The sequence below is a fragment of the Drosophila yakuba genome, unplaced genomic scaffold, assembly GCF_016746365.2.
Source record: "Drosophila yakuba strain Tai18E2 unplaced genomic scaffold, Prin_Dyak_Tai18E2_2.1 Segkk10_quiver_pilon_scaf, whole genome shotgun sequence".
Classification (NCBI taxonomy): Eukaryota; Metazoa; Arthropoda; class Insecta; order Diptera; family Drosophilidae; genus Drosophila; species Drosophila yakuba.
The window spans coordinates 159,721-231,809 of record NW_025048783.1 but is presented as its reverse complement, the minus strand read 5'-3'; the positions used below and the strand labels follow the sequence as shown (position 1 = coordinate 231,809).

General features: G+C 39.3%; 2 protein-coding genes, 1 long non-coding RNA gene and 1 pseudogene across 15 annotated transcripts; 1 reads left to right on the top strand and 3 right to left on the bottom strand.

The window, feature by feature from the left end:
* Positions 1–17,900: 17,900 nt before the first annotated feature.
* LOC122319627 lies at positions 17,901–18,838 on the bottom strand. Its single transcript, XM_043207229.1, has one exon. It carries the CDS (start codon positions 18,770–18,772, stop codon positions 18,080–18,082), a length of 693 nt encoding a protein of 230 aa, XP_043063164.1. The 5' UTR covers positions 18,773–18,838; the 3' UTR covers positions 17,901–18,079.
* A 2,607-nt stretch (positions 18,839–21,445) lies between these two features.
* Positions 21,446–22,299, bottom strand: LOC120322159. 5 transcript variants are annotated; one of them, XR_005561976.2, is made up of 3 exons: positions 21,985–22,299; positions 21,730–21,884; positions 21,446–21,674 (listed from the first exon to the last, which is right to left on the bottom strand). It is a non-coding gene; the product is annotated as an uncharacterized LOC120322159 (long non-coding RNA). The 5 variants fall into 5 exon arrangements; XR_005561975.2 differs by having other exon boundaries at positions 21,730–21,948; positions 22,007–22,299; XR_005561977.2 differs by having other exon boundaries at positions 22,007–22,299.
* Positions 22,300–29,447: 7,148 nt separating this feature from the next.
* On the bottom strand, positions 29,448–60,653 carry LOC26534951 (eIF-2-alpha kinase activator GCN1). Of its 9 annotated transcripts, none has more exons than XM_015189294.3 (4): positions 60,552–60,653; positions 60,396–60,498; positions 40,698–41,662; positions 29,448–36,361 (listed from the first exon to the last, which is right to left on the bottom strand). In XM_015189294.3, exons 1-4 carry the CDS (start codon positions 60,564–60,566, stop codon positions 29,546–29,548), a joined length of 7,899 nt encoding a protein of 2,632 aa, XP_015044780.2. In that variant the 5' UTR covers positions 60,567–60,653; the 3' UTR covers positions 29,448–29,545. The 9 variants fall into 9 exon arrangements, with proteins under 9 accessions (XP_015044780.2, XP_039233129.1, XP_015044782.1 ...); XM_039377195.2 differs by lacking the exon at positions 40,698–41,662 and adding an exon at positions 56,396–56,468 and having other exon boundaries at positions 36,110–36,361; XM_039377196.2 differs by lacking the exon at positions 40,698–41,662 and adding an exon at positions 56,396–56,490 and having other exon boundaries at positions 36,161–36,361.
* On the top strand, positions 56,893–58,362 carry LOC122319630 (annotated as a pseudogene).
* Positions 60,654–72,089: the final 11,436 nt, after the last annotated feature.

Here is a 72,089-nt window from a genome sequence, read left to right as displayed (position 1 = left end):
GTGCTGACGCAAGAACAGAAGTATTCAAAAATAATTACGTAACGATTGACTGAAACACTGCCCGGGCCGAAACACTGCCCGATCGTTTTACGATAAGTATGGACTGCTGACTGACGAACGGTACGAATGTAATTATTTTTCTAATATTTATTCTCGTTATGTTGGAGAGGTGAGAGCCTTACCAAGATCCCACGATCCAAATACGACGAGCTTTCGCTGGAAACCTGGTGCCTAAAAATTGGATGCCTCTCCCTCGGCGTTAGTCCTTACCCATGATTTGGTGCCCAACATGGGGCTTTTCGTATTCAGCAAAGAAGAGTGTTATAAGGTTCAACGAACTAGATTCCTGTATTGGAATATAAGGGTACCTAAACAGGCATAACTTCCAACTTTTATTGTCATAAATTATTTGACTATTAATAGAATATTGGACTTAAGTAGAAACAGTGCATGCTTATTAATTATTTATCTATCCGACATGCCCACCTTGCACTTTAAATTTAATCACAAAGATTCATATTTCCTTGAACGAAATCAGAAGGCTTACTGACGTAAACCAATTATTAAAATATAGTTTAAAATGGATTATATTGCTGAAACGTGGATGTGAGGCTTACCTGGATTATATTGCTGAAACGTGGAACGACCTGGAAAAAAATTAATAAAAATAAAGCCAATTTAAAAAAAACAAGAGAGAATGCTATCTGATACCCGTAACTCAGATATTGGAAGTGCGAAGGAGTGTCTTCAGCACTGACAGTTTTTTGGCGGTTTGTGGGTGTTGGAGTGGGCGTGGCAAAAAGTTTTTTGGCAAATCGATAGAAATTTATAAGACTAATACAAAAATGAAAAAATATGAAATTATTTTCCAAAAGTGTGGGCGTGGCAGCTTTGGACGGTTTGTGGGCGTTAGAGTGGGCGTGGCAAAAAGTTTTTTGGCACATCGATAGAAATTTACAAGACTAATACAAAAATGAAAAAATATCAAATTATTTTCCAAAAGTGTGGGCGTGCAGTTTTGGGGTGGGCGTTAGAGTGGGCGTGGCAACATAAATCAACAAACTTACGCTGCGTCTATGTCTCTGGAGTCTGTATGCTTAATCTCAACTTTCTAGCTTTTGTAGTTCCTGAGATTTCGACGTTCATACGGACAAACGGACAGAAGGTCAGACGGACAGACGGACAGAAAGACAGACGGACCGGCGGACGGACAGACGGACATGGCCATATCGATTTGGCTATTGATCCAGACCAAGAATATATATACTTTTTATGGTCGGAAACGCTTCCTTCTGCCTGTTAAATACTTTTCAACGAATCTAGTATACCCTTTTACTCTACGAGTAACGGGTAGAACTATGCTATTAACTACAACAAAATGAGTAGGTAAACATTTTCAAAAGGGGTGCTGACGCAAGAACAGAAGTATTCAAAAATAATTACGTAACGATTGACTGAAACACTGCCCGGGCCGAAACACTGCCCGATCGTTTTACGATAAGTATGGACTGCTGACTGACGAACGGTACGAATGTAATTATTTTCTAATATTTATTCTCGTTATGTTGGAGAGGTGAGAGCCTTACCAAGATCCCACGATCCAAATACGACGAGCTTACGCTGGAAACCTGGTGCCTAAAAATTGGATGCCTCTCCCTCGGCGTTAGTCCTTACCCATGATTTGGTGCCCAACATGGGGCTTTTCGTATTCAGCAAAGAAGAGTGTTATAAGGTTCAACGAACTAGATTCCTGTATTGGAATATAAGGGTACCTAAACAGGCATAACTTCCAACTTTTATTGTCATAAATTATTTGACTATTAATAGAATATTGGACTTAAGTAGAAACAGTGCATGCTTATTAATTATTTATCTATCCGACATGCCCACCTTGCACTTTAAATTTAATCACAAAGATTCCTATTTCCTTGAACGAAATCAGAAGGCTTACTGACGTAAACCAATTATTAAAATATAGTTTAAAATGGATTATATTGCTGAAACGTGGATGTGAGGCTTACCTGGATTATATTGCTGAAACGTGGAACGACCTGGAAAAAAATTAATAAAAATAAAGCCAATTTAAAAAAAACAAGAGAGAATGCTATCTGATACCCGTAACTCAGATATTGGAAGTGCGAAGGAGTGTCTTCAGCACTGACAGTTTTTTGGCGGTTTGTGGGTGTTGGAGTGGGCGTGGCAAAAAGTTTTTTGGCAAATCGATAGAAATTTATAAGACTAATACAAAAATGAAAAAATATGAAATTATTTTCCAAAAGTGTGGGCGTGGCAGCTTTGGACGGTTTGTGGGCGTTAGAGTGGGCGTGGCAAAAAGTTTTTTGGCACATCGATAGAAATTTACAAGACTAATACAAAAATGAAAAAATATCAAATTATTTTCCAAAAGTGTGGGCGTAGCAGTTTTGGGCGTTAGAGTGGGCGTGGCAACATAAATCAACAAACTTTCGCTGCGTCTATGTCTCTGGAGTCTGTATGCTTAATCTCAACTTTCCAGCTTTTGTAGTTCCTGAGATTTCGACGTTCATACGGACAAACGGACAAACGGACAGAAGGTCAGACGGACAGAAAGACAGACGGACCGGCGGACGGACAGACGGACATGGCCATATCGATTTGGCTATTGATCCAGACCAAGAATATATATACTTTTTATGGTCGGAAACGCTTCCTTCTGCCTGTTAAATACTTTTCAACGAATCTAGTATACCCTTTTACTCTACGAGTAACGGGTATAACTATGCTATTAACTACAACAAAATGAGTAGGTAAACATTTTCAAAAGGGGTGCTGACGCAAGAACAGAAGTATTCAAAAATAATTACGTAACGATTGACTGAAACACTGCCCGGGCCGAAACACTGCCCGATCGTTTTACGATAAGTATGGACTGCTGACTGACGAACGGTACGAATGTAATTATTTTTCTAATATTTATTCTCGTTATGTTGGAGAGGTGAGAGCCTTACCAAGATCCCACGATCCAAATACGACGAGCTTACGCTGGAAACCTGGTGCCTAAAAATTGGATGCCTCTCCCTCGGCGTTAGTCCTTACCCATGATTTGGTGCCCAACATGGGGCTTTTCGTATTCAGCAAAGAAGAGTGTTATAAGGTTCAACGAACTAGATTCCTGTATTGGAATATAAGGGTACCTAAACAGGCATAACTTCCAACTTTTATTGTCATAAATTATTTGACTATTAATAGAATATTGGACTTAAGTAGAAACAGTGCATGCTTATTAATTATTTATCTATCCGACATGCCCACCTTGCACTTTAAATTTAATCACAAAGATTCCTATTTCCTTGAACGAAATCAGAAGGCTTACTGACGTAAACCAATTATTAAAATATAGTTTAAAATGGATTATATTGCTGAAACGTGGATGTGAGGCTTACCTGGATTATATTGCTGAAACGTGGAACGACCTGGAAAAAAATTAATAAAAATAAAGCCAATTTAAAAAAACAAGAGAGAATGCTATCTGATACCCGTAACTCAGATATTGGAAGTGCGAAGGAGTGTCTTCAGCACTGACAGTTTTTTGGCGGTTTGTGGGTGTTGGAGTGGGCGTGGCAAAAAGTTTTTTGGCAAATCGATAGAAATTTATAAGACTAATACAAAAATGAAAAATATGAAATTATTTTCCAAAAGTGTGGGCGTGGCAGCTTTGGACGGTTTGTGGGCGTTAGAGTGGGCGTGGCAAAAAGTTTTTTGGCACATCGATAGAAATTTACAAGACTAATACAAAAATGAAAAAATATCAAATTATTTTCCAAAAGTGTGGGCGTAACAGTTTTGGGCGTTAGAGTGGGCGTGGCAACATAAATCAACAAACTTGCGCTGCGTCTATGTCTCTGGAGTCTGTATGCTTAATCTCAACTTTCTAGCTTTTGTAGTTCCTGAGATTTCGACGTTCATACGGACAAACGGACAGAAGGTCAGACGGACAGACGGACAGACGGACAGAAAGACAGACGGACCGGCGGACGGACAGACGGACATGGCCATATCGATTTGGCTATTGATCCAGACCAAGAATATATATACTTTTTATGGTCGGAAACGCTTCCTTCTGCCTGTTAAATACTTTTCAACGAATCTAGTATACCCTTTTACTCTACGAGTAACGGGTATAACTATGCTATTAACTACAACAAAATGAGTAGGTAAACATTTTCAAAAGGGGTGCTGACGCAAGAACAGAAGTATTCAAAAATAATTACGTAACGATTGACTGAAACACTGCCCGGGCCGAAACACTGCCCGATCGCTTTACGATAAGTATGGACTGCTGACTGACGAACGGTACGAATGTAATTATTTTTCTAATATTTATTCTCGTTATGTTGGAGAGGTGAGAGCCTTACCAAGATCCCACGATCCAAATACGACGAGCTTACGCTGGAAACCTGGTGCCTAAAAATTGGATGCCTCTCCCTCGGCGTTAGTCCTTACCCATGATTTGGTGCCCAACATGGGGCTTTTCGTATTCAGCAAAGAAGAGTGTTATAAGGTTCAACGAACTAGATTCCTGTATTGGAATATAAGGGTACCTAAACAGGCATAACTTCCAACTTTTATTGTCATAAATTATTTGACTATTAATAGAATATTGGACTTAAGTAGAAACAGTGCATGCTTATTAATTATTTATCTATCCGACATGCCCACCTTGCACTTTAAATTTAATCACAAAGATTCATATTTCCTTGAACGAAATCAGAAGGCTTACTGACGTAAACCAATTATTAAAATATAGTTTAAAATGGATTATATTGCTGAAACGTGGATGTGAGGCTTACCTGGATTATATTGCTGAAACGTGGAACGACCTGGAAAAAAATTAATAAAAATAAAGCCAATTTAAAAAAAACAAGAGAGAATGCTATCTGATACCCGTAACTCAGATATTGGAAGTGCGAAGGAGTGTCTTCAGCACTGACAGTTTTTTGGCGGTTTGTGGGTGTTGGAGTGGGCGTGGCAAAAAGTTTTTTGGCAAATCGATAAAATTTATAAGACTAATACAAAAATGAAAAAATATGAAATTATTTTCCAAAAGTGTGGGCGTGGCAGCTTTGGACGGTTTGTGGGCGTTAGAGTGGGCGTGGCAAAAAGTTTTTTGGCACATCGATAGAAATTTACAAGACTAATACAAAAATGAAAAAATATCAAATTATTTTCCAAAAGTGTGGGCGTGGCAGTTTTGGGCGTTAGAGTGGGCGTGGCAACATAAATCAACAAACTTCGCTGCGTCTATGTCTCTGGAGTCTGTATGCTTAATCTCAACTTTCTAGCTTTTGTAGTTCCTGAGATTTCGACGTTCATACGGACAAACGGACAGAAGGTCAGACGGACAGACGGACAGAAAGACAGACGGACCGGCGGACGGACAGACGGACATGGCCATATCGATTTGGCTATTGATCCAGACCAAGAATATATATACTTTTTATGGTCGGAAACGCTTCCTTCTGCCTGTTAAATACTTTTCAACGAATCTAGTATACCCTTTTACTCTACGAGTAACGGGTATAACTATGCTATTAACTACAACAAAATGAGTAGGTAAACATTTTCAAAAGGGGTGCTGACGCAAGAACAGAAGTATTCAAAAATAATTACGTAACGATTGACTGAAACACTGCCCGGGCCGAAACACTGCCCGATCGCTTTACGATAAGTATGGACTGCTGACTGACGAACGGTACGAATGTAATTATTTTTCTAATATTTATTCTCGTTATGTTGGAGAGGTGAGAGCCTTACCAAGATCCCACGATCCAAATACGACGAGCTTACGCTGGAAACCTGGTGCCTAAAAATTGGATGCCTCTCCCTCGGCGTTAGTCCTTACCCATGATTTGGTGCCCAACATGAGGCTTTTCGTATTCAGCAAAGAAGAGTGTTATGGTATAAGGTTCAACGAACTAGATTCCTGTATTGGAATATAAGGGTACCTAAACAGGCATAACTTCCAACTTTTATTGTCATAAATTATTTGACTATTAATAGAATATTGGACTTAAGTAGAAACAGTGCATGCTTATTAATTATTTATCTATCCGACATGCCCACCTTGCACTTTAAATTTAATCACAAAGATTCCTATTTCCTTGAACGAAATCAGAAGGCTTACTGACGTAAACCAATTATTAAAATATAGTTTAAAATGGATTATATTGCTGAAACGTGGATGTGAGGCTTACCTGGATTATATTGCTGAAACGTGGAACGACCTGGAAAAAAATTAATAAAAATAAAGCCAATTTAAAAAAAACAAGAGAGAATGCTATCTGATACCCGTAACTCAGATATTGGAAGTGCGAAGGAGTGTCTTCAGCACTGACAGTTTTTTGGCGGTTTGTGGGTGTTGGAGTGGGCGTGGCAAAAAGTTTTTTGGCAAATCGATAGAAATTTATAAGACTAATACAATAATGAAAAAATATGAAATTATTTTCCAAAAGTGTGGGCGTGGCAGCTTTGGACGGTTTGTGGGCGTTAGAGTGGGCGTGGCAAAAAGTTTTTTGGCACATCGATAGAAATTTACAAGACTAATACAAAAATGAAAAAATATCAAATTATTTTCCAAAAGTGTGGGCGTGGCAGTTTTGGACGGTTTGTGGGCGTTAGAGTGGGCGTGGCAACATAAATCAACAAACTTGCGCTGCGTCTATGTCTCTGGAGTCTGTATGCTTAATCTCAACTTTCTAGCTTTTGTAGTTCCTGAGATTTCGACGTTCATACGGACAAACGGACAGAAGGTCAGACGGACAGACGGACATGGCCATATCGATTTGGCTATTGATCCAGACCAAGAATATATATACTTTTTATGGTCGGAAACGCTTCCTTCTGCCTGTTAAATACTTTTTAACGAATCTAGTATACCCTTTTACTCTACGAGTAACGGGTATAACTATGCTATTAACTACAACAAATGAGTAGGTAAACATTTCAAAAGGGGTGCTGACCAAAACAGAAGTATTCAAAAATAATTACGTAACGATGACTGAAACTGCCCGGCCGAAACAATGCTATCTGATACCCGTAACTCAGATATTGGAAGTGCGAAGGAGTGTCTTCAGCACTGACAGTTTTTTGGCGGTTTGTGGGTGTTGGAGTGGGCGTGGCAAAAAGTTTTTTGGCAAATCGATAGAAATTTATAAGACTAATACAAAAATGAAAAAATATGAAATTATTTTCCAAAAGTGTGGGCGTGGCAGCTTTGGACGGTTTGTGGGCGTTAGAGTGGGCGTGGCAAAAAGTTTTTTGGCACATCGATAGAAATTTACAAGACTAATACAAAAATGAAAAAATATCAAATTATTTTCCAAAAGTGTGGGCGTGGCAGTTTTGGGCGTTAGAGTGGGCGTGGCAACATAAATCAACAAACTTTCGCTGCGTCTATGTCTCTGGAGTCTGTATGCTTAATCTCAACTTTCCAGCTTTTGTAGTTCCTGAGATTTCGACGTTCATACGGACAAACGGACAGAAGGTCAGACGGACAGAAAGACAGACGGACCGGCGGACGGACAGACGGACATGGCCATATCGATTTGGCTATTGATCCAGACCAAGAATATATATACTTTTTATGGTCGGAAACGCTTCCTTCTGCCTGTTAAATACTTTTCAACGAATCTAGTATACCCTTTTACTCTACGAGTAACGGGTATAACTATGCTATTAACTACAACAAAATGAGTAGGTAAACATTTTCAAAAGGGGTGCTGACGCAAGAACAGAAGTATTCAAAAATAATTACGTAACGATTGACTGAAACACTGCCCGGGCCAAAACACTGCCCGATCGTTTTACGATAAGTATGGACTGCTGACTGACGAACGGTACGAATGTAATTATTTTTCTAATATTTATTCTCGTTATGTTGGAGAAGTGAGAGCCTTACCAAGATCCCACGATCCAAATACGACGAGCTTACGCTGGAAACCTGGTGCCTAAAAATTGGATGCCTCTCCCTCGGCGTTAGTCCTTACCCATGATTTGGTGCCCAACATGAGGCTTTTCGTATTCAGCAAAGAAGAGTGTTATGGTATAAGGTTCAACGAACTAGATTCCTGTATTGGAATATAAGGGTACCTAAACAGGCATAACTTCCAACTTTTATTGTCATAAATTATTTGACTATTAATAGAATATTGGACTTAAGTAGAAACAGTGCATGCTTATTAATTATTTATCTATCCGACATGCCCACCTTGCACTTTAAATTTAATCACAAAGATTCCTATTTCCTTGAACGAAATCAGAAGGCTTACTGACGTAAACCAATTATTAAAATATAGTTTAAAATGGATTATATTGCTGAAACGTGGATGTGAGGCTTACCTGGATTATATTGCTGAAACGTGGAACGACCTGGAAAAAAATTAATAAAAATAAAGCCAATTTAAGAAAAACAAGAGAGAATGCTATCTGATACCCGTAACTCAGATATTGGAAGTGCGAAGGAGTGTCTTCAGCACTGAAAGTTTTTTGGCGGTTTGTGGGTGTTGGAGTGGGCGTGGCAAAAAGTTTTTTGGCAAATCGATAGAAATTTATAAGACTAATACAAAAATGAAAAAATATGAAATTATTTTCCAAAAGTGTGGGCGTGGCAGCTTTGGACGGTTTGTGGGCGTTAGAGTGGGCGTGGCAAAAAGTTTTTTGGCACATCGATAGAAATTTACAAGACTAATACAAAAATGAAAAAATATCAAATTATTTTCCAAAAGTGTGGGCGTGGCAGTTTTGGGCGTTAGAGTGGGCGTGGCAACATAAATCAACAAACTTGCGCTGCGTCTATGTCTCTGGAGTCTGTATGCTTAATCTCAACTTTCTAGCTTTTGTAGTTCCTGAGATTTCGACGTTCATACGGACAAACGGACAAACGGACAGAAGGTCAGACGGACAGAAAGACAGACGGACCGGCGGACGGACGGACATGGCCATATCGATTTGGCTATTGATCCAGACCAAGAATATATATACTTTTTATGGTCGGAAACGCTTCCTTCTGCCTGTTAAATACTTTTTAACGAATCTAGTATACCCTTTTACTCTACGAGTAACGGGTATAACTATGCTATTAACTACAACAAAATGAGTAGGTAAACATTTTCAAAAGGGGTGCTGACGCAAGAACAGAAGTATTCAAAAATAATTACGTAACGATTGACTGAAACACTGCCCGGGCCGAAACACTGCTATCTGATACCCGTAACTCAGATATTGGAAGTGCGAAGGAGTGTCTTCAGCACTGACAGTTTTTTGGCGGTTTGTGGGTGTTGGAGTGGGCGTGGCAAAAAGTTTTTTGGCAAATCGATAGAAATTTATAAGACTAATACAAAAATGAAAAAATATGAAATTATTTTCCAAAAGTGTGGGCGTGGCAGCTTTGGACGGTTTGTGGGCGTTAGAGTGGGCGTGGCAAAAAGTTTTTTGGCACATCGATAGAAATTTACAAGACTAATACAAAAATGAAAAAATATCAAATTATTTTCCAAAAGTGTGGGCGTGGCAGTTTTGGGCGTTAGAGTGGGCGTGGCAACATAAATCAACAAACTTTCGCTGCGTCTATGTCTCTGGGGTCTGTATGCTTAATCTCAACTTTCCAGCTTTTGTAGTTCCTGAGATTTCGACGTTCATACGGACAAACGGACAAACGGACAGAAGGTCAGACGGACAGACGGACAGAAAGACAGACGGACCGGCGGACGGACAGACGGACATGGCCATATCGATTTGGCTATTGATCCAGACCAAGAATATATATACTTTTTATGGTCGGAAACGCTTCCTTCTGCCTGTTAAATACTTTTCAACGAATCTAGTATACCCTTTTACTCTACGAGTAACGGTTATAACTATGCTATTAACTACAACAAAATGAGTAGGTAAACATTTTCAAAAGGGGTGCTGACGCAAGAACAGAAGTATTCAAAAATAATTACGTAACGATTGACTGAAACACTGCCCGGGCCGAAACACTGCCCGATCGTTTTACGATAAGTATGGACTGCTGACTGACGAACGGTACGAATGTAATTATTTTTCTAATATTTATTCTCGTTATGTTGGAGAGGTGAGAGCCTTACCAAGATCCCACGATCCAAATACGACGAGCTTACGCTGGAAACCTGGTGCCTAAAAATTGGATGCCTCTCCCTCGGCGTTAGTCCTTACCCATGATTTGGTGCCCAACATGGGGCTTTTCGTATTCAGCAAAGAAGAGTGTTATAAGGTTCAACGAACTAGATTCCTGTATTGGAATATAAGGGTACCTAAACAGGCATAACTTCCAACTTTTATTGTCATAAATAATTTGAATATTAATAGAATATTGGACTTAAGTAGAAACAGTGCATGCTTATTAATTATTTATCTATCCGACATGCCCACCTTGCACTTTAAATTTAATCACAAAGATTCCTATTTCCTTGAACGAAATCAGAAGGCTTACTGACGTAAACCAATTATTAAAATATAGTTTAAAATGGATTATATTGCTGAAACGTGGATGTGAGGCTTACCTGGATTATATTGCTGAAACGTGGAACGACCTGGAAAAAAATTAATAAAAATAAAGCCAATTTAAGAAAAACAAGAGAGAATGCTATCTGATACCCGTAACTCAGATATTGGAAGTGCGAAGGAGTGTCTTCAGCACTGACAGTTTTTTGGCGGTTTGTGGGTGTTGGAGTGGGCGTGGCAAAATGTTTTTTGGCAAATCGATAGAAATTTATAAGACTAATACAAAAATGAAAAAATATGAAATTATTTTCCAAAAGTGTGGGCATGGCAGCTTTGGGCGGTTTGTGGGCGTTAGAGTGAGCGTGGCAACATAAATCAAAAAACTTGGGCTGCGTCTATGTCTCTTGAGTCTGTATGCCTAATCTCAACTTTCTAGCTTTTGTAGTTTCTGAGATCTCGACGTTCATACGGACAGAAGGACAGCAGGACAGACGGACAGAAGGACGGACAGACGGACAAGGCCAGATCGACTCGGCTATTGATCCTGATCAAGAACATATATACTTTAAATGGTCGGAAACGCTTCCTTCTGCCAGTTACATACTTTTCAACCAATCTAGTATAACCTTTTACTCTACGAGTAACGGGTATAAAAAAAACGTACCTTTGAATGCAAATATTGGCTCATCGACACTTTGATGTTCTTCCTGAGGTAGTTTTCCAAAATATTCTAAGCAAAGGGATCTTGTGGAGCTTATCACTTGGAATTTCTTGACCATGCCATTTTGAGTTGCGGTAGTTTTAAAATACCCAAGTACAATAAAATGCCAATGTAGCTTTTGATTTTCTCATCAGTACATTTAAGTTCAATACCGTGCTTTCAAAACTATATCAGTTTGCCTTGCCATTAAATGAATTAGATGAGTATCAAATGTGTAAAATGTGTAAAAGTACTTCACTGTTGTCTTTATCTCCTTTATCAAAAGTTTTGTCATTTTGTTCTCCGCTCTAGCGTCTTAGGATTAATTTTTTTAAAGAAATTGTCAACAACAAAGCAAGAGTCAGGCTCACATACTTCAATCACTGTATTATCCAGAAGGCCAATCTCGATACTTTCTCCCCTTTCAAGAATTCCTTCTAAATTCTTCTCCAGTATCGGAGAAATGACTTCCATCTCAACACCACTTTCTTCATCAGTAGTAACATCCTAATCGAAGTTTAAAATATTTTAATAATACTTATTAGAGTAAGTTACTAATTACTCTTAAATTCTTCTCCAGTACCGCAGAAATGTCATCCATCTTATCAACATACATCCCGATCGAAGCTTAAATTATAATTATAATTAGCTATAAAAGTAAGTTACTAATTTCAAAACCTTCACTTAAAATCAAAACCATAATTATTAAGAAGCGCGTGCTGCTTATTGTAAATATTTTCTGCAAGTAATCTCCAAATGCGTTTTTCGCTTTTCATATAAAGAATGAGCAGATAAAAAGAAAAGGCACGCTTACAGTTAGCTATGAAATCATAGAATTTGCTCAAAAAAAATTTTGTGCGAAAGGGTTAAACATGCACAGATACTCTATAGGAGAATCTGTCCAAAAAAATTCACTGTATAATGTATACTCAGCCGAAACCCTAACAAACAGATGTCGACAAAAAAGAATCTATAATAGTTTTGGCTGAATTACTGGACCGGCCATCGGATCAGCGTTAAAAAAAAATCCCGAAGAAGCCCCTTAAAATCGAAGCAAAGCTTAGTGGTGGTGCTTTTCATGATGCTCTTTCATGACGCAATGATAAGGCCACAAATACCGAAAGAAACATGAATCTTCTGTCGGAACTGCAGACATATTTTTCATATGCAAGTACTCCTTAATGAAAACATGGTATTGGGCCATACCGGCCGGACGATGCTCTAGTTTTCTTTCAAGAGATAAGAATCTAAACAGAGCTTGCTGGTAAGACTCCCCCAAAAACTCTGAATTAAACTTGGCGGGCAATCAAACAAAATAATCCTCAGTAGGCAAGCGAGTAAAATATTTAGCAAATGAGCTTCAAGATCTTCCACAACCTCTAGCACAAACAACGGTGTCAACGCAACCCTCCATTTCCCGAAGCTGCACCTCAAGACAATCCCTTTGGATTTGTTTCGAACACCATATTTGTAAAATCAAAAAACTTTAAAGATTCACATATAAAACCAGCCAGAATCTAAAGCAAGTGAAGGGGTACAACAATCTCGTTAAGTCCGATGACCAGTCCCGCGGCCATAATCACATAAAAATTCTAGTCCAGTAACGGGCAAACTTCATCAACAGGGTATTGACTCCCAAGATAGGGGAAATATAAGTCCTAGGTTGGAACACTTGTCCTATGAGATCGATAACCGGAGTAGTCAAGAGAAAGCTCTAAGCTGGTATAAAGAGACCTCAGCTTCCCGATAAAGCAGCTAATTCTCGGAAGGGGAGGAGGGAGGGTTTAATTCTCTGAAGGTCATTCTCAGGAAGTCATTCTCGGGAGGGTCCTATTCTCGGGAGGTATCATTCTCGGGATAAGATCTAATTAAGAACAAAGGATTTCGGTCCAAAGTAAAAAGTCAAGATTTTGTCAAAAAGAGTCCAGTGAATACAGAAAGGAGCGGAGATCCAATCCTGCCCAAAATCTTAGGATTTCGAAACCCCTTGACTGGAAGGATAAGGGGTAGGCAACAGGACTCCTCGTAAAGGAAGACCCACTCTTTCAAACCAACAGACAGGAGGTAAGGGGGCGTTTCGTGAAGACCTACAATATAAAGCAATATACAGAAGTCCCAAGATGGGTGGCAAGGAGTCCAAAGCCTCCGACAATACAGCCAATGTGATAAACACCGTGGAAGTAATCGACCACAAAGACGAGATCCTAGGCGTACAACATAAACTTGGTTTCATCAAGTTGTTCGTGTTTCTAGCATTATTGAATTTAGTAAAGGAAAGGAAAGGATTGTATCCAGCATCTCGCATCCTCAATAATCTACAGCGTGAAAGGCGGATTCCGCTTAGTATATATGGGCAGAGTAGTGACAATAACAATCCGCTAATTAAACTCCCATGGCTACGGCTGAGCCTAAACAAAAAAAGGACGGCAAAACAAACAAGCAAAAATACTGAACCTGTGCAGTGGTATCTTCCAAAGGAGTGAGGAATACAAGTAATTTGAGAATCCTAAACATATGTACATACCAACAAACACGTATATATACATGCATGTCTAGATAGGCCATCTTTACCTTGTGTACCTTCTTATGCGTATTAGGTATTTAATCTACAAGTTATTGGTGCACGATGTATGTAAGTATAATCCAATCAGCATGTATAGTAACACTCAGGAACCAACGAGTCGAGATCTTATCGCTCAGGATTAAAGTGGGGTAAGTTTGACGGAACACAGTTCTCGTATTTTATATATTTATATATAAAAATTTATATATTTATATATACCAATATTCTCGTACCAACTTTGTTTTCTTACGATTAGTATATATATATGTCGGAGCGCTAAAAGTTGTTTTATGATTGTGTAGCGAGTCCCTTGATAGCTTTTTCAATTGTTCTTCCACTGCTTGTGTGTTTCTTCTTAACTTTTTCCTTAGAGAAGAACCACCACGCTAAACCAGGGCCACACTCGATCTTTTTGTATGTCAAGATCTCACAATCAAATACAAACCGTCCTATCGATTAGTATCGTAAGCAAGTAAACCATCGATAAGGCGCTCATTTCAAAATAACATTTCCTTCTCCGACACGGCCATTCTGATAAATTACACGCCCTCGTGTATGAGCTACGTCCTGCCATAAATCAGAGATTCACACACTGCATTCAGACTTCAGTTCTAATTTAAATGTGACAATCAACTTAGTCTTAGTCTTAGTCATTAACATCGTTGTTTTCCTTTAACATAATCTTTAGTTTACATTAACCAACGTTATACTTCATCATTTGTTCTAATACTTCAAGTTCTTAACTATTTCGTTTTACATCTTTCTCCTTAAATCCTTCGTTAAGGATCTTTTTTTTTAATTTTTCATATTTCAAAAAAAGTATTCCTTAACTTTTTATAATACAACTCAAATCTTTCTTTTAATAATTCTTTAAATTTTTCTCTCCATAGTTCAACTAATTTGAATTCAATTCAATTCATTCGTTTCATTTCTTACTTAATTTCTCTCTTCTTTTATCTCAACTTTTAATCATTCTCTTTTTTGTTTTATTTTCTTTCCAAACAATAACATCATTATAATACCACTCTAGGGTCAGGTACCGCCACGTAGCCATCGACAACTGTGTACTTCCATACACCTTCCGCCATTCTACTCTCTATTTCAACATCTCCATTCACTTTCTCTTTCATCAACTTCCATACCGTCTCTTTCAACGGCTTCACTACTGTCTCTTTCAACAGCTTCCATACCGTCTCTTTCAACGGCTTCACTACTGTCTCTTTCAACAGCTTACATACCGTCTCTTTCAACGGCTTCACTACTGTCTCTTTCAACAGCTTCCATACCGTCTCTTTCAACGGTTTCACTACTGTCTCTTTCAACAGCTGCAACAGCAACCTCTGACGGGCTAGCATCGATCTCCAGCTCGCTTGGCACCTGCCCATTTGGCAATCTTCTCAATCTTTCATGCGCATACTTATAACGTCTATTACCCTTCATACTCTTTAAGGTATATCTGTCATTATCCAATACTTCTGTAATCTCAAATGGACCTCTATATTTAGCATCTAATTTAGTCTGGTTTCTCTCACTAATATTAAGCAACACAAAATCTCCAACACTAAATTTTACTACCTTAGCTCTGCCTTTATCAAACCTTTCCTTCTCATACTTTGCCGATCTTTCTATATTTTCTAAAGCTTGAGTTCTTATCTTGGTCAGATCTATTTCTGTTTCTGGATCATGACCTAAAGGACGAGCAACCTTTCCCATTAATAATTCTAACGGGCTCGCTTTAGTTATCTTATTAGCAGTACAATTAATAGCTAACTGCACGTCACCCAATGCCTCTTGCCAAGATCTAGAACTTGCTTCAACAGCTGTCAATAAATTTTTTAAGGTACTCATAACCCTCTCAACCTGGCCATTACCTCGGCTTGCTCCTGTTGCTATCAAATGTAGTTTTATGTTTTGGGAAGAGCAAAATTCAACAAACTTGGCACCTGTGAAACTTCTTCCCTGATCAGCCACAATACGAATAGGGACTCCAAACAAAGAAATTGATGATTTCAACGCCATTACACAACTTTCTGCACTTAATGTGAAAGTGTGGTAAATATAAACGTACTTGGTAAATGCATCGATCTGTACAATTACATATTCCTTACGATCGCTTTTACCACTAAGCTTGCCTGTTATGTCTATGTGGATAGTATGCCATGGAACGTTTATTTTGGGAATAGGATGTAATTCCATTTGTACTTTCCCAGAGGATGATTTGGAAACTCTGCACGTTATGCAATTTTCAACAAATCTTCGAACGTATTTGGCCATGCCCTCAAACCAATAGTAATCGTATACATTGTCGAGTGTCCCAGCCCAGATGCATTATGGATTCATGTACTTGGTTAATAACCGACCATCTAAATCCGCGAGGCACTACTGGCAAACACAGCGTCTTGCCATTTCTTTGTATCACTCTATACAAAACTCCACCTCTCAAATCATATGTCTTAGACAGCTCGAATGGTAATTCATCATCGTTCAACTTGGTAATGATTTCTACAATATCTTGATCTTTCTGTTGCTCTGCACGAATCCAATCCTCAGATACTTCAGTTAATTCGATTCGCTTCTCAACGATCTTTGCATATTCAGGGGAATTTTCCGGAGGAAGTGGATTTCTGGAAACGAAATCAGCATGGGCCATACGCTTGCCTTCCCTATACTGTATATCAAAATCGAAGGACTGCAAATAACTCAATCTTATTTCGTGATGATTTTAACGAATTACAGTCAGTGAATATTACAAACTTTCTGCCATGTAAGTAGTGCCGAAAATGCTTAACAGCATTAACCACGGCAAGTGTTTCCAACTCATATGAGGTATATTTGGATTCACATACACTTGTTGTCTTGCTATAATATTCCACTACATACGGTTTATTTTCAATTCTGTGTAAGAGTATAGCACCATATCCGATTGCACTGGCATCGGTATGCAATTCGATTGGATACTGTGGGTCAAAGATAATTAAAACAGGTTTATTTGTAAGAATGTGAATAATTTTTCTTCGAATTGCCTCGTGTTCTGTATTCCACTCAAACTTATTTTTCTCTGAGGTGAGAAAATATAAAGGCTTCATTAGCTGAGAAAATCCGGGAACAAACTGTCGAAAGTACGATGCTAGCCCAATAAACTGTCTCAATGTTGTTACAGACCTCGGAGGGGGCAAAGCATTCAGAGATTCTACGATTATTTGGGCTAATCTCCCCTGCTCGTACTTCAAATCCTAAATATTGGACAGAAGTCCGTAAAAAGAAACATTTTTCAACATTAAATGAGAATCCAGCCTTTGATAAAATATCCAAAACAATTTTTAGTCTTTCAAGTGCCAATTCCTTGGTTGGAGCTACAATCATTATGTCGTCCATATACACAATGACATACGAATAGGCGAGATCACCCAAGGCCTTTATGACTGCTCTTAAAAAAACTGACGGTGCATTCTTGAGTCCGAATGGCATCGACAGGAACTCGTACTGTCCATCAGGGGTGACGAATGCCGTATATTCGACAGAGTTCGGATGCATAGGAACTTGGTAATATCCACTTGCAATGTATAAGCAGGTGAAAAACTTTGCACCGCGCAGCCTGGCTATCTGATCAGATATTAAAGGCAAGGGAAACTAGTCGGCAACTGTATTGGAATTCAATTCTCTATAATCCACGCAAAGTCTGGCTGATCCATTCTTCTTCTTCACCAGTAGAACAGGGCTCGCAAAAGGGGAGCTACTCGGTCTGATAACCTTGCAATCTAACAATTCTTGAACTTTTTGTCGAACTATATCTCTCTCGCTGGGACTCAATCTATATGGTCTTCTCTGTACCGTTTTGGTCTGATAAATCAATCGAATTTGCATTTCACCAGAATTGAACTTGAACTTGAACTTTTTGTCGAACTATATCTCTCTCGCTGGGACTCAATCTATATGGTCTTCTCTGTACCGTTTTGGTCTGATCAATCAATCGAATTTGCATTTCACCAGAATTGACGCGAGTCTGAGACGTACCCTGTATAAAAGAATCTGAGTAGGATTTTAACAATGTTATTATTTCGTTTTTGTTTTCTCCATTTACATTGCTTTTTATTATATCAAATGAGTTGTCTATGAATTTAGAGCACGTTTTAACAATTTTTGTTTCATCCTTAATTATTTCAACCCCTTTACAAAATACTACTGCAGCATATCCCTGAGCCAACACTTCTCGTCCCAGTACAATATTATTTGACATACAGTCATCGGGTACAACATGAAATGTTACATTTAAACTATTTCCATTAATAAGAATATTGTTATCAATCTGCATTGTACTACAAACATTTGCATTTCGTTACGTTATTTACTTTTCTACCGCTTAGCTTCTCTGCAAAACTCTCTTTAACCAAAGAGCACTCTGCTCCAGAATCGAAAAAGATTGGAAAGTCCTCACTTCGTAACAGCATACTTGTCTTCGGTTCATCCAACACGCACAGCTCAGCTCTCTTTTCGTTCCGCAATCCAGCTCCACCGCCTGTCATATTTTTAGGGCATTGTGAGGCTATATGACCTTGCTCTCGGCAACGATAGCAAGTTATATTGTCTTTAAAATGCTGCTGAAATCGTTGGCTTCCTCGTTGATCCTGTCTCGACATGCCGGCGCTCTGCTTCTTGTTTCGGCAATCAATCATTTTGTGCCCCATCTTTCCGCAAAGATGGCACTTCAGTGACGCCAACTTAGCTCTGTTTGCTCCAGATTCCTTATTTCCAGAATGATGTGTGCGCTTGTCAAAAGCGAAGACCTGCAACTCAGCCTGTAGGTCACGTCTATTTTTGATCTCGGCAGTGTATGCAATTCTTTGCACTCGGCGGTCAAAGTTGGCCAAATGTCCCAAAACCACGGACACCGCAATCCTCTCAGCATCCAAGCCCTTCCACTTGTTAATAAGCGAAGTCACCATGCGACTAGCGTATATCGCAAGGCATTCACTGTTGCCGGGGCAACTGTTTAATAACTGCAAAAACATGGCGGCTGGCGTTTCAGTATTTGCATAGCGTTGTTGAAATAACTGTTTAAATTCCGGCCAAGTCACACCTGCGTAGCACACTTCAGAAAGCCATTGGGACGCGCTTCCTTCAACGATTTTGTTAAGGCCAATATTAAAGCACTGCCTTCCAGCGGTTTTTCAACCAAAATAATGTCAACCGTAGCACACCATTGAGTAGCGTCGGCGCCAGGAATGTCGGCGTTAAATTTCGACAATGTGACGACGCAAGTTTGTGCCTGTTCTCGTACCGACGCTTGCAGAGTTTTTGCCAATTCCAGGAAACTTTGGCTTTGGTGCTCCATCAAGATGCGCAGTTGGTCTTCCATGATTAGTAGACGAAAGTACAATCCCACTTCTGATGTCGGAGCGCTAAAAGTTGTTTTATGATTGTGTAGCGAGTCCCTTGATAGCTTTTTCAATTGTTCTTCCACTGCTTGTGTGTTTCTTCTTAACTTTTTCCTTAGAGAAGAACCACCACGCTAAACCAGGGCCACACTCGATCTTTTTGTATGTCAAGATCTCATAACCAAATACAAACCGTCCTATCAATTAGTATCGTAAGCAAGTTAACCATCGATAAGGCGCTCATTTCAAAATAACATTTCCTTCTCCGACATATATATATTGTTATACCCGTTAAATTTACATATTTTTTTATTTTATATATACAAATATTCTCGGGACAACTTTGTTTTCTTACGATTATATATTATATATATTTGTATACCCGTTACTCGTAAAGTAAAGATATGCAGAAGGAAGCGTTTCTGCCCATATAAAGTAAATATATTCTTGATCGGAAATAATAGCCGAGTCGATCTAGTCAAGTCCGTCTGTCTGTCTTTCTGTCCGTATGAACGCCTTGATCTCAGGAACTATAAAAGCTAGAAATTCAGCATGCAAACTCCAGAGACATTGACGAAGCGCAAGTTTGTCTATTCATGTTGCCACATTAAAGATTTGCTGATTGTTGTTCGGTTATATGGGAAGGAATACAGCAGTGATAAAGGTCAAGAATTCAGAGATTCGAGATCGCTCGATCGATGTCTCCTATACCGGCTGATTTCCTAATTTGAAGCTGATTTATTGATCAAAGGTTCCTAACGGTTTTTTACTAACACGGTGTCAGTGGCTAGGAGTACACCATCTCTGCTTTAATCGTGAGCAAGAACCGAAGGTAAAGCAGGCCATGCTGAGGGTTTTGTTATATGATTAAATGAATCCGAGGTCTCTGTTTTAGTATGCTGAAATGTTTCGTTTGACGAACACGTGGCTAAGTTTCCCAAATGAAGCAAAGTGTGGTGCTTAAATCCGCAGGCACGGCAATTGAGTATTAAGTATTTATAGTTTTAAGGCAATTTATAGAAAGAGTCAGTCAAACTCTGACAATAATGAATGAAGTGTCCAAAAGCAATACAGAAAAAACAGGTCGGAGCGAGAAAGGTTTACCTACACATATTAGATGTACGATTAGTTTCCACCTGGTTGCGTGGCGCATAGATTACCAGGGCAGCTCGGTCTTGCTCACCGTCAATAACAACGATGACTCAAACTGTTGATGACACAACAACGATGACCACGAAAACCAACACATCGACCTCGATAACCACTGTATTCGCAAGGACAACAAATATTGCAACGATATCGGCCGTATAAATAGTGTCGACTACAACGACGATTCTGCAGTAAAAGTAATAAATATATAAACAGTGAGCTTTTAAAATTCCTGAGCGGGAAACAAAACAAAGATCAACCGGAACAACCCAAGTCGGCATTGCAGTATTGGCAGATAACGGTACGAACCTACCCCTCAGCACTGATAAAGCGGACATAATGAAAACAAAGCTCCACCAATATAATATAAGCACCAAGGAAAAAAGCTCGAATACTGTTGTCAACAAAGTAATTAAACTTATTGTAAACGACAACTTCCACATGATACCCAAAAAAAAGCATCATTCACGAAACAAAATTCCAAGTAAAGACCAAAGAGTGCTTTATGAGCCTTGTAAAATCATTAAACGAAAATAACAACGGCCTTCAAGTCGTTTTCAAGGGTATAGAACCTGAAGTAATACCGGCTGATATTAAATGATAGGGGTTTCAAGGCGAAAACACTCCTTAACATCCTGAACAAAAACCAAAACAGAAAACCAAAACCACTCTTCCGTCGAACTGGATCCTGACACTAATGTTATCAAGAAAAACGAAATACAATGATTTACGAACTACAGTTTCATTTTCATCGTAGAGTTACCGTTGATGAATCACACAAGTGCAAAGGTCCCGTCCAATGCAATAATTTCCTAGAATACGGAAACAAAAGAGCACACGGTCACTGCGTTTAGGTTGTGTCGTCTGTGTGTGCTCATTACACGACAGATAAAAGCGATCCCAGTACCAAAATATTGCGGAAACTGTGGCGGTATCCACACAGCAAACTGTACAATATACAAAGACCTCAAAAGACGGACTCAGCCCCGAGAACACAGAATGCACAGAATTTACTTATACCCTCAGAAATAACTTGTGACGTTCTTTCGAGCCTACGGTAGTCCGGGACGGCCAGGGTCGTCCAGGAAATTTTTTTGTTTCAGGACAGTGGTGCTATTGAGGCATCCCCGACCCGAGACCCAGTGATAACGCTCAAAGTTTCAACCTTAATTAGGCATATACAGAGATGATTTATTCTAATTTCTACACGGAATGATATGGAAGGGAATGGTATGGCTGCGGGGCTTGCTCGATCGGCGTGGGTCTTCACGCGTCTGAGGTCGGTATCCGGGAGTGGAGCTTCTCGCGTCTGGATCCTCCGGCTGTAAACGGGTCCCTCGTGTTCGGTGCCTGGATGTCGTGCAATGCCTGGGAATACATAGAAACGCTGGGGGACCCTGAAGTCAGCGATTACGGGGGGGTAGGAGAGATAGGTAACATACCATTAAGTCAGCAATGGGGAAGGTACGGTTGTTGTTGTTATCGGACCCGAAAGTCAGCGGGGAGAATTGTTGTTTGTGTTGGACCCTGAAGTCAGCAGAGGGAGTTGTTATTGTTGTTGGACCCAGAAGTCAGAAGAGAGAGTTGTTGTTGGACCCTGAAGTCAGCAGAGAGAATTGTTGTTGGACCCTTAAGTCAGCAGAGAGAATTGTTGTTGGCCCCTTAAGTCAGCAGAGGCAATAGGAATGAACACTTACTATCCTGGTTTATTATATTTACCACTGGGAGATCATGCTGTAGAGCTGGCTGATCGCTGTTGGTTGATGACTTCCATCCGATCGCTGCCGGCCACTGACTGAGTTCCCAGAGGCCAGCCGGCCGCTTTATATAGAGATTGGCTGGGTCTATCGATTTTGCTTGTGCTATCTATTTACCCGATTTAGTGTGGCCGGGTTTCTGGTTTAGTGTGGCCCGTGGCTCGTTTTGCGCACGCGCGCACCTTGCTTGAATTCGAACTAGGGCTGGTTATTATGTATGATGTATTATGTATTATGTATTATGTATTATGTATTATGTATTATGTATTATGTATTATGTATTATGTATTATGTATTATGTATTATGTATTATGTATTATGTATTATGTATTATGTATTATGTATTATGTATTATGTATTATGTATTATGTATTATTTGTTGTTTTATTATTTATTAATTTTAATTTTGTTTTTTATTTATTCCTTTTATTATTTTATTGTTTATTGTTTATTCCTTGTGCGCGGCCCGCGTCACAAACTCTAAGAAAACTAAATTCCTTGATGACAATCAATTGACGTTAAAAACTTTCCTGACTTCTTTAACACCCTAGGGACACCTATATTGATGAATACAACGCCAAACACACCCACTGGCATTCACGCCTCGTCACCCCTAAAGGAAAACAGTTAAGTAACGACATAAATAAACGCATATAATAAGCTTGACTACGTCTCTTCAGGTAGAACAACCGACCCGTTACCAAAAATATTCTTAGAAACATCATTGTTTCCGAATCCGTAACGGACCTATCATCTGACCATTCGCCAGTCCTGCTAAACCTGAATGTCCTCCAACGCCCTGATACTACAATGCAGAATAACAGATTAACATCAAAGAGAGCAAACGTAGTCAAATACAGAAAATCGACTTTGAACTGAATCCAAGGGTAAACTCTGATGCCGATATTGTCCCCGCAGCTTAATCAGACCAGCAGAAACTATCTCATAACGCAAAAGGATGGGTTCGAAGCGATAAAGGCGGAGCTACCAAGCTTACAACGCACATTCAACCCTGCTTCGTTTGTATTACCGACGGTAACAGACGACACACAGTGGCGCATTAGATACATTTGCTTAATTTAATTTAAACTTTAATAACAACGGATCGTTGCGTATATATCGCATTCAACAGGTAATAGGTCAAAAGGGTTGAATCCAAAAAATAATTCAAATCGGTTTAGAATTTTACAAGTTGCACGTGTTCAAAGTTGAACCTTTTTTGGGTTGCAAAAAAAGCAGGTATTTTTTGTAGAAAATTCTGACTTTGCGGTCGATTTTAAGGTAAAATATGTAACAGACCGGCTTGAATCTAAATCTGAATCTGAAACTCTGTCCCCTCTTTGGTCTGGCAATCACACAAATCATAATTTTGGTGGGACGAACAAAACTCTCTGAGCCAGCCGTTGCAATTCGTAGTGAGCAAAAACAAGAATATAATAATTGTTGCAACGCCCACAAGCTGCTGAAAACCGCCACTTCCACATATTTAAACAAGAGAGAACGCTATAGTCGAGTTCCCCGACTATCTGATACCCGTTACTCAGCTAGTGTAAGTGCGAAGGACAGTTTTTGGCGGTTTGTGGGCGTTAGAGTGGGCGTGGCCAAAAGTTTTTTGGCGAATAGATAGAAATTTACAAGACCAATATAAAAATGAAAAAATATCAAAACATTTTTCAAAAGTGTGGGCGTATCAGCTTTGGGCGGTTTGTGGGCGTTAGAGTGGGCGTGGCCAAAAGTTTTTTGGCGAATAGATAGAAATTTACAAGACCAATATAAAAATGAAAAAATATCAAAACATTTTTCAAAAGTGTGGGCGTATCAGCTTTGGGCGGTTTGAGGGCGTTAGAGTGGGCGTGGCAAAAAGTTTTTCGGTAAATCGATAGAAAATTACAAGACTAATACAAAAATGAAAAAATTTCAAAACATTTTTCAAAAGTGTGGGCGTGGCAGTTTTTGGAGGTTTTTGGGCGTTAGAGTGGGCGTGGCAAAAATTATTTTGGTAAATAGAAAGAAAATTACAAGACTAATACAAAAATGAAACAATTTCAAAACATTTTTCAAAAATGTGGGCGTCGCAGTTTTGGGCGGTTTGTGGGCGTTAGAGTGGGCGTGGCGACATGAATCGACAAACTTGCGCTGCGTCTATGTCCCTGGAGTCTGTATTGCTAATCTCAACTTTCTAGCTTTTGTAGTTCCTGAGATCTCGACGTTCATACGGACAGACAGACGGACGGACGGACAGACGGACAGACGGACGGACAGACGGACAGACGGACGGACAGACGGACATGGCCAAATCGACTCCGCTACTGATCCTGATCAAGAATATATATACTTTATATGGTCGGAAACGCTTCCTTCTGCCTGTTACATACTTTTCAACGAATCTAGTATACCCTTTTACTCTACGAGTAACGGGTATAAAAAATGTTTATATATTTTTGTTAGCCTCGGGAATTTCTATTGATTTGCCTAAAATCTTTTTGCTACGCTCCCTCTAATGTTTAAATTTCTCGTTTTCACTCCCACTAGCTGAGTAAATGGCCTTTGATATAGCATTCTCTTTTATTTACGAATGAAAGATCGGTTTAAATATGCCTATGACTATATTTTATATGGTTGCTGGAGCAAAATTTGTCATCGGTCATGGGTTATCGCTAAGCCAAAGGTGCAGACGTGAGAGTAAAAGAGAGAGCGTGCGAGAGCGGGAAGCTTAGATGCTCACGTAGCTTCTCTGCATAGATAACGAAACATGGTGCCGCAGACACTAATTGTGCCTCTAATGCTGCCAAAAAAAAAACACATAGATTTGGGAACTGCTGACAGTGGCGAGACCCGACATCCTCCCCTCCCTTGGAATCGTGACATTCAACAGCATCCAAAGGGTGATGCAGACACAGCTTTTTTACCTCCCGCTTCGTCAATACTGTTGCTGTCCTCGGTGCTTGGGAGTGCGCCACTTCGAACTGTTTAATACTCTTCCCTTCATTGGGACCAGAAAGCATTCTGCACCTCTTTAGTGTGGTCGTCGCTGAGAAATATTCGTCTTAGTTCAAGAAACTTGTTTATCGCGCCAACATAATAAGTTGCATTGTCGGGCCAATATTAACCGTTCTAGGTCGTGGAAAAAAGCAACTGTAGAGAAACGTTTGATGAGCTCCAAATGTATCGCCTTGGTTGTAAGCAAATGAAAACACACACGAAGCATTTTACAGGAGCGCGTCTCAGGCTTGTAAAATAATGGTACACAGAAGTGCCAGTGACTTCAAACGCATGAGATCAAGCCGCTATTTTGTGCTCAGTTAAGCGAGGTTCCGTTCAAAAACACGCCACCACACATGTTTACTGCCTTGAGTACGGTTTTCCTCCGCTCAAGAGGCCAATATTAGGGTCCAATTATGCTTAGAAGAGCGTGAGGACCATTATATGGTCTGCAAGGATTTAATGTCATTTCACATATGCGGCCGCTGAACCAAATGAAGCAACAGAGAAGTCCCATTTTGAATGTCAGTGACAGTAAGCCCAGGATTTCGAATGTGGTTACAGAACTTATCAATGTATCCAGTGTAGACTTAACCCTCCGTTAAAGGAGGCCTATACAAACAGGCCGAACGCTGAAAGCTACACAGTCAAGGAGAACGAGGATACGAGTCAACGTAAAGCAACGAAGTCAGCAAGGGAGCTACAGCCGCCATAGTCAGCAAGGAACAAGGTCGCTACGTCGATACGTTTAGGACAAGGAAAGTCTCCGAATTAAGACACAGGTAGCTGAGGTCCAATACGATAAAGCACGGTTAGTCCGGAAGCATTCAACAGGCGGGGCCAAACCGAAGAGGCGGCAAGAATTGCGGTGAAGGCCCGGTCGACTGTGTCGAAGACTACGTAGGTGAACCCGGCGATTGGCTGGTGTGTCCGTGCGCACCGAGCAGGCGTTTGCCTTGGGGATTGCAGCCATAGATACCGTGACTCCGCATACGACGACAATCCTCAGCCCGTGATGGGCACCCAGCGACACGGTCCGCACCACTCTGGACGACGAGAGCGGCGAGACAGCAGAAAAAAGCCGCTAAGCTGACCACCCAGGTCCGTCCGCACCAGCTAAAGAGAAAAGTTAGGGTGGAACGTTCGTCTGTCACTGGGCTTCTTGCTACAGGGACTGCGGCGTAAACCAAGCGATTGTGCGGAGCGTCGGTAGAAACTGAACAGGCGTCTGGCGGGACCGTCCGGGACAGATAATCAAATCACAGTATAGTATAGAATAAAGATCAAAGAAACAAGAACTGCAAAGTGTTGTCACTGGTAACCGGGTGATCACATTTTAATATAAATATGGTGGGACAAACAGACGAAATCTTCTGAGCTAGCCGCACGCATCTCGTAGTGAGCAGATCAACAAAATTAGTTCGTCTACTTGACAAAAAAAAGGCTAGGGGAAAAATCATTTCAAGACAGTCGAATATAAAAAGCAGGCTCAAAATATATCTGAATGTTTACTTATTTACTAACAATTATCTCGCTTGAAATGTTTTAGAAAAGATATATAAATACACCATCGTGTAGAGAAGTTTATGGACTGGCTGCATAAAACATAAAAAACTTTAACTCTATTGGTTTGCTCGGACATGCTACTCTGAGACTTTCAGCTATAGCCCACTGGATTGATTCTGCCATAGTGGGAGATGCCATGTTTGCTTTAGGGCTTCCTGACTCTTGGGATAAATAAGCGTTCTCGGGATCGTGCACATTAAATGGACTTACATCAACAAAATTAGTTCGTCTACTTGACAAAAAAAAGGCTAGGGGAAAAATCATTTCAAGACAGTCGAATATAAAAAGCAGGCTCAAAATATATCTGAATGTTTACTTATTTACTAACAATTATCTCGCTTGAAATGTTTTAGAAAAGAAATATAAATACACCATCGTGTAGAGAAGTTTATGGACTGGCTGCATAAAACATAAAAAACTTTAACTCTATTGGTTTGCTCGGACATGCTACTCTGAGACTTTCAGCTATAGCCCACTGGATTGATTCTGCCATAGTGGGAGATGCCATGTTTGCTTTAGGGCTTCCTGACTCTTGGGATAAATAAGCGTTCTCGGGATCGTGCACATTAAATGGACTTACATTTTTAGCGCGCTTTCTTTGGTATCTGGTTTGCATAGATTGGGAAGCGGACGACATCCAAAAGTTTGAAGTGCGGGGTCTAAGATTTTCCGACGATGCTGACCTGCTTTGACTACTATCTTCATGACAAACAGGACCCTCCGGACAACTACTTCATTCCCATTCTCTCATTCGTTGCACGACTCCCACTTATCTACGTTTAATGTTTAATTTTTCAGTATCAAACAATTTAATTTGTATAGCCAAAACTAATACTAAGAATAACAATGGTAAATACGAAGGTATAAAGTAAAAAAAATTATTATAATTTTTATAGGCATATATGTAGGCATAAAATAAAAATTCGTCTCCTTTAAATTTATATACTGTATATACTAATAATTTATTTAATTTAGACGAATTATACATTTACTAATGATACTCAAAAATTAATTGAAATCAAGCAAATATAATTTTAATCTTCAGAATGTGTGCAAAAGAATTTATCTTAATAATTTTTTAATTGAAATCGACTCTTGCTACTTTTAAGTAGGTAAATGTAATCGTTTTCGAATGCAGATGATGACTGGGTCGTTGTGTTGGCTTTTGTGGGTATCGTCGTTAGTATTGACAGTGAGCTAGACCGCGCTTTCTGACTCGTTGTTGGCATAGGTTGGTGGGCCAGATTGGGGTGTTTGACCAGCATTTACGCGGGTTGCAAAAATACAAATGATAAATGCGTGTTGTTTCCTATTGAAGAGAGACCACGTTCGTCTCGTTCTCGTTGACTTTGAACGCAAATGTCAAATTTCATATCAAAAAACTTTTGAGGTGACAGCCGACCGTAATAAAACAATATCAAAAGTCAACCAGACTTTCGCCAGGCTAATTTGTGGGACTCGCGCGTTAACAAAAAAAAACACTTATCAGATAGTCAACTAAGCTAGTGGAAGTGCGAAGGAGAGTCTTCAGCACTGACAGTTTTTGTCGGTTTGTGGGCAAGTAAATAGAAATACAAAAATGAAGAAATATCAAAATGTTTTTTAAAAGTGTGGGCGTGGCAGCTTTGGGCGGTTTGTGGGCGTTAGAGTGGGCGTGAATCAATAAACTTGCGCTGCGTCTATGTCACTGTAGTTCCTGAGATCTCGACGTTCATACGGACAGATCGACTTGGCTATTGATCCTGATCAAGAATATACATACTTTATATGGCCGGAAACGCTTCTTTCTGCCTGTTACATACTTTTCAACGAATCTAGTATACCCTTTTACTCTACGAGTAACGGGTATAAAAATGCATTGCCTGAAAGATGCTGAAAATGATGATGAGATCTCGACGCGTTGGATCGGATATTATACATTCCGATAGGACTATACACCAATGCACGTGCATAAATAACTTGTAGATTAAGCAATAACATAATACACATAAAAATATACAGAAAGTAAAAATAGCTTATCTAGGCATACATCTTATATACGTGTATGTTTATATGTATATTTCTTTGCGGCACACTGAATCTGAAATTACTTGAATCCCGCATTTATTTTGTTTATTATTACTTTTTTTTCTGGAGACATTAAAAAAAATTCACAGGTTCACTTTTTTTGTTTGTTTATTTTACCGTCTATTTTATGCTCGGCCGTAGTCATGCAAGTTTAATTAGCTGATTGTTATTGTCACAACACGGCTCTTATATGGTCAGCGGACTCCCCCTTTCACGCTGTACATTAGTGAGGCTGCGTGACAATGGATACAAGCCTTGTAAGTCGTGATTGTCACGACCCCGCTGCACTGATCGTTTGTAGGTCTTTAAAAATTTCAATATTGAAACACCAATAACACCGTCTTTGTGGTCGATTAATTGCATGGTGTTGATCACATTGGATGTGTTGTCGGAGGCCTTGGACTCCTTGCCACCCATCATGAGACTTATGTATATTGCTTTAGATTGTAGGTCTTCCTTCGCGAGGCGCTGTTTTGTCTTCCTCTCTGTTGGTTTGAAAGAGTGGGTCTTCCTTTACGAGACGTCCTTTTGCCTGTCCCTTATCCCTTCAGCCCAGGACTCTGGAATCCTAAGATTTGGCGCAGGATTGCTGCACGGCCTCACGAGCATCAGGTACGTGAAATACTTGTTGTGCGGCATTTACGCGTTAAAGTGCAGCATTGAAAGCACCTCCCTGAAACATCTGTAGTATATGTTTTTCCCTTTCAACCAAAATTAGTAAGTATTATACTAATACAACTCACCCAATATTAAATACAATGTCGATTGTAACATTTTGTTGAAATTAATTACTTTTTTATACTTTTCTTTATTTACAAAAAAAATTAAATACAGCAATTTGTTTGAGAGTTAAAGATATTTTTGGAACGGTTTTAAAGTAAATTTGTTATGTTTGCAGTGTGTCATCCAATTCTTCTTCTTTTATTATTATAGACTGCGGAGATGTGCGCTTTAAAACTTTTGAAACTACTTCATTTAACGAGTCTCTTGCACCCGATTCTAATAGATCTGAAACTTTTAGAAAGATCGTATCGTCAGATCTTAATCTTAAAATGGAAATTAATGCTAGTTCTGAATTTGATTTCACATAACCATTTTTTTCTTTAGTTCCATTTACCAGCATAGGCACCAAATATTTTAAAACATCAATATTACTTTGATTTGCTGACAAACTTTTAGAAAGGTGGGTACAACTTTTGGCAACAAGCTGTTTGACATCGTTGCTAGAATGATTCATTGCTCTAGCTAACGCAACTACCACATTTAAAGGAAGTTCATTTTTATTGACAAGGTAATAGTCCAAAAGGTAAGTGCTAGCTCTTACAGCATTGCAAGCAATTGGAACTTTTTCTGATAAAATATTGATCAAAACATATGATGTAATCTTTTCAGGCAAATTCGAAAAAAGTACTTCGTTGGGGCACTCTTTTAAGGCTACAAACAATACTATTGTGTGCCCATGTTTTACTATAAGATCATCTGCATTATTCGTCAGTATTATATTATTAAACAAATCATAGACTTGTCCAGACGCTATGTGCTTTAGTATCGCTCCCAAGCATCCTCCAACCGCGCTTCGTGTGGCGTCTTCGTGATGTCCGATCATACTCAATAAGGTAACATAAATTTGTTTCTTTATTGCATCAGACATTTTGTCTCCAGATCGACTCACAATACTGCGAAGTGCATGAAGCATTGTCTCTCTAACAGAAGAATCATCCGAGTTTTTAATTCCATTATGAATTTCATTAAATAATGGATCTGCTCTAGAATGAATTGCCACTAACTCAGACAATGCTCTTCCAGCTTTCATTCTTACGTTTCGATTCTGATCATGTAATGCTTTAAGAAAGGTGGTCTGAAGTTGTGGTAAAAACTGTTTTAACAAAACACCAACTTTATGAAGTAAAATTGATAAAGTTTCCAAAACTGCAGCCTTAACCGCCGCGTTAAAGCGGTCACCTAGTATTCGAATTAATGGACCTGTTATGTGTACTACTGAAGGCTGCAACGATTGTGCGTTTGTTAGAAAAATAACTTCACCGAGTCCTTGTGCCGCGTTTTCTTTTTCCTCTGGTAATCCATTTAAAATTGCTTCCCGAAAAACAGGTAATAGCGGCGTAATTCCTTTTGGCAAGCAAAAACCAGGAAGCTCTGTTCCATTCAGTTCGCTTGCGGCAAACCTAACGGCCTGGCGAACATCAGATACGTGAGATATTTGTTGCGCGGCATTCATGCCTTTAATTACAGCGTTGAGGGCCTCCCAAGATTTTTGTAGTATATCTTTATCCTTTTCCACCAACAACTTCAGTAAACATCTTAAAAGCTGAGGAATGTATTGAGAATAGTTCCCGGGCGAATGAATACAAAAAGCAGATAGTAAGCTTGCTGCAGACTTTCGAGTGCATAGGTCAGAAGAATTCGCTGAAATAAGTAATGTATCCATTATTGTCCTAATTCCAGTTTCATCTGTTACTGATAATATAACCGTTTGGCAATATTCGTTCTCCTGTGCTTCATTGGAATACCCGTAGGCGTCTGACAGGGCCTCTAATAATGCTGATAATATTTTAGGCAAGTATTTGATCAATGCTTCACCGGCGACAGATACTAGTATAGATAATGCTTTTGTATTCACTGGTGGAGATGTTAGTTGCGGCACAAGATACGGCAAAACAACTTTTGATTTAATAGACATAACCTGTCTCAGGCCGTCTAAAGTATTCTCAGCAATTAAGGGGTCGGGATCTGAAAGACCTTCCAGCATGAATGGCAGAATTTCATCCAACGCCCGAGATCCTACTGTGCTATGTAAGGACTCAAATGTTTTTGCTGCTGCTTCTCGAACTTCAGGTAAGGGATCACACAAAGCCTTTCGGACTGTAGGGACTAAACTGTCTATAAATGTAAGGACCATTTCTTTTGATGTAGAACCCATTATTTCAGACAAACCGATGCAGACTCCTTGACGTTGATCAGAATGATCAGAGTTGAGACCATTTTCAAGAATAGGAATTATTTCGGGTAAAACTCGTTCCCCAAGTTTTCTTACCAAATCCCCCAATGTTCGCGCTGCCACTTGCCTCTTATCGTAACTTGTACTTGCCAAACATCCAAGAAGTAAACCGAACAGTGTTGGTAGAATCTCACGCAGAGTCCGCGGAGTATTTGTCACAACCACTTTCCATACATGCAGTGCAGCCTGTCGCACCATCAATGAAACGTCACTACGTCCCATGTAGAGCCCTGACAATACTCTATTTCTACGTTCATCACCCAAAAAGTGAATAATAGCTGTATGTGAATGTTCCGTACCAAAATTATCATCTTCACTTGCTGTTTCCGTAGTCATTTTTCCAGATACCCCAGATATTCGATACAATAGATCTCCAAGTAATTGAACAGAACTATATCTAATCCGCCAATTATCATCAAACAGTCCTTTTTCTAGTTCAGGTAGTAAAAGTGCGACAGCAGTTTCTGCGTATAAATTAACAATTCGTTGTCCCGCCTTTAAAGCAGTATCACGAACATATTCGCTTTCATCCGCTAAAGCCTTTAAAATCGGATTTATAATTTGTCCGATATATGGTGTAAATTCTTCTTGAAATGCTCCAGGCATATATATAAACATCATTATATATCCATCTTTAACATGTGCAGCAATGTCTACGCGTTCTGCAGTCGAAATTATTTCCGGCATAAGTTTATGCATCTTTTCAACACCAAGTCCTCCAACTACTTCAGATAGGCCTTGTGCTGCTCCACTTCGATCCACACTACTAGACTCGGAAGTTAGAGTTTCCATTAGCCAGGGTAATAAATTTTCAAATGAACTTTCTCCCATACCTTTAACCATAGCACCAAGCGCACGAGCTGACACAGCTCGGACTTCAGGGACTGGATCTAATAATGATGATTTTAGGCCAGGAATAATACTTGGTAAGTAGGGCGCAAGATCTTTTTGGTCCGTTAAGGAATACATGTTTCCTATTATTTGTGCAGCCATTTTTCTAGTCTCTGTAGATCGGTCCATAAAGGCACGTTGCACCACTGGCATAATTAGAGCTAATGAGGGAGCATCAATGAAGTGAATAAATTTAGTTTTTAGCAAGCTTTGCAAACAAGTAGATGTATTATTTGATGGATCTTCCAATGCATCCAAAAGCACGGGAACAATAGCTTGAATTTCAGGATTTTTAATAACAGATCCAATTACCTTAAGAGCCTCTGCACCAGATTCTTGTACTTTAGTGTGAGAATCTCCCAGGACTTGAATTAGTTTTGGTACTATACTTGGAAGGCATGATGAAAGTTGCTTTGGTGCACAGAATGCCATTGCACCTAACAATTCAACTGATGCTGTTTTTGTTCTCCATGAATCTTCGTCAAGAGCTTCCAAAAGTGACGGGAGTATTAATTTAACTCCATGAGCGGAGAGTTTTCTCATAACTACTTTAGCTGTATCATCAGCTGCCTGTCTTACGTATTGGGATGGATCACCAAAACATTGTAACAAATGGGGCAACACATGAACTATATAAGGTTCAAATAAACGACCAAGTGTAGTACACAATACTTCAAAAGCAAACAAAGCTCCTTCTCTGGACTTATAATTTTTTTTTTCTTGAATGAAAGCGGTCAGCTTTGACATTATGTCTAGTTGCTTTAAGGATAAAATCCCAAGACCTTTAACTATGCCGGCAATGCCATACGCAGCTCCACGTCTTTCACCATATTTCTCAGACTTTGCCAATGAGTGTAACAATTTTTTTATCATTGACGGGGCGTCATCCTTTACTGAAGGCATTAGATGAGGTAAGCAATTCGATACCGCTTCCTGAACTTGTTGCGATGGAGTAGACAGTGCTGTTAATAACCTTTTAACTATGGGGTCAATTCGTTTGTCATCTTTCTCTAAATGCCGTGCTAACGAACCCATCAATATCACAACAGCTTGACGTATGTTATCGTAACTTTGGGATTTTGGCGCTTTATCCAGAAAATCTTCGAACACTGGTAGCAAATTTACAATGGTTTTATTTCCGTGTAAATCAACTATTTTTAATGCGGCAGCTAACATTTCCTTATGTACAATATCTTCCCGGTCGCCGAGTCCTTGTGACACCATAAAATTCATAATGTCGTTTATATCTTCAATAGATAACAGGAAAGCGATAGTGGAGAATGCAATAGCAATACCTCTTCGTGGTTTCCATTGATCGATAGCAGGTTCAATTTCGCGGTCGAATTGATCCATTACGGGCGGTATAAGGGACAACTTTTCTTTGTAAATAAAAAATAGCTTCTTTATCACACATTTTATTAAAACTTCATCACCAATTAATAGGGGAATTAAGGATTCTGAAGCGGATTTTTGAATGCACGTCTCCGGGTGTGTGATATCATTTATAATATCGACATATTCGGGTGAAGGGAATTTGACAGTGTTCCACAAATAAAAAGCCACTTCTCTATTTTCTTCCTCTGGATCATGTTTTGCTATCCAAATTCGATTTATAATTACTTTTTCCAGACTGTTATCCACTTTAATGTGTTTTACAATTCCATTTACCATTATTTTAAGGGATTGTAATGCCACCTTTCTTACAGCGTCGGAACAATGTTGCAAGGCTTGTAGAAATATGCTAATAATATGGTTATCCGGACTAGAAGAGCAATTATCACCATTTGAACACTTCGCAACTTGTAAGATGGCACCTGAAGTTTGTGCCTCCAGTTTACGGTTGTTTATTAAAAGATTAAACAAAATTTCAAACATACCAAATCTAGGCATAAACTGTGGCTTACAACAAACTGCAGCGCTTGTATGCAGAGCTATTATCTGTATTCCTTTAGAAATAAGATCAAAATTCGAATCAGTGTTTAACAATATTAACGCACGTTTTAAGAACTCGAAGGCATATGCAAACGATGGCGAGTCAAGAAAATTTGATTTAACGTGATTTTCAAGGTCAACTATTATATCATTAATAGCTTGATTTATATTTAAAGCTTCAAATTCCTCTTTTAAAATACATGACGGACTTTGAAGTTTGATTGTCGCTACTGCGATTGCACGACCAAGTTTTGGCTGGGAAGTAAAGCATAGATTACGCAAGAATAAATACAGATCAGTAAGAACCTCGGCACACAGAGGACTTTTAGAAGCATTCAATATACCGTCCAATAAAGAATGAAAATGTTGGGCAATTTGCTCTCCATTTCCAGAACACGATGCTTTTAGCAAGCTTATTTTTGAAATTAGTTTTTCATATAGCAAGGTAATTCTTAATTTTATTTGCTGTTCTTTTTCCATTTGATTTTTAATTTGTTCTTCTTGCTTCTGAGTATACCTTATAGTTTTTAATTTGCCTTCTTTTTCCCTTTTTTCGTCAATTTCTCGACGAAGTTGAATCTCTTCTAGTTGTTCCTTGTAGCTGTAAACTTTATTTTCTCTTTTTATACGAACTGTTTCATATTGTGAGTCTATATGAGGTATTACACTTTTATCAAACAACTCGCCCTCTGGAGTCAAAAATGTTAAATATTCCTCATTAGAAGCATTATAGTTAGACAAGTTACTAAGATAGTTTTTTAAATTATTTACAACTTTTGGAACAATAAGATTCGGACAAATTCGAACCAAAGCTGATATTGTATTCTCGTATTGGACACTAGCTATATAGTTGTCAATGTATTCCTTAACAATTTCATTTGTTTTAGCAAATATAACAATTTCGGCATCCAAGTTAAATTGCTTTTGGATGGTTGCTTCCCATAGGTATGGCTCATTAGATACAATTGTAGGGTGATGTGATATAAGCAATAAATCTAAAGCAACGTTCACAGAATCTTCATAAGTAATGTGTTTTAAGCTGGTTAAAGTGAGAAGTGCGTCTACGTACACATGATTTGAAGTATTTAACTGATCGATTGAAGTCTCCACGTCCGTTTCAATATTAACTAAATTAATAAGTTTACCGAACTCGTATAAGGCTAACTTTACGAACTCAATTCCGCTTGATGCGTTTATTATTTGTTCGACCTGCCTAGCAGTATATACTCGAACTTTTACTGAATTGCTACATAAGTTATAAACTAAAGTTCGAACTAAAGGTTCCAGTTTGCCTCTAATTTTGTCAGGATATGAAATCAGCAATATTCTTGTCATTAATGATAAATTGCATAACGTGGCAAAAGGAGCTATTCCAGTAAACTTTACATTATAAAAAATTAGTTTTTTCATATCAAACACTGTGGTCCAAAAGAAGTTATAATTTTCAGATGGTTTTTCCAAAATAAGCATTATACAAGCGATGCACGCTGCTTCAGCCAAATAACATGATTGTGATGAGTTTTGCAAAGCTTTAGTATAAAATAAAATAAGATCTGGTATAATAGAACCATGGTTATTAATCTCCGCATTTTGAATTGATAATAAAAGCCATTCAAGATAACTTTGCCGGACAATTTGATTTGTGTTTTTCAGCCCTATTCCAGATTTAAAAATATTGATAATAACATCTGGTAATTGGTGTATAAATTTTTGAGTCCACAACCCAAACATGTCCAAAGTACAGCAAATAACTTTTTCTTGTGTTTCACACTCCAGAGCTTTTCGAAATAGGGAAACAGCTTCATTTAAAATGTTGGGCATATGATCTTGATCTATGTTGTTAAAGCTTAAATTGCCAGCTCCCTGAAATATAAAATGCAAATATAGTTATAACATTGGAAAAGCAAATATCATTTCATCAATGGTTATCTTTTATTTGGTAGACCTACCACCCAATCAAATTCTAAATTCTAAATAATTTTTTGACGGGCAAGTTTTTTTCTACTTACTTGCTGGTGTGGACATTTGGGAAAAGGAAAGGAAAATGTAAGGGAAAATAAACTTTTAAAACAATACATAAAAGTTTTAAGAATCAAAATAAGAAAAAACATATAAAAATAATAGTGAAATACTCAAAACTTCTTTTGACGGCTGGAAAAATTGTATTTTTGCAATCGGTTGTTTGGAAAATAAGGAAAGTTCTTTTTAAATCTATTTAATATTTATTTAGAGTAATGCCTGAGATAGTAAAAAATAAATTTTTTTTAAAAGTGCAAACTGTAATTTACCAAATTTTTCAAGGACCTTGTAAGTCATATCGCCACTGACATTGTAGTAGTAATTCGAAAACGCAGAAAAAAACAAGAGAGAACGCTATAGTCGAATTCCGCGACTATCTGATACCCGTTACTAGTGGAAGTGCGAAGGAGAAATTTCAACACCGACAATTTTTGCCGGTTTGTGGGCGTTAGAGAGGGAGTTTTTTGGCAAATAGATCGAAATTTAAAAATATCAAAACATTTTTCAAAAGTGTGGGCGTTCAAGATATATCAAAATAGAAAACCATCCACTTCCGATTGCTCAGGTCTGCTTAAAAAAAGAGTTTACCGATTCGTGCAGATCACAAAACCTATAGAAAACATACACCATCTAGTGCAGTGTTACGTACCCCCCTTTTATAAACTCTTCAGAGTTAAAGATTCACACAAAGAATATTAAAACAAAAGGGAGGGGTACAACTCGCTCGTTGAGTCAAAATGGTAATTATATTCCGGCAATTAATGCTAGATGGAAACACATACGCAATCTAATCAATAACCAGAGTAGACTCCGCTTAATAAGAAAGAAGTCTAGATTATGCTCTCCCTAGAGACCAGAGTCTTCCACACCAGAAGGGTCAGAGGAACCGGCCAAGAGTCGGTAAATGCTGCACTCTGAAAGACTAATGTATTCCAAACCCCATTGAAGCTAACTAAAGGTAACTAATTTAAGGTGTACATTTAGGTAAATAAACGTCCTGAATAAAACAACAAGTGCAGATAAAGAGAAGTTGATAGCGGAAACGCGCAGCGAGGGTGCTGCAGTGAAAATTTCATGCATGCCGATGTCCACAATTATACCTTTATTATACCCGTAACTCGTAGACTAAAGGGTATACTAGATTCGTTGAAGTAATATAGCAGTAATAAAGCACCCGTTCCCGATCCTATAAAGTATATATGGTTGCATATTCATTCTCCATGTAAACCAAGGACCCTAAGTCCACACCAAAACCTGAATTTTTGACTAAACACTTTCACTACGAGTGTACCACCTGATTTTAAAAATGCCCTAGCAACTTTCCAGAAGATTTCGTCAACAAACACTTGGAATCTTTAATAAATGGTTTTCAGAAACTTCATGCAAATCTTAAGCTCCAGTTAGACAAAAGTTTTAAAATAATTAACTTTTAATAACCATAAAATCAAATTGTATACGACCCAATTAAGAAAAAATAGCGATCAAAGTATTTTCCATTCAAAAAAAGTCTTAATTAACTAATATAAAAGTGAGTAAGTAAATAAAGCTTTTGAAAAATTAACAACGCATTTCAAGAATGACCAAATTCGTATATGCCCTGACTTTACAAAAACATTTATTGATTATACCAATTTTGCAATACGAGCCTTACAAAATAAAAAACAAATTAGTTTTCCAATCAGTATTTTGTTTAATACGTCCGACCATATTTCTATTGAGTCCCTTTTGAAATATAATGTTAGCCCTTGGCTACATAACAAAATAGCCTAACCTAGTAAATACTTCAAAATAAAATATATTTGTAAGCAAAACTTATTTATGTGGCAGACCCTTTATCTCGACTTAAAAAAAATATGGTAAATGAAGAAGAAATTATTTCAACAGCAAAAAAATATGAAAAAATATCAAAATATTTCTCAAAAGTGTGGGCATGGCAGCGTAGAGTGGTTTGTGGGCGTTAGAGTGAGCGTGCTAGAAAGATTTTTGGCACATCGAGAAAAAACAAGAGGGAACGCTATAGTCGAGTTCCCCGACAATCTGATACTCGTTACTTAGCTATGGAAGTGCGAAGGAGAAAATTTAACAGTTTTTGGCGACTTGTGGGCGTCGCAAAATGGGTCAACAAACTTGCGCTGCGACTCTGTCTCTATAATCTCAACCTTCTAGCTTTTATAGTTCCTGAGATATTCACGTTCGTAAGCACAGACGGACGGACAGGGCCAGATCGGCTATTGATCCTCATCAAGATTATATATACTTTATATGTTCGAAAGCGCTGCCTTCTGCCTAATACGTACTCAACGAATTTACTATATTCTACAAGTAACGGGTATTAATACTTATTGTACATATTTCCGAATTGTGCAATAAATAGCATAAAACTTCACCACTATCCTCAAAAAAAAAATTTTGTAACGATCACAGACTAAACTTACTCTTGTGCCCATTTAAACGTTTACGATCCACAGATAAATATTTTCCGCGCCTCCCACAAGCCAACGATGTAACATACCTTAACGCACAATACGAGAACAATTCAAAATCCTGAGAATTATCATAAATTCGAAACGACAAAATTCCAGACCTTTGTATTCTTCCCGTAAATGATAGAAACATCTGGGTTTCTAACCATTCCCGCCTATAACACAGGGATTATCCATCTCAGTAATAATTGTTAGAGCACCTAAATTTTTACAGTTAGTTAAGATTTAATTTTATATTTAAATATTTAATTTAATATTAAGCTCAACAAATTTTAATTACTCTATTTCTCTATACTACTTCCCAGCGAATACAATTTCAATATGATTGGGGGAAACATAAGATTTCAAATTAAAACAAGAGAGAACGCTATAGTCGAGTTCCCCGACTATCTGATACCCGTTACTCAGCTAGTGTAAGTGCGAAGGACAGTTTTTGGCGGTTTGTGGGCGTTAGAGTGGGCGTGGCCAAAAGTTTTTTGGCAAATAGATAGAAATTTACAAGACTAATACAAAAATGAAAAAATATCAAAACATTTTTCAAAAGTGTGGGCGTGGCAGCTTTGGGCGGTTTGTGGGCGTTAGAGTGGGCGTGGCAAAAAGTTTTTTTGCAAATCGATAAAAATTTACAAGACCAATACAAAAATGAAAAAATATTAAAACATTTTTCAAAAATGTGGGCGTGGCAGTTTTGGGCGGTTTGTGGGCGTTAGAGTGGGCGTGGCAACCTGAATCGACAAACTTGCGCTGCGTCTATGTCCCTGGAGTCTGTATACTTAATCTCCACTTTCTAGCTTTTGTAGTTCCTGAGATCTCGACGTTCATACGGACAGACGGACAGACAGACGGACGGACAGACGGACATGGCCAGATCGACTCGGCTACTGATCCTGATCAAGAATATATATACTTTATATGGTCGGAAACGCTTCCTTCTGCCTGTTACATACTTTTCAACGAATCTAGTATACCCTTTTACTCTACGAGTAACGGTTTTTCTTTTTCTTAGTTCTACAAAAATTATATTTTGGAGTCAATAGCTCGCCTTTTAAGACCACTTGTATGCTGCAACAATTAAAACCGTAGAACTGAGACACCTAAAGCTAGCAATACCATTCGTAATACCATGCTACAAAGAAGAAGCTAATCGCGTAGAGCACGGCGCTCCATAAAGGTCCAAAAGGACTCATATTTAAAAGTATCTTCTGCACACGAAATTGCCAAATAAATCGGCCCAGCATGCTAAATCGCCCCATTTATTTGCGAATGCTTTCATGTAAGGCTTTAGGATGAAGATTTGCCAACCGAACTATGCCAAAGTTTTTCTAAACATTATTGTTTAAGATTAAGTTAGCGGCGTTCTATGATGGGGACTCCCAGAACTCCGGGGAGACCATAACGGATTCTGCCACTCCTGACAAAGGGCGTGTGGACGGCAATCTAAGTGTGAATTGAGATAGAGCAAAAACTCATTGTTTTCCTTCTTACTGCAGAAAAAGGACTGTTTTTCTGGCGTGTTTAAACGTCCCATTCCTATATTCGCACTCTGCTTGATTATCAGATATCCGTTACCCGCTAGCTGAGCTATTGATAATCGTGGAGATCGACTATTCCATTCTTTTGTACTTTTCTTCTATTTTATATTTAGCAGAAAAAATAATATAGTTATATAGATAAAACATTGTATGCTTTTAAGTTACCTGTAGGAGATTTATTCTATATTCGATCACATTAATTTTGCCGTCGGATCCATTTAAAACAGAGAAAATACGCTCTAGTAATTGTTTTACTATATTCCAATCAGAGCATTTTGTTGACAAAAGTTTTAAAGATTCAAGTGACTCTTGTCGTGCGATGTCACCCTTACTGTATAAATTTTGAATGAGAACTATTCCAACCTTATGAGCATAACGACTGCAGTCAAAATTCAACATATTAAAAATTAATCCAATGCTTTGAAGTGTATTTTCTGGGCTTCGCAATATAGACCTTTGTAAAGATGGATAAATGTAGGAATCAAATTCAGTATCGGTAACTGATTCCAATAATGGACTGCAAGCTGTAATAAAGGACTTGTCCGGTTTGGTTTTGCATGATATCATACTTTTTACGAAGTATTCTGATAGCTTTTCTGTAGATGGGTTTAATATTACGGCATTATAGTTTTTGGATTTAAATTGAATCATTTCCATGAACAAAATTGTAACATTACTAGTTGCTTCCATTTCAAATAATATATCCATTGTTTCATTAAAAATTGCAGTATTGTCCCATAGATCGTACAATATTTTTGTTCTCGCGTCTGTAACTTTTTGGTTTGGCGATATAACAGTTATTTGAAATAACAACGACTGATATTCAATCAATTTTTTTTTCTCGGTTTTAAAGATGTTTGATTCACGTTGTGCTTGTTTTTGTATGATAGATATCCATCCTAATGCTATAACGGCCAATTTACACGATTTTTGAGGGGGTACACTAGCGAACTCTTTAAATATAAAAGCTTTAAAGACGTTTAACATATGTTCAATTGTTAAATCATGATGAGTAGTTACAAGGTCTAATAAAAGATCTCTAACTATCAGCTGCGATGTAGGATCCTTATATTTCGTTATCGTAGTTCCAATCACTTTACATATGCCACGAACTATTGTTGAATTTATACCTTAAAATAAAATATATAATAATTATTACTATCTTCAAAATAATAGTGTAGTCGCCTATCAGAGCACAAGACCTCAGTAACTAATAACTAAACATATATTTTTTATATAAGTGTGCCTCGTGTTTCAAATTATTCCAAGAAACATTTCAGTGGGACCGATTATTACATGGTGGGAATTATGAGGAACACCTGCACATATTTGATATATTATATTTTTTGGCATACTTTTAAGATATGCATCAGAAAAATATAAAACTGGATTAAAAAAACATGTAATTTTTGCTAAATTGAGGATTCCTTTTCCGGATTAGCAGTCTAAACGACTTATGACTTATGAAGCGAACTGTGCAACATAGACAAAACTCACCACTCTGACCATAGCGCTGTCATCTATTCTGCTGCTTACGTTGAGCCTTAACATTAGTTTTGAATATACCTATATATGTATAGGGTGATTTTTAGGATTTTTTTTTTTCAATAGGGTTCAGTTTGGCCGTCTTTGATATCAGCTGACATCTATCGAGCTCGTTGGACCTCCGGCGCACTAACGAAAATATGTCAACCATTTAGGCCAGTTTAACAGAAGACCCGTACCCATCGATTTGTCCCCGTGCGTCAAGAATTGGTCTTCCGGGATGCAATTTCTAAAAACCTACGTGGTGGTCATTTCCACGTAGTTATATTCCATTATTAATGCCATCGAATTATCTTTCAAATACAAAAAAACCGACTGCATACACATGTATATGCATGCACAATAAAGAGTACATAGTTTAAAGTACACCATGTGCGGGTTAGCTGCACCCAATGACAGCATGCTACGAGCATTCAAATAAAATTACTCGAACAGAGCAGACGCTCTGAACCCCACAAATTCTTATCAAAGTTATTATAGTATAAGACATTCGCATTGTACAGAGAAGTTCTATTTTCAACACTCCTCAAGGCGACATGTCTATACAGAATAACTTAAAATAACATATTTCTATCAAACATACATTTCAATTTATATTCATTTTAGTCCTAACTAATGCTTGATATTATTTAAATTTTTCGTAAAAATATCGGAAATCATATTTTCTGTTGTAACATACTTGATATCAATAACATTTTCCAAATTGTCTAACAAAGTGATGCTTAATATCAATCAACATGTTTGCTACGTGCGTGGAAGCAAACTTGTTTTTACGGATTGTATAAACGATAAGCTTTCAAAGTTTGAGAATAGCCTATCAATATGTGTGCGTCTCCTTTTGGACAAAACTTCGTTCTATGTGTTTTGTTTAACACGATAGCTTTGCATCCAAAAATTTTTAGATGTGATACACTTGGTTTGGTGTGTGTTTGACCCAGTGTCGATGCTTTCGAGTTTGAAATTCTTTAAACTTGTATGTATACCAATATGTTTTATCGAGTTTTATCGTCAATGAATGTTGCAAAATCATCCACCACCGGTGGCTTTTTGTGTTCATTGGACCACATATGTATGTCCGTGTGTATAAGATCTAAGATTTCATTCTCGCGGCTGGGAACATTTTTCACACATATCATCCACTTGGGACACGTTTCGCACACGAACTCGTTGATATTACATAATTATACCCGTTACTCGTAGAGTAAAAGGGTATACTAGATTCGTTGAAAAGTATGCAACAGGCAGAAGAAAGCGTTTCCAACCATATAAAGTATATAAACTCTTGATCAGGATCAATAGCTGAGTCGATCTGGCCATGTCCGTCTGTCCGTCCGTCTGTCCGTCCGTCTGTCCGTCCGTCTGTCTGTCCGTATGAACGTCGAAATCTCAGGAACTACAAAAGCTAGAAAGTTGAGATAAAGCATACAGACTCCAGGGACATAGACGCAGCGCAAGTTTGTCGATTTATGTTGCCACGCCCACTCTAACGCCCACAAACTGCCCAAAACTGCCACGCCCACACTTTTAAAGAATGTTGCATCTGTCAACACTTAGTGTTGCCTAGGCCAGAAATATACATATATAGCTGCCATCGTACTAGCTTTTTCAAAATCCGTTAGAGCTTTTTCACGGACCATCTTAAAAAAACTGATAAAAATTGCCTTAAATTTTAGAATACAATCCAATTTTAAAATTTATTTTATTTTAATCACTCGGTCGTACTTTTTCCCTGTTTAAAAAATAAGCAAATGTAGCATTTTTCCCGTGGTTTTGTCTTGTATATAATATAATGAGTAAACAAATACAGGCTAATATTAGAAAGAAACAAACCGAACAAAATGCATTTGGAACCATGTGAGATGACAACAGTATAGGTTTTTTAAAACTATTCAGTTGGGCGGCACTGTATACAAATAACATTTCGTTAAATTCAAAAGAATAAGAAATGCCAAATTAGTATTGTCAATAGGATTATTAAACGGTATAAATTCCGAAAAATAAGTTTTACAAATATCAAGGGCAAAATCCTTCTGTTTACTGGCGCCCAACGGAGTTCGCGCAAGGGTTATTATCTTTAATGGAAATTATAAATTCTGTATAGAGAATACAAAATTCCTATTTGTGTTATCTGGGAAAATTGAATTAAAATTTTAAATCTCTTTGTGAAAAAATGTTTCAAATTTTGAGAGACAACAAGAAAGAATGCTGAAGTCGAGTTCCACGACTATCGGATACCCGTAACTCAGCTAGTAAAATATTAAAAAAATTTAAAATATTAGGACGTCACAGTTTTTGGGCGTGACAAAAAGTCGATAGAAATTTAAATGTAAAAAATATCAAAACAATTTTTAAAACCGTGGGCGTGGCAGTTTTGGGCGTTATAGTGACATCATAATAATGACATAGTAACATCAGTTCACAAACTTGCGCTGCGACTATGTCTTCGGAATCTACTTTACTTTACTTTATATGGTCGGAAACGGCGGGTAACGCCATTTTTCTGTTAAGTATTTTTTTTTGTTCAATAAATAATAATTTCAAAATATTTATTATATATATTTATAAATATTTTATTAAGTCGTTTTTATAATTTTGAGAAATGCCTCGTCTAAATAGACCCTCTGCTTCTCAACGTGCAAGAAGGCAAATGTTGAGAAATAGGATAAATAGGGAAAATGAAGGATATGCAGGTGGAGAGAGTGGCAAATACAGTATCTCAGCGTAGGCGTAGGGAAGACTCGTTAGTCCGGAATGCAGTACAGGGCGCTTGGATACCGTGTATCGCGCGGGTGAGCAAGAACCAAATACCCTGCGTCGAGCACTGGCAAGAGATACACAGTAACGCTTATTGGAAAGTGAGCGTGATAGGGCCAACAGAGCTAAGGCTAGGGCCGGTAGGGATCGCAGGGTAGTCGAGCAGGCGAGAAATACACTTGCTCGGCGAAGCGCACGATTAGCTGCTCGACAAGCAACGATCGATGCAATTAGAAATATACGTCAACGAGTTAGTTAGTACAGAAGCCTTAGTGATAATAGGGAAGCAGAAAATCTTCGGAATGCAATTCGAAGTTAGGAAATTAGGCTTGATGTAGCTTAGGAAAATAGGACTATTAGATTCAGACCTATTGAAATAGAAGCTCAGATTTGCTTTTGTTGCGAAGGATTGTGGTTCCCCAAGCAAATAAGTTAGCTTTCTAGGTCTTATTTGGAAGAACATTGCGAGTTCAGAAAAGAGATATACCAAAATGCAAGACATCTTGCTTTCGCTGGTAATCTTTTCAGGTTTTTCAAAACTTGTCACAGCAATATTAAAGCCGGCCGTAAGCCAAAAGGGGCCATTTCAAATGGCTTAGATTTTCATAGCTCTTTGAGGGGCCTAACTCCCTTGGAAGAACGACTGATTTCACCTCGCCTTCCATTTATGATTATTAAGCCACTAGGTCATGAGCGTCAAAGTGCTATTAAAGGAGCAGTTGTCAATGTCCCTATTCCAGGAAGCAAGATCGTGACGTCTCTTCCACGAGCTTTCAATGTAGCAGAGGTAATTCAGCTACACCTCAAACGAAGAATGAAATACGGACATGATTTCATGGCAGAAACCATACGGCCTGAAAAAATTGCTGACGCTATTAGGTATTTAGTTAATACTGAGCTTTATAGAAAGCACAATGTGTCAGTTAACGAGCAGTGGATCTCTGACTTCACATCCGATACTGTTCCATTCGTAGCATCTCAAGCTGATGTAGCCTTTGTAGAGGGACAACTAGCCATCCAGCAGGAGGATGAAAATTCGGAGGCGCGTAATTCTGATCAGAATACAGAAGCCGAAGAACTAAATCCTGGAGGACAAGAAACTTTGCTTGAAAATAACCAGACACATAATGTAGGAATGACGAGATACAATAGCTCCAGATGAGGGCCAAAAGCCTTTCGACGTAATTCTCGATGCTGATTCTGAAGAACTGGCATATATGATGGCATAAAAATACTATCTTCAGAAAGCTACACAACCATAGTTAGATCTGAACTTAGGAATGTAGATGGACGAGGCTGTCGAACTGTCTTCAATATTAAAAAGTTGGAATTAATAAAAATTCGAAATAATATTTCAAGTACTTATAACGTACTTAATGAAGATTTTATGGGCAACCTTATTTGTCATGATCAGGGATATAGGATCCTTAGTGATATTCGCACGTCTCCTGCTCACTGGGAAGATGAGAAGAAAAGGATTCGCCAATTTGGGCTGCCAACTTTTTTCATAACTTTATCGGCCGCTGAAACTAGGTGGCCAGAGCTGTTAGTACTGCTCCAGCGCAATGTAGATAGGGTTAATATAAATTAAGAAGAAGCTTCAAATTTGCAGTTTAGGGAAAAGGCGCGCCTTATAAGAACAGACCCAGTGACGTGCGCTAGATGTTTTGATTACAGATATAGACCTTTAAACTTATGAAAAAGCCTGGGGGTGTTAAACAATGAAGTGTCTATGCGTACTGTAATAGCATTCATTGATCAGTTTGTAACTGTGGATGTTACAAACCCAGATTTGGCTCCATATATTGAATACCAAAAGCATAAGCACGGGCATTCGTGTCTTAAAAAAGTGCGGGGACAATCTATTTGTCGTTTCGGTATTCCATACCGTCCAATGCCCCGGACGGAAATATTAAATGCACTTCCCGAAGCAACTCAAAATTCTCTACATCACGAAAACTTTAAAAAAAATTCGAGATTTTCTACTTCGCAATCATGCAGATGACATGATTAGCCATTTAAGCATATTTCAGCATATATTGCAGAAATTCAAGTAAATGCTTATGTCCAAGTTACGGGGTTTGGACTGTCACCCGCTCTCCGCTCCCTCTTACGCTCTCCCGCTCTTCACCACAGAGTCTCCAAGGAGTCTCCGCTGCGCTTGGGAGCGCCTAACTAATTAGAATAAGCCCAGTGTCAAAACTAATTTCGCTGAATAAACATACGCCCGGTCGCGCCCGCGCAATTACGAAAAGTCTAGTGTTCGCTTTTCTTCGAGTGTTTCTTTTCAGCATATTTGGAAAATTCCAGGACAGCACCCCCCTACAACCCATCAGCTTATAATAAACAAATTCTTTTTTTGCAAAGGGCAAATATGGATATCCATTTAATTTTAGACCCTTTTGCTTGCTGTAACTACATTATTAATTATATTAACAAGTCCCAACGGGGTATTTCGAAGTTAATGCAAAAGCAGATAATGACATTAGAAGAGGCAATTCAAGCATTCGACAAAAGCTACAGTATCTCGATCACAAGTTTATTTCAGGCACTGAGATATCTGCTCAGGAAGTCGTGTATTGTTGTCTGGGAATGGTGTTGTCCGAAGCAATTAATAAGGTCGTTCATATCAACACCTTCCTCCATTTCTGAAAGGATTGCTGGATAGATACGAACAAAGACCAGATTTCCATGAAGGCCTGTGTTTAGCCGATTTTTCAGCAAATTTTGAGTTTTCTAAAAGCCGTAAAAGTACTCGTCAGAGGGCAAATAGTGACGATGACACTGAAGAAGGCAATGATGTTTTAGGAGAAGTATATTTTCCGCTCCGAGATGGAAGCGGCTTTATTAGGGAAAGAAATAAGGCAAGTATTATTAGGTATAGGCCATTTAATATCAATACAGATAGGATAAACTATTTTCGAACATTAGTAATGCTCTTTTCTCCGTGAAAAAACGAACAGGTAGATTTGATTCAAAGAAATTACGAGCAATTTTACAATGAGAATGAGCAGGCTATTAAAGCCAACATTGAAAAGTATAATGCCGTAGATAGTTTAGAAGACGCGCTTAGAAGAGCCATGAAAGCAGATAATATAGAAGAAAATGAAGAAGTGCGGGTCGAACATTATGAGGAGTTTAGGGCATTAGATATTCCTGAAATATATTCTCAAAATAATGTTTTTAACTTGAACAACAATTTGTTAGATGTTGATCCGGATAGCACAATCCGGGTAATAAAGCTTCCGTCATTTATATGCCCTTTAAAGTTAGCCAATTTTGTTAGATCTCTAAACTTGGAGCAAAAAACTTACCATACTCATGTCTTGCATAATGCAAGGACAAATCGAACTTTTTATGAGTTCGTATGTAGCGGAGCAGATTTCGGCAAAAGTAGATTAATATCCACCTTATTTCAGTCCCTATCCCTAAACAAAGCTGCTTTCGGAATCGGAGGACCACTCTTCATTCCATGTTCTCTCTCCCTGTAAATCAGGCTGAGTCCGCATTTAGAAGTTTAAGCCCTGATTTGTTGAATACACTTCGTTCAAAATTTATTGATCTAAAAATTCTTATAATAGACGAAATTTCTATGTTCGGTGCAACGCTCTTTTCTCATTTGGACTCTCGCCTAAAGAAAATGTTGAAACTCTTTTCGGAGGTATTTCGTGTTCGGCGATTTTAGACAATTGCGGCCCGTCAAATGATCCATACAGTGCTATATTTGGATCGTATCTGTGGAGTCCTTTTAGGTTTTTTGAACTCACAGAGATAATGCGACAGCGAGATGACCAAGCGTTTGCAATTGCACTTAATAACATGGCATTCAAATGACGTTTGATGATGTTAGCTTGCTTAGATCTAGAATATCCAATGAAAGTCAAATTTCAAATAATTCAATTCACCTTTTTACAAGCAATCAGGACACAGATCGGTACAAAAGGCAGAAGCTTAACTCGATTCCCACTGCTCAATTTCTCTCAGTTAAGTCCGCTCAAATTAGCTTACAGCAGAGAAACAGATGTCTGAAACAAGCTAGGTCCCTAAAAACATCTGAGACACAAGGATTGTGTACCTCTCTGACTTTAAAAACCACTGCCAAATATATGATGACGGTCAATGTAGATACATCAGATGGTCTCGTAAACGGAGCCACTGGTGTCCTTGGGGAGATAGGATTCAGTACATCCAACACTCCAGATCTTCTTTGGCTACAATTTCTAGATGAAAGCATAGGAGTAAATGCGCGTTCCAAGCGCAGACATTATAAGGAGGCTTCATGGACGCCGATTTCGAAAATTATAAAAAAATTTTAAATTAATTCTAATCAGGCAACTACAATTGACCGAAGGCAGTTTCCAGTGGTTCCTGCAGAAGCAATAACTATTCATTAAAGTCAAGGAGCTACGTACAGTAAAGTGGTAGTTCACACTAACTCCAGCATGCAGAGAGCTGCGCTGTATGTAGCCTGTAGTAGAGAAACAACTGCGGCAGGTCTCTTCATTATTGGACCTTTTCCCCCCCAAGATCCACACAGGATTCAGCTTCAGAAGCAGAGCTCCGAAAATTGCGTTCCACTAAGCTACCGAATACCCATTTCGATTGTTTAATCAATTGTCCGAACCTTCATATATTTTTCCATATTTTTACACTGCAACATTTTTTTTTTTTTTCGAAATTATTGCGTTATTTATTGGATCTTCTCTTATTATGAGACTAACAATAATTATTCAAATCTTATTATATAAATTAGTTTAAGTACAATATAAAATAGTTGTATTAGTTAGAGACGGCCCTAGGATTTCTTTGCTGGGCTGGAGATTCTTTGCGCTTTAGTCTGCTGTGACTACATAGCGACTTCGCGAGAGGATTTTCGTGTGCGGCGAGCTTTGCTTGATGTTTACTCCTTCTCATCTGGATTTCCTCGATGACGAGGTTTATGTTGAGGTCTCTATGGATGCTTTCGCTGCGTAGGTACCATGGTGCCCCAGTGATAGTTCGCAGAATCGCTGACTGAGCTCGCTGTATAATTTCAATGTTGGTTTTGGACGCGTTTTCCCATAATTCACAGCCGTATGTCCAAATGGGTTTCAGCACGGTATTGTAGAGAAGTACTTTGTATTCTAGACTAAGCGGAGAGTTGCAGTTAATAAGCCAGTGGAGATTAACTGCTTTAAGCTTCATATGAGTCCTTTTAGATACTATATGTCGCCGCCAGGTGAGGCGTCTATCTAGGTGAACCCCGAGATATGTTACTACGTCTGATTGTGGGATGAGTGTATTGTTTAGGGTACATGGTGGGCAGGCTTGTCTATTCAGTCTGTATCTTAATGCGCCAGTCCGCAAACCATCTTTCCACTGTTTTAAGATGATAGTCAAGTTTTTCTGTTGCCTTTGATGGGCATTTGGATCGGCTGAGTATTGCGGTATCGTCAGCAAACGTAGAGGTTGTGAGCTGATAGTTTGTAGGCATGTCTGCTGTATATAAAGTGTAAAGAACGGGGCCCAGCACACTTCCTTGGGGAACTCCAGCATTGATGAAGCGGTCGTGTGAAGTCGAACTGTTACACCTGGTTGAGAACACTCTTTTGAAGAGATACGATTCGAACACTTTGTGGGTATTCCGCGGAAGCAGTTTTGTTATCTTGTACATTAGTCCTTCCAGCCAGACTCGGTCAAATGCGTGTGCGACATCTAAGAATATTGCTGAGCAGTATTCCCGGTGCTCAAAAGCAGTACGAATTTCGTTTGTGATGCGATTGACCTGTTCGATCGTTCCATGATTTTTGCGAAAACCAAATTGATGGGATGGTATTGTGTTTCGCATTCTTAAGTAGGGAGCTAGGTGTTTTAAGAATGCCTTTACAGTTTCGAGAGACACGATAGGGGACTGATTGGTCTGTAGGATGAGGGTTGCGTTTTGTCTTTGCCTGGCATGGGAATCATCACTATGACCGCCTTTTTCTACATTTGGGGATAGTATCCAAGTTTCGTAATAGCGTTAAAGAGATTGCATAAGGTCAGAACCGCACACGGTGGGAGTTCTATGATCATTTTTGGTGTCACCAAGTCGTGTCCAGGTGATTTTTTGGGCTCAAGATCTTTTATTATAGATGCTATCTCACGTTGACTAAATGTTATTGGATTTATTGGTGGCTGGATTTTAATTGCTACAGGTAGGACAAATGAGTTGCTAGCAGTATTTGGTTGGAATACGCCTTGAAGGTGATCGGCGAATGCACTTGCTTTATCTTGTTCGCTGCGTATCCAGCTTCCCGAGGGGCCTCGCAGTGGAACGACTGTTTCTGCTGGTGGCTGAATATTATTGTGTGCTTTCCACAAAGGGTTCTTCTTGCTGGTGGGCGATGGTTGTTCGATATATAGATGCTGGGCGGTTGCTTCCTCAAGCTTAAGTGCCCTGGTTAGTCTACGTGTTGCTATTTTTGGCTGTTCCTTAGCCTTTGGGGATCTGTGATTCTGCCATTTTCTTCTTAGTCTTTGTTTTTCAAGTACTAGCAGTTCGATTTCGCGAGTTGTCTTGGTATGATTTGTCATTTTGTGTGTGTCTGGAGGGGTAGAGGCCTTGGCTGCAGCAACCAGATTTTCCTCCACCGATTCGGTCAGGCGGTCAATATCCTCATGGGTAGACACTGTTTGAGTTGGTACCATGTGAGTACAAACATATTTCGTGTACCTTGCCCAGTTGGTCCTGTTGCCTGTCAGCCTGTAGGTGTGCTCAGTTATATGTGGTTGATGCCTGAGAGCAAGTAAAACTGGTGAGTGATCTGATGATAGTTCTGCAAGTGACAATATTATTTCTAGGGATATTTCTTATTATTGCGAAGTCAATGAGATCCGGGAGCTTATTTGGATCTGCTGGCCAGTATGTAGGCCTACCCGGAGTGACATAATCGAGCTTATTTCGTGGCTTAAAAAGCGCGTTGTAAAGTTGATTGCCCTTTGGGTTTAAAAGGCGTGAACCCCAGTGCGTGTGCTTGGCATTGTAGTCACCAGCCGCTATAAATCGCTCACCGAGTGTGTTGAAAAATTCCAAGAATTGGTCCTCAGAAACTGCAAAACGAGGTGGGCAGTAGACTGCGGCCAGAGTGACGGGATAATTCCCGATCTTAAGGCAATAGCGAAGGAAACGCTAGGATTGGTACGATGTGTAGGAAGGGGTGCCGTCTAAGAGGGGCCCGATTGTGGCAGAGTGTGACTGATGTGTGTGGCTGAGCTCGTGTTGATTCTCCGCACCACCGCAGTTGCTGCACATTTTAACAGAGCTGTCTACCTTGTTCTTATGACACTTCGCTGTGCTGTGGGCTTCACTACAGACTACGCAGATAGAGTTCAGTGTACAGTAAGCCTTAGTGTGGCCATATTCTTGGCAGTTAGTGCACTGCACTGGGCGGTTGCGCTTGTGTGGCTCTTCTACTGTGATACGCCGATGCAATAGGAGCTGTAACTTGTAGATTGGGTGAACCTCATTTTTTTTTAGTATCTGGCTCTCTGTTTCATTAATGTTCCCCTTTTCTTAGGGGGATTATGTAGAACAAGTTTTCTCCTATTAATGTCGCTATTTTGTTCACTAAGGCACTTGAGCTTTTTTCGCGAATGTAAATTGGAGGAGGCTTAACCTTCTTAGATTCCTCTTTGAATGACTTTGTCGTTTGTACACTTTCATCAGTAGAATTTGCCAGAAGCTCAAATTTGTTGGTGTTTGCTGGCGTTTTATTAGTGACATCGTCTCGTGTAATTTTTGCCTTATTTTCGGATTTTGAGGGCTAAGTTTTCTTTTAATTGTTCCATTCCAGTCTGTATTGTCGACCCGGCGTTCTTGTTTATGTTTTGGTTTTCTGCTAGCACAGCGGAACCGTTGAGTTGCGTTTTTGTTTTGATCGCTGGCTCAGGGCGAGCAAGTACTAGCGTCGACGAAATTGAGCGAGCCGATGATACCGTTCCAGTAGTAAATTCGTCGGGTTAGGGGTGATTGACCGCTCGCTGTCTGCAGAAGTCGCGGAGACGTATGAGAGAAGTCCGCGTTGTTTCGTTGCAATGAGTGCCGGCGGTCGTCTTCACACGTCAACGAATGGAGAATGAGACACTGCCACATAAGCGATGTTTGTTCCGATCGTCTAATGCTTAGGTCTTCTCTTCTGTGCTTTGTTAAAGCATCAACATACTCAAATGAGGTATATGAAATTCCTGGCTTTACCACAGCAGTGAGATTAGATTGCCAGTCAGTAGCTAGCGGAGCCCGACCAAGAAGCATTCTCGTTTGTATTCGAAACGAACTATTTAAGAATGTAAGTCTTTGCTCAAGTGGTCGATTTCATTTAAATCTTTCAAATTTAGCCTCTTCAGTGTTTGAGTTTGCTATCTTTAAGTACCGATCTTTAGGAATTCTTGTTTTATATAAAAGTCCGACCTATCCCTTAAAGAAGTTTGAATCTGAATTTAAGGAGTTATTTCAGCAGCACACATTTTTAAATAGTAATTGTTTAGTGTTAGGAGATTTTAACCTCCACTCCATCTCTGGCTGCTGCAAGCAAATTTTCGATTTTTTAGTAGATGTAAAGGGTTTTAGTTCGTTGCTAGATTTGGATGCGTCTACAACCAATAGCAATACGCATATTGATTGGGCGTTTTCAAATATTTTCGATAATCGGGCAACTGCGCGCACATTTAAAACTACATATAGTTACCACAGTGGTATATTAGTTAGCGTTAGGGAGGCAGAGTAGCTTTCTTGCAAATTTAGATTTTGTGCCTCTGGTCTGAATTTTAAGAACATGGAAACATATGCCGTCAGGAAATAAGGTCTGAGCAGCAAGCAATTCCTGGTTAGATGTGTGATACCATAGTGCACACTAAGTGCGCTGGTTTGAGCGCTCGAACAAGTGAAGACCTAGCTAAGGGCACAAATCAAAACAAGAGAAAACGCTATAGTCGAGTTCCCTGAATATCTGATACCCGTTACTCAGCTAGTGGAAGTACGGGGGAGAGTCTTCAACACTGACGGTTTGTGGACGTTAGAGTGGGCGTGGCAAAATTTTTTTTGGCAAATCGATAGAAACTTACAAGACTTATTCAAAAATGAAAAAATATTAAAACATTTTTCAAAAGTGTAGGCGTGGCCGTTTTGGTCGGTTTGTGGGCGTTAGAGTGGGCGTGGCAACATGAATCGACAAACTTGCGCTGCGTCTATGTGCGACATTTAGTCGACAGCCAACTGAAGCTCCAGTTCAACTTGAGTTCGATATCCGAGCAAACTGCCAAATCTGACTCTCTCCTTGTGGGAACAGTCCTTAACGTCCAAATCCGAAATCCCAGATTGATATTAAATAAACACCTTCCAGAGCGACAGGTCATCGGAAGGCCATCGAGGATATGAAACCGACTCAGGCAGTTCCAAAAAACTAGAGAGACAAAGGACAGCCCTAAGCAGAAAGGGTGTGACTTATGCTCCAAGAAGAACCATCCGGTAAGATTGTGTCCGCGCTTTCTGCCGCTCTCCGCTTGGCAGATTCTACCTTTTTTGAGAGCTCTCAAATTAATGTATGGATCGGGGCTGACATAATGATGGATGGTACCCGACAAAATATTTGCGGCTCGCTCCTGGGTTGGGTGGGTGCTAACGGGGCCGATATCCAATGGTAATCCGAAACGGGTCGTTTTCCGATTCAGGTGCACCAAATAGGCGACCCTTATTCGCTCGACACGCTCTCAGCATGTTCTGGGCGGTGGAGGATTTACCAGTCAAGATGGTAAAAGAGTCTCATTATATTTGTGAAAGGAACTTCATCCAAACTACGAAGAAAGACACAAGCGGGAGGTACCTGGTGACGCTCCCGTTCTGTGCCTCCGAGAATTCCGATTCAATTTTTTATATTCGAAGTCCATTGCGTTAGCTCAGTTTCTTAGAAACGAGAATCGTTTAAAGACTCTTCCCTAAAATAGCAATATGACGGCGAAGTATCTGGAACTGGGTCAAATGAAAGAAGTTCCGTCGACTCATAGCTCTCCGACTTATCATCATGCGGTAGTTAAGCCCGAAAGCACCACTACAAAGATTCTCGTTGTATTTAACGCTTCAAGTCCGCCGGAAAATGTAAGCTGCTAAATGATATCCTTCATGCTGGTCCAGTCCTGCAATCCGATCTCACGATCCAGATCCTGAAGTGGCGGTATATTTAATACGTCTTCAGTGCGGACATTACAAAAATGTATCGTTAGATCTGGGTCGATCCAAAGCATACCCCAGATCCTTCGGGTTCAACCGCGCCGTGTTCCTAGCCATCCGAGTACTGCAACAGCTGGCAGAGGACGTCCAAGTGTCATTTCCAAAAGCCAGCCGTATCATGGACATTGACGCAAGTTCGTCGATTTATGTTGCCACGCCCACTCTAACGCCAACAAACCGTCCCAAACTTCCACGCCCACGCAAGGTTGTTATTTTTGTTGGCAATGGATCTCGATCGTATGTAATGCGCCCCAAGAACACCGAATATAAGTCAAATTACAAAGCAGAAACAATTAAACACGGAGGATCCAGTATTATTAAGCGTCGTAGATGTCCCACATTGTGTGGGATTTTCCCAAATTTTTAAGCGTTTTTCCTATCCAACATTGCCACAAAATGGGAACGCTGTTTATTAACATTTTCGGTTTAAAATTCAAAATGTAAATCATAGTACATAGACATTGCATAAAATGTACACAGTACACATGATCAAACTCGACTATAGTACATCTATAGACTATATTTGTTTATCGCAAAGAAATTAATTTTACAGTGACAAAGGCAACAGCATTCATATTGTTGATAACAGCATTTATAAATATATAAGATTCGAAGAAATTATATGAATAATAATAATAAAGTAATAATAATTGAAAGTGGACACTGAAAGCAATGCTGATGATGAAACATAATTTCACTTTGTCGTGCATGGAATTCCATAAGTTTCTGCAATCAAAAGCTGAGCAATTGCGCCAAATTGCTGCTAATGATAAGAACAACGTCAATCCAAAAGTGGATGAAAACGGCAATAGCAATGTCGATGGTTCGGATAGTGATATGGACACAGATTTAATATAATTCACACGAAATTCTGTTTATAATCCATTATATGAACTTAAATATTCGTTTTAATTCAAAATAAATAAAAAAACATACATCCCACATTCGATACCCCATTTTCATTTCCAAATCCCACAAAAATTTCCTTTTCAGTGGAAATTTTCCCATATTTCAATCGTTTCTCCTACTACGTAGTTGGGGCAATACGTTGGATAAAAACCATCATGGATCAACATGTGTTTGTGGATATTTTGGTGACGGTGATGCTACCTTTGCCAAATACGATATGCCGCTAAAATGGGTCTTCTAACAAGACTATGACCCCAATCACCAAAGCAGGAAAGCCAAGGATTGGTTCCAAAATAAATCTGTTCCTATTTTGAGTGGCCTGCACAGTCCCCAGGCCGCAATCCCAGCGAAAATCCTTCGTCAGATATAAAAAAAAGAAGTTGTAGCTTCTAAGCCAACTAACAACGAATACCTTTGAGTTGCGTCCTGGAGCAAAGTATTCCTAAAACGGTGCCAGGTAGATTCCATGCCAAAACGTTGCGCACCTGTTATTGGTAATAGGGAATACTACCAAATATTAAATTAGTGGGTTAGGTGTAGTTTTAATAGGCATACATTTGTTATTGGTGAATTTTTTTTAGTTAAAGATCAAGTTTAAAATTGAAAATTTAAGCATTTTTTATCAAGTGGTGCTATTTTATTTTTCGCCTAGTTTTGTCGTTCTTGATTAAGTTCCTTATTTAAGATAAAAACAAGAGAGAACGCTATAGTCGAGTTTCCCGACTATCTGATACCCGCTACTCAGCTAATGGAAGTGCGAAGGAGAGTCTTCAGCACCGACAGTTTTAGGCGGTTTGTGGGCGTGGCAACATGAATCGACAAACTTGCGCTCTGTCTATGTCTCTGGAGTCTGGAGTATGCTTAATCTCAACTTTCTAGCTTTTGTAGTTCCTGAGATCTCAGCGTTCATACGGACGGACAGACGAACATGGCCAGATCGACTCGGCTATAAGGTAAACATATCTGTTTTGCCAGTGGAACTTTAATCGAACATGCAGCCATTGAAAAAGAATTGATAGCCAATACAAAAATTGTACTTAAATTATTTAAAGGCAACAATATTGAGAAATTTTTTTTAAAACTTAGACAAAATAGATACAACTGCAGCAACGGTGCAAGTGCACAAGGATGGTACTTGCATATAAGGTTGTCAAATATCTCCCTTCCGCCTTTTTGTCTTTTGAATTTCGCGGCTATGTACAAAGCGCTACAGAGCTCGTATCTGGCAATACTATACATAATTTGAAAGGTCTTGACATAACCTACAAAACGACGCTATGCATGATTAGTTATTGGATATTGCGTTCAACAGTTATAGACGTGTAAACATGGAGTTCACTAACGCCGAAATTCGCGCTATTTTAAAGTTTTCCTTCGTTAAAGGCAAATCCGCTAGAGAAACGTTCCGTGAGATTAATGGTGTTTTGGGGGATGGTACTCTATCACTTCGAACCGCGGAGGAATGGTTTCGACGATTCAGAGCCGGTGAAAACGACACCATGGATAAGCCAGCCGGCGGAAGACCTGTGACGACAAATACCGATCAAATCATGGAATACATCGAGTTAGACCGGCATGTGGCATCTCGTGACATCGCCCAGGAGATGGGAGTTAGTCACCAAACCATTTTAAACCATCTGCAGAAGGCTGAATACAAAAAAAAGCTTGATGTTTGGGTGCCGCATGATTTGACGCAAAAAAACCTTCTGGAACGAACTCGACCCATTCTTGAAGCGGATGGTGACTGGCGACGAAAAATGGATCACATACGACAATATCAAGCGAAAACGGTCGTGGTCGAAGGCCGGTGAATCGTCCCAAACAGTGGCCAAGCCGGGATTGACGGCCAGGAAGGTTTTGCTGTGTGTTTGGTGGGATTGGAAGGGAATCATCCACTATGAGCTGCTCCCATATGGCCAGACGCTTAATTCTACCATCTACTGCGAACAACTGGACCGCTTAAAGCAGGCGATCGACCAGAAGCGTCCAGAATTAGCCAACAGGAAGGGTGTAGTGTTCCACCAGGACAACGCCAGACCACACACTTCGTTGATGACTCGTCAGAAGCTACGGGAGCTCGGATGGGAGGTTTTATCGCATCCACCATATAGCCCGGACATAGTGCCAAGTGATTACCACCTGTTCCTGTCCATGGCGAGTGCCCTTGGTGGTGTAAAGTTGAACTCAAAAGAGGCTTGAGAAAAGTGGCTGTCCGAGTTCTTCGCAAATAAGGAGGGGGGCTTCTACGAGGGAGGTATTATGAAGTTGCCGTCTAGATGGAAACAGATTATCGAACAAAACGGCGCATATTTGAACTAAATCCGATCACTGTAACACTTTTTATAAAGCATTGAATAAAGAGCAAAAAAGCGGAAGGGAGATATTTGACAACCTTATACATATTACCAAACGACCTATTTAATAACCACCTTGTATTTATAAGCCCTATCAAGACTAACAAACTTTCCCATTACCATTAATAAAAAATTTACAAAGATGTAAATTTAAAATATACTCAATTTTTATATAAACAATATAGATGAAATTAATGGTAAATTGTAAATTAGTAAATGGTAGATTTGAGTCTGCAATCATTTGAGATTTATTGTACATTGTTTATTAAGACACTTTGTCTAGCTTTGGGAGACGGATGTGCTGGTAAAAAGTGTAGATATACTTTTCAACACTTTAAATTCAGCTTTAAGTCCGCGAGAAAGAAATTTTAATTTATTAATTATTCCTTTGCATGCAAATGGTATTTTAATAAGCTATTTGGAAGGGGAAAAATGTTTGGTAGAAAATTAATAACTGGAGTAGTAGATGTTTGGCCATTTTATATGCATATACAGTGACGTTTATGTTCTTGAAAAAATTGTGCATTCCTTTAGTTTTTGGAACGGAATAGTTTATTTTTAATCTATATAAAAAAATAATAATAAGTAAAGTTATCAACCCCTTTCTATACGGAAGAATGAAATCTGCTTACGAATTTGCCAATTTCCCGCAATGATTTTCGTTCATTACGAAGTTTGACAATTGTTTTCCTCAAACCGGGGTGAATTTTTTTTCCTTCCAACCAATTATTATTGTTATACCCGTAACTCGTACAGTATAGGAATCTCAGGAACTAGCTAGAAAGTTGAGATTTAGAATACAGACTCCAGAGACAAAGACGCAACACAAGATGCCACGCCGACTCTAACGCCCACAAACCGCCAAAGACTGCCACGACCACACTTTTTAATATTTTATACCCGTTACTCGTGGAGTAAAAAGGTATACTAGATTCGTTGAAAAGTATGTTACAGGCAGAAGGAAGCGTTTCCGACCATAGAGAGTATACATACATATATGTATATTCTTAATCAGGTATTGATCCTGATCTGGCCATGTCCGTCTGTCTGCATGAACGTCGAGATTTAAGGAACTATAAAAGCTAAAAAGTTGAGAAAGCACAAGTTTGTTGACCCATGTTGCCATGCTCACTCTAACGCCCACACTTTTGAAAAATTTTTGGATATTTCTTCATTTTCTTATTAGTATTGTAAATTTCTATCGATCTGCAGAAAAACTTTTTGCCAAGCCCACCCTAACGCCCACAAACCGCCCAAAACGGTCAGTGTTGAAAGTTGGGCCTTTTTAATTTTTATAAAATTAGTAATGTGCTTTGCTAAAAAAGCCCACGGATAAAATTAATAATAAGTTTGTGAATAATATAAAAAAATGAATACATGAAATACATTTATGGCCATCAAAGTTATACATACGTTTAGTGTGTACGCATACTTTTTCTGGCAGATGTATATCTTTTAAAAACCGAAACCCTAAACACGTTTTGCTAACCCATCCGATAAAACTAAGATACATCATTTTTCTAAATTGTTTCAAAAAATCAAAAATCAGCTCCGAAATTAGCAGCCGAGTTCGAGGACGAAACAACACAAAGAAACAAACTTGCGCTTAAATCTATCTGCACGCTGATACAAACTTTTCAACGAATCTAGTATATCCTTTTACTATACCAGTAACATATATAATAAGTTAAGTTAGAATGATAAAAAAAATCCGGCACATTTGGTTCTTGTTAAAAATTTTTTTCGTTTTTATGATTAAGAAACTAGTTTTGGTTTATTGAATATTTCAATATTCCTAGTTGAAATACTGCGTTTCCATTTTTCTGGTACTTTTTTAGTTAACAACAATACCGACATGAAATTCAATTCGTAACTGCAACAAATAAGTTGCAAGCAAATGAATGTAATAATTATCGCCGGACGTGTTTTTACAAAAAATCACTAAAACACTGTGGTAATAAGGTGTACATACGAGTTAGTATGCTATACGATTTTTGTTAATTTTAATTGATTTGATTATTGAATAAAAATTAATTGGAAGATTTTTAAATTTCTTACCAGAATGTCTTAAAACTGAGGACACATTTCGAAATAAATGTTGTCGTTCTTCAACAGGCACGTTTAGAACTCTGCCTGGTAAATCTCGCAAAGCTCCAGATAACTAGACAAATGAAAGGGTAATCAGTTGTTTCTCAAATATTATTAAGTAAAAACCTGTTCGTCCACCATATTTTAAAAACGTGTATTTTACTGAATTAGAAAAACTTCTTATATATGTGACCTCGGTAACCTCACAAGGAGATCGACAAAATAAGATATTAGTATTTGTGATGAAAGTGGAACTTTGGTAATAAAACAACGCCACTTGTATACTTTGCAGAATAGCTACTAATACGCAAATCACACTTTTAAGTCTAAGAGATATAACAAAAAAATACTTGTGGATAAGTAGAAATTAATTCACATCTATTTTCCATATTCCTGAATATTATTTGGAATTTAGTTATTCGATTTCTAGAGCACCTGAAAGACATTATTGGCCTCACCATTTAATAACGCCATGTCCCTTAGCCTGGTTTTAAATATTTTGTACGTGTGTTTAAGATAGCTCAAATGGATATTAAAACAATTCTAAAATTATTAAAAAATGCATTTACAATAAATAATTATTATTATTTATTTATTAATTTTGTTGAGCAAAGAAGAGCTGTTAAATTTTGCGAGCGGAATAATATTTCCGTTGCTGAAACGTATCGAATGTTACAAAAGGCCTTTGATCTAGTTATTCAAGGAGAAATATAACACTAGATGAGACCTACAAAGAATTTTATGTGATAAATTCCTATTTCCTATTTTTTTGAATAAAGTTGGCCAATACAGTTAGACTATTAAATTATAAAACAAAATTTTCCATTCGGAACTTTTTAAATATAAGTTAGTTTGGAGCAGTCTTCAATTCAGCAATCTGAAGGAATGACTTCGGATTCGCTAATTGATAGGGGAATACATTGGGCAGGAGGCGCTAACTCAGCAGTGCCACGGTAGTTCCGAAGACCTAGGCAGCCGACTATGCAGCGAGCTATGAGGCGGATGCAAAAGTACAGCATTCTGCCCATAGCGCTGTCATCAATTCTGTTCACCGCTGCCGACGTCGGGCATCTGCCCAGCCCTCTTGGAAACTATATATGTTTGTTTTCATTAGTTCTTAATAGGCTCGAATTCAAACGAATTATGCAAACCAATAACCCAATAAACCCAGTAATCCATGTAAGGAATAACTAGTTCGATATTATATTTATAGATAAAATAATACAAAATTCCGACTAACATAGCTTTAAATATAATCTGAAATATTGCCTTATGTGGTTTGGCACACAAACGAGTTCACGAGAGAACAAAAACAAAAATAATTATACCCGTTACTCGTAGAGTAAAAAGGGTGTTTTAGATTCGTTAAAAAGTAAGTAACAGGCAGAACGAAGCGTTTTCGACCATATAAAGTATATATGTTCGATCTATACGATCTGGCCATGTCCGTCTGTCTGTCCGTCTGTATGTCCGTCCATATGAACGTTGAGATCTCAGGAACTACAAAAGCTACAAGTTGAGATTATGCCCACTCTAACGCCCACAAACCGCCCAAAACTGCCACGCCTACACATTTGAAAACTAATTTAATATTTCTTCATTTTTGTATTAGTCTTGTAAATTTCCATAGATTTGCCAAAAAACCTTTTGCCACGCCCACTCTAACGCCCACAAACCGCCAAAAACTGTCAGTATGGAAATTTCTCCTTTGCACTTCCACTAGCTGAGTAACGGGTACCAGATAGTCGGGGAACTCGACTATAGAGTTGTCTCTTGTTTTCAACTTTGATGGAGAAAATAAATCGGTGTTGTTCTTGAATATGTTCTTTATCAGAATCAAAAGAGATCGGGTCCCTCACGTCCCACCACGAATTTCCCAGCCAAAAGATACTTTCAACTCAGCTCAAAAAAAGGGGCGGCTTAGAGCAAATTCAGCTATAAGCGCAGTTGCTGCGCAGTACGAAATTGTATGGCGGGCATACATTATTTCCTGACTTTGTAATGATTTTAAATGAATGTATAATGACTAACTATTTTTCAAAAATATAAAATTAAGAAAAATTGAATGAATTTTTTTAATTATTTTTAAATAAAAGGTAAAAATATATGAAAAATTGACAAAATAAAAAAGAACAAAAATTATTTTCTTTAAAATTTATTTATTTTTTGTTTTTAAAACATTAAATATGTACCATATTAGCATTTTCAGAGAAAACAAATGAAAAGTATTTTTCGAAATTGGATAGAAATTGAAAAAACTGCCTCCAAAAACATTAATTTTCGAAAATAAAATCTACTATTCATCACACCATATTGTATGACCACTTAATCGAAAGGTATTAAAATTACCTTTCATGTATGAAAATATCTCAACTGGTGCAAAAGTTATGATTTTTGTAACCCAAAAATATCTCAGGCGCCACTGTGGGACGGTCGGACTGACAGACGGTCGGCTATATCCATTATATGGTCGGAAGGGCTTCCTTCGGCTTACTTTTCAACGAACCTAGTATACTCTTTTACTCTACGATTAAAAGGTATAAATAATTGAAAGATTCGGAGACTAATCTTCGTTAAGCTAAGCTTTAAATGCGATAATATGGAAATATAAGTAAAGTCGAAATTTACGGTAATTTACTGTTATTGTATTCATTACTTCAATCACTGTCGCCACCGTCTCCCAATCCTTGGATCCAACTCGCATTAATAGTGCGGGTAAATGCCTAATAGCCTAATATACCAGCAGCGGTGAACTTTTCGTTTTCGCTTGTGCACCGGTGCTTACGTACGTTGTTGTTTGGCACCTTTTGTTTGGCACCTTTTGTTTGGCACCTTTTGTTTGGCGCGCTTAGATTAGCGGAACGCCGTACTACTCTTTGCCGTCATTTTGTACCCACTATTAATATTAATACTGCATGACCTGATTTTCAATTTAAATATTTTTTCGTTGTTGTTCTCATTAGAAAAAATTTAATACACATTTCGAAACATAAATAATAAATAAAAACATAAATAAAAACAAGATATAAAAACAAGAGAGAACGCTATAGTCGAGTTCCCCGACTATCTGATACCCGTTACTCAGCTAGTGAAAGTGCGAATGGGAGTCTTCAGCACTGACAATTTTTGGGCGTTAACTATGGACGTGGCAGTTATGGGGGGTTCGTGTGCGTTTGCAAATCGGTAGAAATTTATAATTTACTAATAAAAACAAGAGAGAACGCTATAGTCGAGTTTCCCGACTATCCGTTACTCAGCTGGTGGAAGTGCGAAGGAGAGTCTTCAACACACAGTTTTTGGCGGTTTGTGGGCGTTAGAGTGGGCGTGGCAATAAGTTTTTTGGCAAATCGATAGAAATTTACAAGACCAATACAAAAATGAAAAATATTATAACATTTTAAATTTTTTAAAAGTGTGGGCGTGGCAGTTTTAGGCGGTTTGTGGGCGTGGCAAAAAGTTTGTTGGCAAATCGATAGAAATTTACAAGACCAATACAAAAATGAAAAATATTATAACATTTTTTTAAAGGGTGGGCGTGGCAGTTTTGGGCGGTTTGTGGGCGTTAGAGTGGGCGTGGCAACATGAATCGAAAAACTTGCGCTGCGTCTTAATCGAAAGGTATTAAAATTACCTTTCATGTATGAAAATATCTCAACTGGTTCAAAAGTTATGATTTTTGTAACCCAAAAATATCTCAGGCGCCACTGTGGACGGTCGGACAGACAGACTGTCGCCTATATCCATTTTATGGTCGGAAAGGCTTCCTTCTGCCTACTTTTCAACGAATCTAGTATATTCTATTACTCTACGATTAACGGGTATAATTAATTGAAAGATTCGGAGACTAATAGGATACAATTATACAAAATTAAGCTGTAGAGTAGCTCAAACCTGTATAAACGAATTGATTAAATTTATAAACGCTATTTACAAATCAGTGTAGTCAAAAGCCACATTGTTGGCTGAAGCTCCAGGATTTATTATTATAATTATTTTTTTTTTTTTGTATGGAGTAAAATTTGAAGTCTAGTGTAAGTTAGTTAAGAGCGAAGGCAGAAAGCTCTCTCTCGCTCCTTACGAATTCGCCCCGCCTTCGCCAACCTTCCTTAAGTTAGGCTTTAATTGTGATAATATGGAAATATAAGAAAAGTCGAAATTTACTGTAATTGTATTCATTACTTCAATCACTGTCGCCACCGTCTCCCACTCCCTGGATCAAACTCGCACTAATAGTTGAGGTCAATGCCTAATAGCCTAATATACCAGCAGCTGCAGCGGTAAACTTTTAGTTTTAGCTTGTGCACCGGTGCTTACGTTGTTGTTGTTTGGCACCTTTTCGTTTGGCGTGCTTAGATTAGCGAAACGCCGTACTACCCTGTATTCCTCGGGTATATTCTCTTTGGCGTCATTTTGTACCCACTATTAATATTGATACTGCAAGACCTGATTTTCAATTTAAATATTTTCTCGTTGTTGTTCTCATTAGAAAAAATTTAATACACATTTCGAAACACAAAGTAATAGTTTATTAAAATAAAAAGAAGATATAAAAACAAGAGAGAAGGCTATAGTCAAGTTCCCCGACTACCTGATACCCGTTACTCAGCTAGTGAAAGTGCGAAGGAGAGTCTTCAACACTGACACTATTTGGCGGTTTGTGGGCGTTAGAGTGGGCGTGCCAAAAAGCATCGATAGAAATTTACAAGACCAATACAAAAATGAAAAAATATCAAAACTTTTTTAAAAAGTTTTGGGCGGTTTGTGGGCGTTGGGGTGGGCATGGCTGCATGAATCGACACACTTGCGCTGCGTCTATATCTCTGGACTCTGTATGCTTAATCTCAACTTTGTAGCTTTTGTACAATCCTGAGATCTCAACGTTCATACGGACAGACAGACGGACAGACAGACAGACGGACAGACAGACAGACGGACATGGCCAGATCGTCTCGACTATTGATCCTGATCAAGAATATACTTTACTTCATATGGTCGGAAACGCTTCCTTATGCCTGGTTACATACTTTTCAACGAATCTAGTATACCCTTTTACTCTACGAGTAACCGGTATTGTTTAGCTATTGAGCTTTTTCAATAGCTGTTGCAAATAATAAATAGCTGAATATTTTTCGATACAGTTGGTTTTGTTTATTATACTGGCAGCTAGGGCCGACCAAGAGCTATATCAAATTCACAAGTTGAGTCTTTGCCGAAAAACGATAGAAATGACAATTGGCGGGACAGACAGCCGAAATGCGGGGCCCGAGCCTAATGTAGGCAGATAACAAAGAGAGAGAGAGAGATTTCGGCTTACAATATTAAGACTATAAAATTAGTCTACAGCACAGTTTTGGTGGCTGCATGACCCAACATTCTCCCCCCGTTGGAAGCTTTGTTTCCAACAGAGTTCTCAAGGGGAAGCAGACACAGCTTGTTCACTGCCCGCCTTATTACTCCAGACGCGGTCCTCAATTTTGCAACTCGAGCGACGCCGTCTCTGCCAGGAATCAACTGCATGACTCTCGCCAAAGGCCATCTCATTGGGGGTAGATTCTCGTCCTTAACAAGAACGACGCTGTCCACGGCTACGCCAGGCTTTGGGGTGCGCCACTTGGAGCGCTGCTGGAGCAACGTCAAGTATTCTTCCTTCCATCGCGACCAAAAGACTTGCTGAAGAAAGGAAATGCGCTGCCAAGAGTCAAGCCGATTATAGTTTAGGCCCGTTATAGCTGGCTCGTCAAACGACGAGGGCGGACCACCATTGAGACAATGCGCAGGAGTGAGGACGTTCAGATCGGCAGGGTTGTCTGAAATGGGAACTAAAGGTCTGGAGTTAATAACAGCGCGGTAGAAATGATGCTTTGTCGTTTTCACCGCTGCTTCTCAAAGTCCACCGAAATGGGGCGACCGTGGAGGGATAAACCGCCAGTCTATCCTCTCCGAAAGGCAAAAATTCTGAATGAAGCCTTGATGCTCGCTGCTGAGAAATAACCTTCGAAGTTTCAGAAGTTCATTCTTGGCGCCGACAAAATTGGTGGCGTTGTCTGACCAAATTTGCTTCGGCTTCCGCCGGGTGCATATGAACATCTTGAGTCCGCACAGAAACGCAACTGTCGAGAGATCCTTGATCAGCTCCAGGTGCACTGCCTTGGCTGCAAAGCATATAAATTCGCAGACGTAGCATTTAACCGCAGGCTTGTTGCGAGTATCCGACTTGTGAAAGAAGGGTCCACAGAAGTCTTTACCAGCAACCTCAAAAGCGTGAGATCCTTCCAAGCGCTCCTTGGGAAGGTCCGCCATTATGTACTTTATCAGCCGTGGCTTAATCCGAAAACATCTGATGCATCTGTTCACGGCCTTGGTAACCGTCTTCCTCCCCCCAATAGACCAATATTGAAATCAAATTGCACCCAGAAGAGCTCGAGGTCCGGCATGAAGATTGGTTTCATGGTAATGCGAAATAATCGCCAGAGTCACCGGATGGGACCTTGATAGGATTTTCGGGTGGCGGCCATCAAAGTCCAATGACGAATTCCGCCTACTCTAATAAGTCCAAATTGATCTAGGAACGGCGAAAGCGAGGATATGGGACTAGACGAAGAAACTCTTCCCAGCGTTTTTAGGGACTGCATGTCCTCCCGTAAATGCGCGCGCTGCACCAAACGCTGCATCATCTGGGTACCCTCTTCTGATGCATCTGTTCACGGCCTTGGTAACCGTCTTCCTCCCCCCAATAGACCAATATTGAAATCAAATTGCACCCAGAAGAGCTCGAGGTCCGGCATGAAGATTGGTTTCATGGTAATGCGAAATAATCGCCAGAGTCACCGGATGGGACCTTGATAGGATTTTCGGGTGGCGGCCATCAAAGTCCAATGACGAATTCCGCCTACTCTAATAAGTCCAAATTGATCTAGGAACGGCGAAAGCGAGGATATGGGACTAGACGAAGAAACTCTTCCCAGCGTTTTTAGGGACTGCATGTCCTCCCGTAAATGCGCGCGCTGCACCAAACGCTGCATCATCTGGGTACCCTCTTGAATGGGTGCGACGGTGAGCCCCCAGGATGACGAATTCCACTACAAAATTTGTAAATTTATGCAAACACTCGTTGCAGTGAGGGGTAAGAATTTGCAAATTTGGAGCTAGCAATTACATCCACGTTCGGTGACTTTACGATGAACACATTTCGACGAAGCTCAAGCACCGGCTTGTCAGGAAAAACAACTGTTGGCCAATCTCTTTCAGGCTCCGTAAGATAGATGGGTCCATGAGCCCAGAGTGACGACTCGCTAGGCTCAGACGGGAGGGATCCTCTGGATAAGATGTCAGCCGGATTTAACGCTGTTGGAACATAACGCCAAGCCGTGGCATCTGTCAGCTCCTGAATGGCAGCAACCCTATTTGCCACAAATATGTTGAACCTGGCGGGCTCATCTCGGATCCAGGAAAGTGCCACCGTCGAGTCGCACCAACAATAGTAGCGTCCTTTAAATACTTTCAAGCCTACTATTTCCCTCATGATTTTAGCCAGAAGATCCGCACCACAAAGCTTCAGCGTTGGTACTGTTATGGTCTTCAACGAAGCTATGCGTGACTTCGAACAAAGCAAACGGCTAATACTTTGATTCCCTTTAGAAACCACATAAACGCAGGCTCCATAGGCATCAATGCTTGCATCACAAAAACCATGCACCTCAATACCAGACTCTGCGCTAAACACGAACCGAGGGAAACTAACATGACGTATTGTTTCAAAACTGCGACATATATTAAGCCATTTCGTGTTATGAGTTTCCGGGAGGCTTTCATCCCAGGACAGCTTTTCCTTGCAGAGCTGCTGCAAAAAGACTTTACACCTTGTGATTACCGGACCGACCAGGCCGAGAGGATCGTAAAATTTAGCAATCGCAGACAAAACAGAGCGCCTGCAGGGTCTCAATGGCGACTGAAAGGCAGAGAACGAAAACAATAGCTGGTCGGAGGCGGGATCCCAAGCGAGACCTAAAGTTTTGGTGAAATCGCTACCATCTTCAAACTTCAGGAACGACTCCTTGTCCTCGGCGGGCACACCTTCCAGCACAAGCGGAATGTTAGAGCACCATTTTCTTAGATTGAGCTTGCCCTACGCAAGAATGCCAGCCGTCTGCTGCATTATGCTGATAGCATCCTTTACCGTGCCGGAGCCGGAGATAAGATCATCCACGTAAAAATCGCGCCAAAGGATTTCTGATCCAATAGGGAACGCTAAGCGAGTAACCGGTGGAAGTGGCAGCTGATCCGTCAAAAACAAAGCGAAGCTTGGTGGTAGAGCTATCCTCCTCCATGACGCTGTGATGTGGAAAAAAATATCGGCACGAACTGATCTGGGAAGCAGGCACAGGCGACATGTCCCAGGTGACGATATTCCTTCATGAACACCGCATATTTAACCATCAAGCCAGGGTGCTTTGTAAGCTTTCTTTCCAGCGACAAGAATCTCCGCACAGCCTGATGATAGGAATCTCCTAAAGAATCCAAATGGAGTTTTAGCGGCAAACGTACCGAGTAATGGCAATCTGGTGTAATTTGTAACAAAGTGGGCCTCGCAATCTATCTACTACTTAGTGGCTTGAACTATTGGGCCGGGACAATTTTCTACCTCCCAAAAGCGCTGCAGAAGTGAATCAAGTACAACATTTATGCTGTTTTTCTCGCTAACTGCAGAAGGAACGCGTGAAGCTATTAAGGCGCTACCGCATGGGCGCGCGCAGCCTCCAGACACAACCCAGCCCAGACGAGTTTTTTGAAGCAGTGGCAGTCCTGGCAACAACTTTATCTGACCTACGCACAGCAGTTCATAAAACAGGATAGCTCCTATTAATAGGTCAACACGCTGACCCTTATGAAATTCCGGGTCGGCGAGCTACTGGCGCTAAGTCTCTAAATTGCGGGCAATAATATATGGCATGCGATGCACTCTGCATCGCTGTTCCAGGAATGCAGCAGCTTGTCCGACAACTCCAGGAGCGATGCCACTGAACCATTCCGTACTACCTTTAGACCCAGAATCTCGGTGATGTGCGTCAAACCTTTTTTGAAGCAACTCTAGAGCCGCTTCGTAATTGCCGTTTGAGATCTCCAATGATCGGATAGTTTCCAGCGCCGAATCCCTCAAACATGTTGTTCAGCAGATGCTGAAATTTCTCAATGTTGGAGAGGTCCGGATGGCTGTCGATTATGTTTGTGAACACGGAGTAAAAATCCGCCGAGTTTGCGTAGCCTCCGCCAAACGTTGGCAGCTGCACAGGCGGCAACGGCATCGGCCTTGGCCGCGGCTGCGTTTGATGACCACTACACTGGTGGGGCACAACACCTTCCGCAAGCGTCGAGTGCGGCGCGAAATGCACATTGCGTTTGGCTATTTCCGCGCGCACACTAGCCTTGAATTCTACGATGAATTCATCGAAACTCTCACTCATTTCACTGCCAATTTCGTCGAAATCTAATTCCTCCAGTTCCGTATGCAGAACATTGAAGGCACTTTGCAGCTCATCAATCTGCTCCTGCCTCATTGTAAGAGTGGGTTCGTCGTAACAGCTTTGCGTCTCATTAGACAGCGACGTTTGTAGCCTCTGCAACATGCTGAACAACGCATTGACTTTGCGCTTTAAAAAGGTCACCTTGTTTTTGTCACTTTCAGCGGGCATAGCAACAAATCGCTCTAAACTCGGTTCAGTGGGAAGATGAGCACAAAACAAATGCCGAAAATGCAAGCGGAGTCAATGCACGTAACGGGCGGCTGCACTTGATATATGTATCAATGTATGTATGTATATAATGCTAGCTCGCTTAAACACGGCCACTATCACATAAATCACCACTTACTTGTCCATCCGATTGCGTTTTAATATATTGATATATTTATTTATAAACGGGATAAGTGCACTAATTAATGCATGCAAATTAACACGATCACGTCAGCAAATGTTTAGCGTAGAGGAGCTGAAGCCAAGTGGTTTTCAAACTCACCTGAGGTCACTTCATTTGAGTGCACAGTTAGGTCGATACCTTTTTATGCTTATTAAGTCTCATTGTCATTAAGGGAAAGATCCTATTGCATGAACTTTAGCCTAAAAAGTTAGTTTGGGATGAGTCGATTCCGATCAAACCCTTATTAAAGGTCTTTATCGAACGAAACCCTTATTAAAAATCCCTATCGAACGAATTGTTTACTGGTCGGATTCTGATGTTACTCTTCACTGGATTCAATATCTTCCATCTTCGTTGTCGACATTCTCTTCAGGGTAGCGGAGATTCAAGAATGGTCAGAAGAAGCTACAAGGCGGCATGTTCCCACAAAGTAGAACGCAGCAGATATTATTTCTAGAGGTTGTGACGATTTCTGATGGATAAAGAGGAAAACTGGCCCAAGAATACAAATTTCGAGCTGGACGCTGAAGTCTTGCTTCAGGAAGAAAGGAAGACTGCAGTCGGATTGACCGCTGCTTGGACTTCCAATGTGTTCGATGTCTGCGAGGAATTCTCGTCACACCTTAAACTACTTTGAGTTTTCGCTTATATGTTCCGCTTTATTAGAAAATGCGAAGCCAATAGTATAGTTTTCGAAAAAACTCTGTCACCCACTGAATACAATACAACTTTTAATAAAATTATCGAAATAGTTTGAAAGAACGAGTATCAAACAGAAATTGAAAAGGTTCGTGAATTCTGCAACTTTGGCCCAAGTCCTTGACGATTGAACTCATTCATTCATGAAGAAACGGGCACTTGGTGCAGCTTTTCTTTGTTGCGAGTTGGGGGGCTACTAGCTAATGCTCCTATAACATACGAGGCCAAGTTTCCCTTGCTGATGACGATACGTCCGGCATCTGCACCATTCAAAACATTCATGTCGCATCCTACGGGTATCGGTGTATTTTTTCGGGCTGAGACTGTCTTTGATTATTTTGATGACTTCTTTTGGACGAAACGCAACGTATGTGTTAGTAGTCGTGATTATATTTTGTACATGTCTGTCTAAACACTACGAGCCCAGCCGCCTGCGGAATTCCTTATCGGCGAAACGGATGTTTTGTACCTGTTGGTGTGTTGCTTTATATATCGGCACTGATTTTACGTGGACGAGTTGCTCGATTTGTACGTTGGTCTTATTCGAATTAATTGTAATGTTTGTGATTTTTGGTGTACTCGCGCAACTCTCTATATCAGATTCAGTATTGAGTTTTGGGTTTACGTCAATGTGTGATATATATATATTATATATATATTTTTTTTATACCTGAGCCAATTTGTTTTAAGTGAAGTCAATCTGTATGGTGGCTTCACGTTTTCTGCGTACCGGCGGCGGTGAATTACTACAGGCGAGTGATCAGATGGCAGATCTGGCAGACATTCAGCTTTAACGGGAAATATTTTATTAAGGTCTGATGGCCAGTATGTAGGACTCCCAGGAGAAACATGGTCAAGTTTATTAGTGGCTTTTATTATAGTCTTATAAAGCTGTTTTTCTTTTGGATTCACAAGTTTCGATCCCCAGTGAGTATGCTTGGCGTTGTAGTTGCCTGCTGCAATGAAGTGTGGCCCTAGTGCTTGGAAGAAATCTAGGAATTAATCTTCCAATACTGTGAAACGGTGAGTGTTGTCCTCCAGCTGTATGTTGAT

Excerpts from the sequence above, each read along its gene's own strand:
- LOC26534951 (XM_015189294.3), bottom strand. Across the intron at positions 41,663-60,395 it reads CTCAGTTTTAAGACATTCTG|GTATAAATTCAACAATAGTT; the intron begins GTAAGAAATTTA and ends TTTTATTTTAAG. Across the intron at positions 36,362-40,697 it reads ATAGAATAAATCTCCTACAG|GGAGCTGGCAATTTAAGCTT; the intron begins GTAACTTAAAAG and ends TTTATATTTCAG.
- LOC122319627 (XM_043207229.1), bottom strand. The coding sequence starts at position 18,772 with ATGTTTTTGCAGTTATTAAACAGTTGCCCCGGCAACAGTGAATGCCTT.